The 62,639-nt window shown below is 38.5% G+C and overlaps 2 protein-coding genes and 1 pseudogene across 2 annotated transcripts; 2 read left to right on the forward strand and 1 right to left on the reverse strand.

Moving 5' to 3' along the window:
• Positions 1-11,484: 11,484 nt before the first annotated feature.
• Positions 11,485-17,450, forward strand: LOC139357364 (tripartite motif-containing protein 43-like). Its single transcript, XM_071073970.1, has 6 exons — positions 11,485-12,036; positions 12,652-12,747; positions 13,822-14,052; positions 15,032-15,054; positions 15,587-15,684; positions 16,796-17,450. The coding sequence occupies exons 1-6, from the start codon at positions 11,626-11,628 to the stop codon at positions 17,275-17,277; spliced, it is 1,341 nt and encodes a 446-aa protein (XP_070930071.1). The 5' UTR covers positions 11,485-11,625; the 3' UTR covers positions 17,278-17,450.
• A 10,167-nt stretch (positions 17,451-27,617) lies between these two features.
• Positions 27,618-37,910, forward strand: LOC105484374 (putative tripartite motif-containing protein 49B). The gene is made up of 9 exons (XM_011745911.1): positions 27,618-27,750; positions 28,003-28,007; positions 28,912-29,096; positions 31,680-32,094; positions 32,363-32,458; positions 34,176-34,406; positions 34,870-34,892; positions 35,751-35,848; positions 36,931-37,910. Exons 4-9 carry the CDS (start codon positions 31,684-31,686, stop codon positions 37,428-37,430), a joined length of 1,359 nt encoding a protein of 452 aa, XP_011744213.1. The 5' UTR covers positions 27,618-27,750; positions 28,003-28,007; positions 28,912-29,096; positions 31,680-31,683; the 3' UTR covers positions 37,431-37,910.
• A 19,854-nt stretch (positions 37,911-57,764) lies between these two features.
• LOC105484383 (ankyrin repeat domain-containing protein 33B-like) lies at positions 57,765-60,279 on the reverse strand (annotated as a pseudogene).
• Between the last annotated feature and the right edge of the window lie 2,360 nt (positions 60,280-62,639).

Consider the following 62,639-nt stretch of genomic DNA (forward strand, 5'->3'; position numbering starts at 1 on the left):
GCATTGTGGCACGTGACTGTAGTCCTAGTGATTTTGGAGGTTGAGGTGGAAAGATTGATCAAGCTCAGGAGTTTGAGGCTGCAGTGAGCTGAGATTGCACCACTGAACTCCAGTTTGGGAGACAGTGTGAGACCCTGTTTCTTAAGAACAACAACAACATAAGTGGGGGCGATGGGTAAGTTAAAAAATATGTTGCCATTGGACAACCAATCAAACTGTTTCAAACATGCTCTTACTCCCGATCCTGACCCTTTGATAATCCCTGGACAGAAAGATGGAGCCTTTTCTGGCTGTCCAATGACCTAACACCTTCGACAATATATATAAGATCAACCTGGGGATAGTCAATGTTTGGCAGAAAAAAATTGCAATAGTCAACATTTAGGGGGGATAAAAACCTCTAAATATAAAAAATGGGAAAAAGAATAAATAAATATATATTTCTTATATAAATTATATGTGGAGAGATTTACTCAGTTTTCTGTATACATAAACAAAAATATATTTAAAATAGTAAAGGGACTAGAATTATACACACAAGAATATAACCATGACTTTATATTTTTCTGATGGAATTAGGGAGATATTTCTTTTCTGTTGTTGCTTTCTTGATCTTTACATTTTCTAAAATAAACATATATTCTTTTAAAAGAAGAAACAAAAAGATACTGAAAATAAAGCTATGCAAAATTATATTACATTGTTTGAGAAAATATGATATTTATCATTTACTACATATATTTTGAAATTTTCTATTGGATTGTAAGAAATCAACTATGATATTTATCCACAGTCCAAAGAAAAAGAAAAAGTGATCTTATAAGAGGGAGTCATTTTTTATTTTCCTACCTATAAAAATCCCTATCTGGTAAACCTAAGGATCAATAAATGCTCGTTACAGAAATATCGGTTGATCATTCATAATTCTTAATAATATTGGAATGAGAAATGAACATAGTTATAACTTCACGGAAATGTATCTCTACACACAAAATAAAAATTTCAGAATAAAACTGAATTTAATCAGTCATCTCTGGGAATTGGTTCCAAGACCCTGATAGATATCAAAATTTGTGCATACTTAAGTCCTGCAGAAAAGACACGTATATATGAAAAGTTAACCCTTCTCTTCTGTGGAATTAACAAGCTGAATGTGAACAAACAACTAAACAAATCAAATTGATCTATCAGAATAATAATCCAGATTTCAGTATAAATTATTTAATATTTCATCTTTTCAAGTGATTTTCAGAATAATGTAAGTACAGCATTCTCAGAGTCTGATAAGACTTTCTGGATTACCTTGCTCTGCCTCAGTGAGGAAAGGTAGCTGTGTATGTGGGATCTGAAGTCACATCTGACCTCCCTTGCATTAACTGGCCATAATGTAACTCTCACCACATGCTTAATGCCCTTTGACATCCTGGTCTTCATATTGTTAAGACAGTGAAGTAAGCAATAATATAAAACAGAAAATATTTCTGAAATACATGGTTAAGAGTCCAAATGGAATGTAACAGTTTTGTTTTATTTTTGTTTTTTAGAAAAGCATTCATAATTCTCTTACTTTACATTATTCATTAGTTCTTTATTAGCCACATCTGAGGTTCTCAGATTCAAGCTCATGTAATGAGTGTCATTCTTTGATAAAAGTTCTAATATATCAAAGCTAAAGGAAAAATAATTGTTGAGATTTATTCCATAGAAATAAATTTATTCGCTTAAAAGCCTTTTTTCTGGATTTATGTCCTTCCTACTTTGTGATATTTTTAACAAAATCATTTACTGTATGCAATACTAATATTTGAAAATATAAGTTTGAAAACAAAAAAAATTTGGCAAAATGAAGTTTACCATCTTTAAAAATAAAAAGTTGGCCCCCATATGTGTGGGTTTCGTTCCTTCAGTACTGTATTTTATTTCATTTTCTTAAGAAATGGAGTCTCACTCTTTCATCGGGCTGGAGTGCAGTGGCTTGATCATACCTCACTAAAGCCTCAAACTCCAGGGCTCAAGCAATCCTCCTTTCTCAGCTTCCTAAGTACCTGGGATTACAGTGAATAAAACTGTATTTTCTATCCACCTTTGCCTGCTGATGTGAAATCTACAGATAGAAAGGGCTGACTATATATTTTTTTAAAAAAATTGTGGCACGGGCGTGGTGGCTCACTCCTGTAATTCCAGCATTTTGGGAGGCCAAGGCGGGCAGATCACATGAGGTCTGGAGTTTGAGACCAGTCTGACCAACATGGAGAAACCCCGTCTCTACTAAAAATACAAAAAATTAGCCAGGCATGGTGGCGCATGCCTGTAATCCCAGCTACTTGGGAGGCTGAGGCAGAAGAATCGCTTGAACCCTGGAGGCAGAGGTTGCAGTGAGCCGAGATTGCACCACTGCACTGCAGCCTGAAACTCCGTCTCAAAAAACAAAAACAAACAAACGAAAAAATTGTTCTTAAGTAGACCTGTGCATTTCAAATCAGTTTTGTTGAAGCATGAAATGCCTATTTTAAATTTCTATAATATGCAAATTAAAAACAATAGCATACATAGCTACCATATTTTTAAATCTTATAAAATACATTCTGCTGAGGCTTACGAAAGCACAGAAACAGCTGCATGTGCCAATGGGAAAAATGGTAGTGATTTTTATTTACATTGGAAAAATAATTCACTGATAAACCCAGATATATAAATATAGGCAAGACTTTCTTCACCTTAGGTATCCTAGTAATCTACTCACAGAAGTAATATCAACATTAAAATAAGATAATCTACTAATGTTTAGTAAGATGCCTGGCAAATTATAAATATTTGCCAAGTAATAACTAACAATATTCTTATTTTTAAAGCTAAACCTATTAGGAAAACAAAACATGGTGTTTATTTCAGTCTTTCTACAATATCTGAATGCCTGCTATATATCAGACACTCCCGGCTTTCACAGAACTTACATTCCAAAAGGAGTGATGAGGTTGCTATTGCAATGAGAATGATTCAATCTAATTGAAAGTGTATCATGTATCCATAAGCTATGAGTAGAAGAATAATGAGTCACTGAATTCAATATACCAATTCTGTCACAATGTAGTTAACTAATGAGAAACAATTATTACATTAAGAAAGCATTAATTATTATATTCATTACTTTATCTCTACTTTTTTATAATTTAGTTTTACTATCAGTTAGCATTTAGAACTGGCTGATGGCTTCCTAGGTGCCAATTGCTGTTTTGTATGTCTATACAATAACGTGATTTTTAATCTCCAGAGCAATTCTGCAAGTTGGACAGGGTAGTGGCCCCATTTCACAGATGAGATAACGATGGGTCGGGAGTTAAATAACTTGCCTAAATTCACACTGAAATGGGAGGCCCATATTGTTCTTTCCACTGCACCCCGTTGACAAAAGAAAAACAGGAATAACATATAATAGGAAAACTTCTATAATTTGGATTTCAGTTGTATTCAACATTTATGAATTTAACATCATGAACTCAGATTTTGTAATAGTGTATGATAAGTGAAACCCAGAATACCTGTTAGCAGCTCCCATAAACAGATAAGACAATCAAATGAAACATAATTTCAATAAAATGCTATGGGTTTCTGAATCAAATTCACAAGGCATTTCTACAAATACAAAAATTGATGTGGCCACACATACGTAAATGCACACACACACACACACACAAACACACACTTCTCTTTCTCTGTATCCTGTGTTAACACCCTGTGTCCTTTGATACAGGGGAAAGAAGTCACACAAGAAAAGCAAGATGAAGACATGTCTCTTCATTAGATTTCAAAGTTTTGGTTGAGAAATTCAACATTCAGCTGAATTTACTTAGTGAGAAATTACTATTATTATGTCCAACGCACTGCTTAGGTGTTTCAGGAATTGTTAACATCATATAGAGACACAGATGTAATCTTTACTATCATTTGGAGAAAACGAACCAAATATAGAGAAATTCAAGGAAGAAAAAGCTGTGTGTCCTTAACAAACCATGATTCAAATGATGAGGCACTTTTCAGGGAGAGAAAACATCACTTTTCTTTTAAAGATAGAAAAGCAGCTTCATGGAATATGCCGTGTTTGAAGTCTGCTTAAATTTTCGTACTCATTGCTGACTTTTTACCCACATAAAAAAATTGGAAAGAATTGTTAAGCATAAGAAAACAATTCTGCCAATAGTTATCTGAAGATAACACAATTATTATACTAATTGATTAACTCCCTTTAAGTTGTTCCTATATTTGTTAAATGAAATTAATCAAATTATATTTACAATTTTACATCCTTTCTACTTACTTCATATTTTGTTATAAATATCTTCTTATATTGTATTTTTGATAATCTTTTTTTTTTTTTTTGAGACAGAATCTCACTATGTAGCTCAGGCTGGAGTGCAGTGGCGGGACCTTAGCTCCCTTCAACCTCTGCCTCTAGAGCTTAAGCCATTCTCTTATCTCAGCCTCCTGAGTAGCTGGGATTACAGGTGCCTGCCACTGCACCCGGCTAGTTTTTAATTTTTGTTTGTTTATTTGTTTATTTATTGTAGTTTTTAGTAGAGGTGGGGTTTCGCCATGCTTGCTAGACCGGTTTCAAACTCCTGACCTCGGGTGATCTGCCCACCTCGGCCTCCCAAAGTGCTGGGATTACAGGCATGAGTCACCGTGCCAGGCCTCTAACGAATCAATTCTAATGATTATAAAATGTTCAAATTGGTGAATATCAACTTATTTAATATGTCTGTTCTCTTAGGAATAGGTTATTTTGAAATACTTGCTATTATTTTACAACTCAAATCTTTTTCAAAGCACTCTTTCTTTTCCAAAATTGAGACTTTTTCTTCAGAAATAATTCAAGAAATGAAAATACTACAATAAAGTACAGAATTTGTGACAGCTCTTGCACACTTTAGCAATACATAACTATCACTTTCAGAAAGGTTAATACAATTCACAATATTATCAGAAAAACCTGGGTACCAAGCCTGGGTATCATGCTTCAGTGTACCAACTAGAGCAATGGGCACTACCAAGGTATAAATTGTTATGCTACTGTGAGCGGCAGAACGATAGCAAAAGGGTTCCATCTAATCATTTCAACATGGAAGCAAACTTTTCATTGGGATTTATTGCTAATATCAACATATTCAGCTAAAATATTTTTCGTTTCCTGGGGAATGATATAAAATATTAATAGGTATGAGAAAATACACTACCACTATGGAATGCAATAATTATTGCATGAGATAAACACAGGGTTTCACAGAAAGATAAAGTCTTTGAGTGTTCACAAAGAGATTCTCAGATTATCTGAATGATAAAAAAAAAATTTAATAAACTTAGAGTTGACCCTTGAACAACTTGGTGGTTGGAGTGCCACGATCCCATGAAGTCAGAAATCAGCATGTAACGTTTGACTTCCTCAAAACTTTGGTATCAATAGCCTTCTGTTGACTAGAAGCCTTACTGATAATGTTAACAGTTGATTAATGCATAATTTATATGTTCTATGTATACTGTATTTTTACAATAAGGATAGCTAAAGGAAAGAAAATGTTATCAAGAAAATCAAAAGAAAAATATATTTACTATTCATTAATGCAACAGTGAATACAATTAGTAGAAGCGTGTCATTATAAAGGTTTTCATCTTCATCATCTTAATATTGAGTAAGCTGACAAGGAGGAGAAAAAGGAGGGGTTTCTGTCTCAGGGGTGGCAAAAACAGAAGAAACTCCAATTATAAGTGACTCACATAGTTCCAACCAGTGTTATTCAAGGATCAAGAGTATATGTAAGTCCAAAGTTTTAAAACTATATTCTCTTTCGTTTTCTAAATAAAATTAAACTACATTACAAAAAAAAAAAAAAAAAAAGGAAATTCCTGAGAATTTCAGGCAGGTAAACTGGGGAGGAGGGGTTGGCAACTATATACACGATCCATCATAGTATTGGAATTCCATAGAGTTCACGTATGCGATTTACAGATATATCATGAGAGAGGCAGTGCTTAGAGATGTAGCAGAAAATAGGGTAGTTCAAGATGGGGCCTAAATGCATGGCTGAAGAATTTGTATTGATTATTTATTGATTCAAACATAAAATGAATACTGCTAAGAGAAAAGATGAAATGAAAGTACACATGCATTCTGAAAGGAGTACAGATTTCCTGATGGAAAAGTAAAAACAAACAATGTATTTTTTTTTTTGAAAGGAGTCTCACTCTGTCGCCCAGGCTGGAGTGCGGTGGCGTGATCCCGGCTCACTGCAAGCTCCGCCTCCCGGGTACACGCCATTCTCCTGCCTCAGCTTCCTGAGTAGCTGAGACTACAGGCGCCCCACACCATGACTGGCTAATTTTTTGTATTTTTTTTTTAGTAGAGACGGGGTTTCACCATGTTAGCCAGGATGGTCTCGATCTCCTGACCTTGCAATCTGCCCGCCTGAGTCTCCCAAAGTGCTGGGATTACAGGCATGAACCATCGTGCCTGGACAAAAACAAATGCTATTAAAGAGTCTTCTAAGCACTAAGAAAGAAATCCAGTGGCTCTTTGTGAACACTTCTAAGTACTAAGAAATAAATCAAATAGCTCTGTCTGAAAGACAGAGAGAGAGATCATCAGCTTAATTATTCGTAAGTCATCCTGATTATTTAAAGGTGATATCTTTAAGGATATTACTTACTTTTTTCTTCAATATATCAAGTGCCTACTGTGTCTTAATAAGCATTCTAAGCCAATGCAGAAATGAAAAAAGGAGACAGATTTTCTTGCACCTAAAGAGCTAGTGAGGTTGTAGGGTGAGAAACACAAGTCAACAAGTCAAAATATAACATTCAAAAAGTGAAGCTGGCACAGTGACTCTGGCATGTAATACCAGCACTTCAGGATTCTGAAGCAGTAGGATCACTTGTGCTTAGGAGTTAGTTAGAGACCAGCTTCAGCAACAAAGTGAGAGCCCATCTCTAAGAAAAGATAAATAAAATTAGCTGGGTGTTTTGGCAAGTTCTGTGGTCTCCGATACCAGTTTAGGTGAAAGGGTTGCTTGAACCTGGGAAGTCAAGGCTGCAGTGAGCTGATATTTCACCACACTTAGGCCTGGGTGATAGAGCAAGACCCCGTCTAGAAAAAAACAAAAAAACAAACAAACAAAAAAATGTTTTTAATAGATTGGCACATTGTGATAAGTGCTTTAGGGAAAAATACAGCAGGAAAGGAAAAGAAAGAAAGTAGCATAGACAAAACTGAACTTTTAATATCTTATTCAGAAAAGATATAATATAGAATACCTGTCGGCAGATACCGAAGGGATACTAGAAACTAAAGCAGGTGGCTATTTCATGTATTTTGGCTTTTTCCTAGCTTTTTAGGAAGTGATAACTACATTAAAAATATCTAAATCCAAACTGATTATTTCTCCACACCATATTTGCCCCCATTGTCTATTATGAAGCTTCTGATATGAAGGAGAAGGAATGAGAATAGAGAAAATTTAAGCCAGGCCTCAAGGCTGAGAGTAACTTATTTATGATCAGTAAAGTCTCATTATATGTATGGCAATTTAAACATGGTAGGTGAATTTTATTCTGTGTGAAATGAATCAAAATCTTACTCTTAATACTGCAAGTAAATATGACAAGTGTATATGGAGACCAGAGACAAGTGCTCTGCTGCCTTTGGCACAGAACACAAGCAACACTTTTAAGTTTCATTTCTTGTTTCTGAATATAAGAGGAGGGGAGAATGTCTGTCTATTGACTTTGACAGTGCCCTCCTGCAAATACTCATCCCTCATTTCCCTTGTCTTAGAATTCTCTTGACCTGCCCCTCCTCCTTCATTTGATTGGCTCTGTGTACTTATGTTAGAATCAGAAGATCTGGGGGAAGTATGGCTTCTAAACCTGTACACTGAACTCTACCCATATCCAGTCCTGTGACCTTATAAACCTGCTCAACTGAATTTTCCTCCCTTGGAAACTCTCTTCCCACTGAGTTTCTCTCCTCTGCTCCTAAAACCAAATGGCATCTCCTGTCCTATCCCTGGATGGTTTAACCCAGGAAAACTCCTGGATGCCAGAAGAGTCAGACAAAGAAACAGGAGCCTTGTGGGTCCCGAGATTCTCAAAGATATAAAGGGGACATCCTGAAATCTAGAGTTTCTTCCTTGCCTTTTCCCTCCCTTACAGCTTCTGCTGCTCCTGAGAGCTTTACTCTATCTCTCATCCAGCTCAGACTGTTGCTGGACCTGATAGTTTTTGCATAGCCAAGGTGGTTCTAGAAGAACTCTTGTCTGCATGAGGTCTGAGCTGCTTTTCTGCAATCTGAAGCATGGTTTTCCACGACTACATGAAGATCTGGAGCCACTGGTAACTAGGCAGAGAATGTTCTCATGTGTCCAAATGGCATGTCACTCCTCTCCATAAGCAGTGGAATAAACGCATTCAGATGAAGCCCTGTCATCATTACTTTGTCAAGTAGAAATACATTTCTATTTGTAGCAGGACGAGCCGCAGACAAAACTCCTCAGACACCGGATTAAAGAAGGAAGAGGTTTTTTATTTGGTCGGGAGCATCGGCAGACTCGCGTCTTAAGAGCCGAGCTCCTCGAGAAAGAAATACTTGGCCTTTTTAAAGGCTTACAACTTTAAGGGGTCCACATGAAAGGGTCGTGATAAATCGAGCAAGCGTGGGAGACGTGACCTGGGGGCTACATGCCTCAGCTAACAAAAAGTTTTACAATGCTTTTTTCATACAGTGTCTGGAATTTACAGATAACACAAGTAGTTTAGGCCAGGGGTTGATGTTATTATTATTACTTTGTTTAACTCCTAGGGCCGCGTGGTGGTGCCAAGGTTGTCTGGCTATTTATCTTACTTTTGTTTCTTTCTCACTTTCCTCCTGTCTTGTGAACTAGGCAAGGTAGGGGGAGGAGGGCAGCAGGAGTAGTAGTGGTCTCCTTCCTTAAATTTACCTTGGAGCAACATGTCCTACACTATCTTGGCCCAGGGACGTCCCTGAGATGGAGCTTTCTAGACTTTCTCTCCATTACCCCTTGAGTTGAGTTGGGCAGTGCCAGGTAATATAGGAGGGAATCCTCCATCCTGTGGTTGTTGAGAGACCCTTGGAAGGCTTCATCCGGAGCAAGATGAGCAGGAGAAATATCCCTTCTGGAATGGAGGCCAACGGTGTTCTTAGATTAAATTTTTACGTTACAATAAAAAATCAATTGACTGGGTGTGGTGGCTCACGCCTGTAATCCCAGCACTTTTGCAGGCTGAGGCGGGCGGATCACTTGAGGTCAGGAGTTCCAGACGCATCTGGCAAACATGGTGAAACCCCCTCTCGACTAAAACTGAAAAAACAAACAAACAAACAAACAAACAAAAAATTAGCCAGTAACAGAGCCAGAATCCTTTCAAAAAAAAATACATATATATAAATAAAAATAAAATTTCTATTTTGAAGAAACTTAATCATCTATGTTAACACCCACCTACGCCCTGTGAAATGCAATCAATTGGAAGAAAGGGGTGTGGTCTTCAGAGAGTCATAAAAGGATACTTCAGGAGCCAAGCTCATTCTTCTCCAGAGTCCACAGAGCAACTTTGCAACTGGCCTTGGAGACTTCCAAAAGCTACCGACTCTGCACTGTGAGACTCTCATCCCTGAGTGGAATCCATCATATTCGACAGCAAGCTTTGGTGAGAACATAGATACATTTCTGAGGTAAGTACACAAATTCCAGAGTGGGAGCTACTATTAGATTACAAACCAAAACAAAATTTGGGGACTTTATCTGCAAACTTAGATTATTTTTAATGCAATGATCTCATTTTCTGAGTTTTAAAAATGGTTCCATTTCTTTTTTAAAATTATATTAAACATAATCCATAGGTTTATGGATTAAACGTGGGCCACCATGTTCAGCTATTTATCTATTTTAATTAATTAATTAATTAATCTATTTTGAGATGGAATCATGCTCTATTGCCAGGCTGGAGTGCAGTGGCGCCATCTCGGCTCACTGCAACCTCTGCCTTCCAGGTTCAAATGATTCTTCAGCCTCAGCCTCCAGAGTAGCTGGGACTCTAGGCGCCTGCCACCACGCCCATCTAATTTTTGTATTTTTTTTAGTAGAGACGGGGTTTCTTTATGTTGGCCAGGATGGTCTCGATCTCTTGATCTTGTGATCTGCCCACCTCTGCCTTCTAAAGTGCTAGGGTTACAGGCGTGAGCGACGGCGCTGGGCCTATTTTTTAAAATTTATATAAGTATTTTTAGAGACAGAATGATCTAGACATTTTGCTTTGTCGCCAGTCTAGAGCTCCTGAGCTCAAAAAACCTGCCTGACTTGGCCTCCCAAAATTCTGGGATTACAGGCTGGAGTCACTTTGCCTGGCCTAGGTTTTTATTTTTATTTTAGCAAAACATACATTCATTTAAAACGCTGAGTTAATGTCTAGTGCCAATGTTTTATTTGTATTATTTTCTTTTTGGAGACGGAGTCTTGCTCTGTCGCCCAGGCTGGAGTGCGGTGGCGCCACCTTGGCTCACTGCAAGCTCCGCCTCCCGGGTTCACGCCATTCTCCCGCCTCAGCCTCCTGAGTAGCTGGGACTACAGCTACTGGTGCCCGCTACCACTCCTGGCTAATTTTTTGTATTTTTTAGAAGAGACAGGATTTCACCATGTGAGCCTGGATGGTCTCCATCTCCTGATCTCGTGATCCACCCGCCTCGGCCGCCTCGGCCTCCCAAAGTGCTCGGAATACAGGCGTGAGCCACCGTGCCCGGCCTCTAGCGCCTATTATTATTGCATAATACTTACTATTTTTCTGACTGTGTGAAAGAGTAATGATAATGCTTCAATTATCATTATCTTTCTGTAAATTTAATTATCTGTCTTTTAAGGATGTGGTAATATTAACCAGTATATCCCCAAATTAACAGACAGTGCAGGAACAGTAAACATGCCAGAAAGTTTTTGTTGATTGAATTAACATAGCAGCCTAGAAAAACAATGATTCTTAGCTTTGCCTTGGAGAGGTACCTTACCTTGATTTGACTGTTTTACCTTGGAGAGTAAAGGCTAGCTTTTTCTGATTTGGAGAGAGGTGTGAGTTCTGCTCTAACGTTTTCAAGCAGGGTCCTTCTGGAAAAGTCATTATAGATGGTTGTTGTAGTTAAAGAAAATAATGAGAGTAGAAGAGCTTAGTGAGCTTTCCTTCTCTAAACCAATCACTGGCAATAAGAGTGTTACTGATTTTCAGATCATTCAGACTCACCTCTTGAGAGTATAGGTTGATGAAACCCTTGAACCCTAAGCAATTTAGTGGACACTAACACCTCAGAAAATCTGACATTCTTCTATGCAAGAAAGTAGAGTTTGGAAAGCTGGACATGTGTCGATTGGAGAACGGTTGTTTTTTCTAGAGGTTGATGTCTCTTTGTGCCTTAGTTTTCCATTTTTCCTATTTCTGTCATTGCAAATTAAATCCTATACTTCTCTAGAAAAAAAGGATATTATTCAATCACAACCTGATTCAAACTTTGCTTGGATCTTTGTCTCTTCAGGGTAGGAGAATAAATTCTTGTGGTTTTCTTTCCTTAGGAAAATGGACTCAGACTTCTCACATGCCTTCCAGAAGGAACTCATCTGTGTCATCTGTTCAAACTACCTGGTAGACCCTGTCACCATCTGCTGTGGGCACAGCTTCTGTAGGCCCTGTCTCTGCATTTCCTGGGAAGAAGCCCAAAGTCCTGCCAACTGCCCTGCATGCCGCGAACCATCACGGAAACAGGACTTCAAAACCAATATTCTTCTGAAGAATTTAGTGACCATCACGAGAAAAGCCAGTCTCTGGCAATTCCTGAGCTCTGAGAAACAAATATGTGGGACCCATAGGGAAACAAAGAAGATGTTCTGTGAGGTGGAAAAGAGTCTGCTCTGTTTGCTGTGCTCCAACTCTCAGGAGCACGGCTCTCACAAACACTATCCCATTGAAGGGGCCGCTGAGGAACACCGGGTAAGAGATAGCTCTGCAATCACCTGAAAGCTGGAGGGTGGCAGAGTTAAAGAGATTAGAAGGACGATGAGAATCATCATGGTGATTACTCTCTTCTTTACTGAGTGCCAGGTGCTGTTCTTGGTATCAATTATGACATTTGGATAAAATGTGCAACTCTACGTTCCTTCATGGAGCTTGTACCCAAAAAGAGACTGATTAAGTAAATGTTCTTATTATTGACTCTACAGTTCAATGCTAAAGGCATTGAAAAGCAACCAAAACTACAAGTGCAAAGAAACGTATTTTTGAAATATATTTATATTACTGGACAAACGAGTATGGGGATAGCACACTGCAAAATCAGGGGGCTAGCATAGTGGGTTCTGAAGCAGGATGTTTCACTGAACATTAGCCAGGTTACAGGAAATCTTGACTCTTCAGTTTTCTAAACTGTTCTATATTCTGAAACCTCAGAACTGAAAATATCAATTGAGGATGAGCAGTGAAAAAATTGTTTTTTTCCCTTCTCTCTAATGTATTTATATATTACATCCCTTGCCTGCGTATATCATTCAGAGTGTGGAATCTATGGTATTTGACTTTCTGTTTTTTAACCTCATAATTCTTTTGCAGGAGAAGCTCTTAGAGCAAATGAGGATTTTATGGAAAAAGATTCAAGAAAATCAGAGAAATCTAAATGAGGAGAGAAGAACAGCCCTCCTCTGGAGGGTAAGTATGAGACCGTGAGTCCTCACAACCAGCTTGAGATAAGCATGCTGACAACATTTATATTAGCAACTTGAGTTGAAAGTCTCATATGCCAGATTTTGTCCTGTGTTTATTCATAGGCTGGAAAACAACCAGACTCTTCAATATAATGCTTGTTCAGGTTTTTTGGAAATGTTCTTCAGATAAGTAAAAAATAAATATAAATTCTGAAGGGCAAGTATGTGCTTAAAATTAATAAATATTTCAGGCAGAGTTTTCTGAATAAGTTGAATTATATAGTATTAATTACATAGTACATAATTGAGAAATAAAGGTATTTAATGTTGAATATGATGTTGGCCAGGGGGAAGAAATCAGGTAGGAACAGTCATTTAAGAAATGTGCCTGTGCTGGTGAAGTCTGATAGCAAAGGACCCAGATGATGCCAGTTCATGTAGGAGAAAATGTAACATGATGAAAAGCTGAGGAGAAGGGGTAAAAAATGACTGGGGGAGTGAGAGAATAACTATGTCAATATTGAGAGGAGAGACACAATGGAATGGAGATTCATGTTCTTAGAATGGCAGGGCAATACAGAGCCTATGGCTTTTGACAGAAGAAAGATAGGAGACAGAAAAGAGGTAGTCGGTTTGAGAGATGTGGGTTAAATTTTTTACTAAGATCCTTTTTGTGTGATGGCTTCTGATTCTGATTATAATATACTAAAATCATTTCTACTGACAGTGATTCTTTAGTCTGTGAAGTACAGAGATTTGAAACAACAAACTAATTGAGTAACAAAGATTATATATATTATCCATGACAATTTGACAATCAATCATAAATTTTACTTGTTTTCTAATGGTATTTCAGATTTAAGAGGACATATATTTAAACATTTAAATCTGAAGGGCTAATTTGCAGGTGTTTGGGAATTGATGAATTACTTAAATTTTGAAGGAAGTTCTTGTTTAACTCATCAGACTGTTTGTAAATGATGGAAAATAAAAGAAGGAATGAGGAGGATGAATTTGTGGGTTCTGTGAGGTGGAAGTAGGCCTGGGTATGTAACCTACAAAATCCATGTCCCTACAGGGCGATGTGGTTTTACGGGCACAGATGATCAGGAATGAGTATAGGAAGCTGCATCCAGTTCTCCATAGGGAAGAAAAACAACATCTAGAGAGACTGAACAAGGAGTACCAAGAGATTTTTCAGCAACTCCAGAGAAGTTGGGTCAACATGGATCAAAAGAGTAAACACTTGAAAGAAATGTATCAGGAACTAATGAAAATGTGTCATAAACCAGATGTGGAGCTGCTCCAGGTAAGAATGGAGGATGCCCCTTGAGATACTTTGTATTAGCTGCCCTTTACATCTTTGCCTTCCATTGGGTACCCAAGACATTATTTCTTCTTCTCCCACATTGATGGTGAGAGCCATATAGAGATAAACGATAACTGCTAACCTAATCTTCGAAATAAACCTTTATGAAATTGTGCAACTAGATTTCCATAGAACATTTTCTACCACAAGCTTCCTCCTCCAGCACATTTCATTAAAACTGTGGAAGAAAAAATTTCATGTGAAAATTCTACTTTTGTCTCCAGTGGATAATCCATAGAAATTATGGAAAAACTAACATTTCCTTCTTCCTCCTTCTGGGAAGTCCTAGGTTTGAAATGCTCTTAATTTCAGCCGTATTAACCTTTGGGGGCTAGCCCTGAAAAAGACTACATTGTAGACAGCTGCAGCAATGCGCAGTCACTACTCACACCTTTCTCTCTCATGCAAATTTAGGGTCCTGAATTTATCAGAAATTGATTCTGTCAATAGGTCTTACTGGTATAATTGCTAGAGATGAGAACACATTTTAAAAGAGTTGCAGTGATAGTATATGGCAATTCTAAAGTTTTCAAAGCTAAAGACCAGATAGGCAGAATAACACCTTTTTTGTTTGTTTGTTTGGAGAAAGAGTCTTCTTCTGTCACCCAGACTGAAGTCAGTGGCCCAATCTCAGTTCACTGCAACTTCTGCCTCCTTGGTTCAAGTAATTCTCCTGCTTCAGCCTCCCGAGTAGCTGGAACTACAGGCATGCACCACCACATCCAGCTAATTTGTTTGTATTTTTAGTAGAGATGGGGTTTTGCTATGTTGTCCAGGCTAGTCTGGAAATCCTGACCTCAGGTTATCCACCCACCTTGGCCTCCCAAAGTGCTGGGATTACAGGTGTGAGCCACCTCACCCAACAAGAATAACAACTTTCTAAAGAAGTCATTTTTTCTTTCTCTCTCCCTCTCTACAGGATTTGGGAGACATCGTGGCAAGGTATGTCTTTGGTCATCAGTGCAAGCTGGAGCACAAGGCGTGCTATGAAAACATCAAGCTGTTTCCAACAAAATGAAAACATAATTTACTAACACCATAATGTGCCAGTGTGATGGTGTGTATATGCGCGTGTACTCATGTGTTTGTGTGGTGTGTTGAATGTTACCTATGCCTTTTATCAGACATTAACCTTTTCTTAGTTTCCCAAGTGACTCAGGGGGTTATGTTTTGAATAGTTCAATGCAGAAGTTGCTAGAATACAATTGCCTGTTTTTAGGATTCAGAATCCTAATTAGAGATAAACTATTTGGTGGCAGATAGGGAGAGAGGCATTTATCTTTCAGTGGCAGTAGGTACAGTAGGTTAGAAATGGAGTGAATAGTTAGAAAGATTCCCTAAGAGCCACAAACCCATCCTAGGATTGTGAAGGTACATTACCATATCAGAAGTGGATTTGAATGAAGCATTTTCTGTTGGAATCTATTAAACACAGACATGGGAAACTTAACCAACTCAACCAACTTCCTTGCAGGAGTGAGTCTGTGCTGCTGCACATGCCGCAGCCTGTCAATCCAGAGCTCACTCTAGGGCCCATCACTGGACTGGTGGACAGGCTCAACCGCTTCCGAGGTGAGTGTCGCCCTCTTGGTGGGATCAACATGCAATGCCTTCATTTATGGTTTTCTATGGGCAGCTTTACCAGTGTAATCATCTTTCATCTAGAAGAAGAGAATAGTCTGTGAATAGGTATTTCTATTTATAGTTTCACTATCATCAAACTGACCAGAATAAATAAAATCTGGTGAAATGTAATAGGAATCAGCCACATAACAAATTTCTTAGAAAAATAAAACATGCAGAAGGGCCCTTTAGGACTTTAGGAAGCATTCCCTGATACAATTTCATGTATACAATTATTACATGAAATGTACAGAACTAAATTAATTTAGGACATTTCAATTTCAAATTTAGTGCAGTTAACAACTGATTTGAGTGACAGTGTTTTTTAAAATACATTTCAGGTGAAGTTTCACAGCATTTATAATTTTAGTCACGTTTTTAATCAACAAAAGCATACATGAGTAACTTATATAACAGCGCAAAAACTGAGAATCTGTGAAGCATAGAAACGTGATTTAGTGGTTGATGAGGCCTTAGATAGAACTCCAGGATAGATGATGATAAATCTAGCAGACGAAAGAAGCCTGTGTCTGAATCTGACATGAAAGTCAGATAATTCTTGCAAGGAATCTGCACTTTTCAGAAGGCAGATTCAGATTTTCTCTTTAAGTATGAATTTGCTAGCTTCAGTGACAGATTATAATATTTCTGGCAAAATGGTAACTTTTTATTTGGGTCTAGGAATGCTCCCCACCTCATCTCCCGTCCCCAGCCTCCTGCTCTGCCCTGACAGAGAAGAGGCAATGGAGGTTAATTTTATTGCTATGGACTTGGCTGCAGGGCAAGAGCTTCCAGTTTTTCAGTTGTTACGAAAGGTCGCTCAACTAGACATAGACATGACCTTCCTCCCCTTTATACTTTTTGAGTTTATAGAAATTGTGATCATTGTAGTTTAGCTAATTACTTGTACAGATATACTAACACCCTTTGATTCCAACATTTTTCCAGACAGAAGTTTCTTTCTAATCTTGACCTGTGTTTTCTAGTGAGAGTCTCTTTCTTATCTGAACATGAGAATTTATAAACTACTTTTCACTTGAACATTCTCTTTTTTCTACAGTGGAAATTGCCTTCACTTGGGAAGTAACCAATCACAATATCAGGCTGTTTGGGGATGTGAGAAGATTGATGTTTAGACGTGGATCTTTGAATTCTGACAGATCTGACTATTTTGCTGCATGGGGAACCTGGGTCTTCTCCTCTGGGAAACACTACTGGGAGCTGGATGTGGACAGCTCTTGGGACTGGGCTCTGGGAGTCTGTAAGGACTCCTGGATAAGGAAGAATAGCACAATGGCTACATCTAAGGACATATTTCTTCTTTTGTGCGAGAAGGTGGATAATCGTTTCAGTCTCTTGACCACCTCCCCATTGTTTCTTCACCATGTAGAGAAACCTCTGGGCCGGGTTGGTGTGTTTCTTGATTTTGAAGGTGGAAGTGTGAGTTTTTTGAATGTCACCAGGAGTTCCCTCATATGGAGTTACCCGGCTGGCTCCTTAAATTTTCCTGTCAGGCCTTTCTTTTCCACTGGCCACAGATGATCAGGATTAAGAACCCTGACTGTTTGGTAACTCCATATACAAGGGATCCCTTCACTGTTGATACAAAGAAATCATACTGTTCAGGCTTTTATCTATGTTAGTGTCACTTCATTTTGTTGCTATTAAATAGAAAATATGTAAAATGCAAAACCTTTTTGTACATTTTCTTACAATTAAAATAATCTCCTATGGCCAATTTCCTAAAATATGTATTGTGATTTTCAAGTGTTTGTGAATTTATTGGATGCAATTCTGGAAATATGTGGGTGTATGTTTCCAACTTAATGATCTCATGCAGGAACTAAATTTGCACATCACGGACAGACAGGATTTTGTACAATGCACTTGTAAGTGTCAACGTTCCCTCCTATTAATACAGTAAATTCTACACCTCATCACTTTAGGGGGAAAAATATACTTTACACAGAAGTTTTCACTGAATCTTTGGGCTAGAATTGGAATTTAAAAGTCATGCATCCTATGGAGACAAAATACATTCTGAGAAATGCATTATTAGGCGATTTTATCATTGTGTGAACATCAGAACACACTACAAAAACCTACATAGAATATCCACCTACAGACATAGGCTAATGGTACAGCCTATTGCTTCTCTGAGAAGTTGCTAGCAATGTCTGAGCAAGAACCAAAAGAGTTTAACCCACATGGAATTCTGGAGCTATTTATTAAAGCAAACAGCATCACCCAGGGAAAAATAGACAGATGAGCAGACTGTCTGTATTAAATGTGTTTATACTTCCAATTCACACAGACTGAATCCTCATTGATAATCTAGAGACCTGAGACATAACCATTACCTCATGTTACAGTGGAAACATATTAGTATCAGGGAAAAAAAAACCAACTAACTAAATTAAACCAAATCAAAAAACAAAACAAACATAACCCAGTTCTGATGAAAACCCAGTTTATAGTGAGTCCATTGAGTCTGTCTGCCCACCAAATGGTCATTTTCATGATCACTGATTAAATAATGGAAACAAACATTCTACTTCCAGTCCAGCAGATGATCCTGGCTGATGTCTGGGGTTCTTTGGTTGGGGCTGTTACCTAGAATATATTCAAACGGCCTCTCCAGGTAGTCGCTTGGCCTTGCTCACAGCATGGTAGATAATTTTCCACAGTGAAGATTCCCATAGAGTCAGGAGAAGTCTATACTACCATTATGCTACAGAGTAAAACATCAGCTGCAGTCACAACCCTACACAAAGTAAAGGAACTAGAACACACACAGCAGTAGCAGTCTTGAAGTTACATCACAGAAAGACAATGGGGGATGGAATATATATTTTAGCACTTTTTAGCGAGAATGGGGGAGGAATATAACCTACTACACCTACTCTTCCTAAGAAGTGGACCTTGAGGATCTATATCCAGAGACTCAGGGTCCTGTAAAACATGAGATCCAACGAGCCCCTTACAGAAACACCATTCAAGTTCCAGATTCCTGTAAAGGGGCAATCGACAATTAACCACGTTAATATTCTTTTGGAAATTTTCTTCAAGATTTGGTATCAACTGGACAATCATTATGAACACAACACAGCAAAATCACTGAGGTAGATGCACACGATACTGGAGTAGAGGGGTGGAAGGGGTGGTCCATCTCCTTCAAGATGACCATGTACAGACACAGTAATTCTAGGACAGTGAGATAAAAAAAGGTCAGTGAATCCTTGTCAGGACCCCTCTTCTGATGTCTATATGTGGCTGCAAGCTATTCATGCAAGCCTTCTGAATGCCTTGTGCTTCCCAAGATTTCTTGATATTAAAAGCCACTGTCTGGGGTTCCTAATACATAGAATACTTTCAGCATAGAGGGTGACAAAGTCTTTCCCTCAAAAGCCAGAAGTTCAGAAACCTGTAGCCGAGTCATCCACTGGACCTTACCAGTAAGTGTGGACTGAAGAGAGAGACATTGGTTTTAAGCTCAGATAAAAGCTGTTCCATTGTAGACTCTCATACTCAAAAGGGAAGGTGAGGCTAGGTCCTGTGACTCTTCATTCTTCCAGACTGTGGAAGTTTTTGATGCTGACTCAGAGATATGTTCTCTGTTTACTAAAATCTAATGTCTATTAACATTCCGCTGCAAAAGAGATAGGCCGCGTCCTGTCACAGGCCTCTCACCCTGTGCCCATATGTTCCACTCCTCTGGCCCTTACTGAACCATGATGCCTGCCAGAATCACTCTGAAATTCTTCTGTGCCTCTGTCAGTCTTCTGGCCCAGTTCTCAGAACACAGGTCCCTGTCTATCCGCTTTCCAATGATCTGCCCTTGCCCTTCAAATTCACAACATAAGAAAAGTTGGTCATTAAAATATCCCAGAATGGGAAATAGGGGTTGCCTGTTTTGTCTGAGACCAGTAATGCAGATGCAGGACCCGAAAGGAGAAGGAGAAAGCAAAAGTTGATGCCTTTGAAACTGCTCAGTCACACCCTTATGACATCTAAAAGGGTAAAAGGTATTTGGGGTTAACTAATGGCAACAGAAAGACGACAGTCAAGTTCAGGCATATATGGAGAAAGAGAGTTTCTATCAGTGTCTGACACAAAGTAAAACTCTCTTTCTTTACCGGAATGCACCCATAAATGTGTCAGAAAAGTAAAGTTTGGTGAGGAAAAGCAAAGTTGTAGAGAACAAGGGATACTGATAAAGAAGACAAGAAGCAACATTTCCTGCACATGTCAAAATAATTCTTGAGTCGTTACATTTCCTGGAATTGGCATGAGGTTTCCACTGTGTATTTTCCATTGTGAAGAAGTCAGGCGAGAGTAATATGGTATCATGGTTAAGAGCGATGTCTTGAAGCTAAATTGCCTGGGTTTGACTCCCAAACTCACTGCTCATAATCCTCATTCCCAGAGCTCATACCCAGAGCAAAGTGCCTTTCTCAATGCCTTATGTGTGGGTGTGGGATATACATTTTTTGTTCGCATTGTCTTAAATACATTTCAAAAGTTTTTTGTTTTGTATTTTGAATATTATTTAATTAAACATATTTTCTTCATTGTTTTTCTTTAGTGCATGTATTTGCAGGGAAACTATAAAAGAGAGGGGAGGGAATACGTTTTTCTAATGATATTTAAAACAACTAGTAACAATTGAAATTAATTTTAATAACACTTTCTAACCCAATATATCCAAAATGTTTTCAACATAATAAACATGACAAATATTAGTGAGATATTTTATATTCTTTTTTTGAGACAGAGTCTGGCTTTGTCACCCAGGCTGGAGTGTAGTGACTAGATCCTGTCTAGCTGCAGTGTCAACCTCCCGGGCTATAGCAATCTTCCCACTTCAGCCTCCCCAGTACCTGGGACTACAGGTTCATTCCAGCATGCTCCACTAATTTTTATTTTTTTGGAGAGACGAGGTTTTGCAATGTTACCTATGCTTGTCTCAAACTCCTTTCCTGTGTCCACCTCTCAATGCGCTGGGATGACAGGCTTGAACAATAATGTTTATACATTTTAGGAAGAAATTCCTAAGCCTACTTCAGTTTTAAAAAGAAGGGTAGATTAGAATTTACTTTCTTTAAACTCAATCGTTTCTAAAACTCTAAATTAGATTCAAGTATTAAATGCCCCAGGACGACAATTTTAGAAGACAAGTTTTCAAAGTGAGCCAGGCTAGATGCTTTATAATTGAGCATTCACTGGATATATCTTGGCATCCTGATGGCCAACACTGAGGGTGTCTATTTTTTTAAATAATGTGAAAGACAGAACCTTGTTCCATATACACTGTGTAGAATTTCCAGAGTTAGAAACTATTCTTAAAACCCTTCCCTACATTCTTTTTATGTATGTATTTTTTTGAAAAATTAAACTATACATGGATACACTCTTTTTTTTTTTTCTCTTTTCTTTTTTTTTTCTTTATTATTATTATACTTTAAGTTCTAGGGTACATGTGCATAACATGCAGGTTTGTTACATATGTATACTTGTGCCATGTTGGTGTGCAGCACCCATCAACTCGTCATTTACATCAGGTATAACTCCCAATGCAATCCCTCCCCCCTCCTCCCTCCCCATGATAGGCCCCGGTGTGTGATGTTCCTCTTCCCGGGTCCAAGTGATCTCATTGTTCAGTTCCCACCTATGAGTGAGAACATGCGGTGTTTGGTTTTCTGTTCTTGCGATAGTTTGCTGAGAATGATGGTTTCCAGCTGCATCCATGTCCCTACAAAGGACACAAACTCATCCTTTTTGATGGCTGCATAGTATTCCATGGTGTATATGTGCCACATTTTCTTAATCCAGTCTGTCAATGATGGACATTTGGGTTGGTTCCAAGCCTTTGCTATTGTGAATAGCGCCGCAATAAACATACATGTGCATGTGTCTTTATAGCAGCATGATTTATAATCCTTTAATAGAAGATTAGGTTTCTTCAGTGTCAAAGGCAAAACCTAGTACTTTGGATTGGCTCTATTTAATTTTATAATTGCTTTATCAATTAAAATTAAAAAATAACTTCAACAAATACATTCCAATGATAGATGAGTAAATCAGATGTCTGATGTCATTATACAATGTTACTTTTTTTTTTTTTTTTTTTCTTTTGACATGGAGTCTGGCTCTTTCATCCAGGCTGGAGTGAAGTGGCAGGATCTTGGCTCACTGTAACCTCCACCCCCAGGGTTCAAGCAAATCTCCTGCTGGGATTACAGGTGCCTGCCACTATGCCCATCTAATTTTTTTATTTTGAGAAGAGGGGGGGGGTTTCTCCATGCTTGCCAGGCTGGTCTTGAACTCCTGATCTCAGGTAATTCGCCAACCTCGGCCTCCCAAAGTGCTGGGATTATAGGTGTGAGCCACCACAGTGGCCTGATGTTACCTTTATAAGTCCACATAAAGTGACTTTATAATTACTTTTTAATAACTCTTTATTAAATCCTAACATATGTGAACAACAATTTTGTTTTCTACTTTTATATACAATACTATATTTTCCATGATTTTTAAAGAGTAGACTTTTTTTTTTTTTGGAAATGTTGTCTCGCTCTCTTGCGCAGGCTGAATTGCAGTGGCACAATCTGGGTTCACTTCATCCTCTGCCTCCCAGGTTCAGGAGATTCTCCTGCCACAGCCTCCTGGGTAGCTGGGACTACAGGTCAGTGCAACTATGCCAGCCTAATTTTTGTATTTTTATTAGTTACAGGGTTTTGCCATGTTGGTCAGACGTGTCTCCAACTCCTGACCTCAAGGGATCTGCCCACCTCAACTTCCCCAAGTGTTGAGGTTAAGTCACCACGCCCAACCTGGATTGGTTTTTAAGAACTTGATTTATACTTGTTTTGTTTTAAAGAATAGTTTTTTGTGTTTTTAAACTTTTTAAAGTTAAAAATACTTCACAAGAAACTGGTGAACTTAAATGACATTGAAGATAATTTACTGTTACTTAATGGCGGGGTGATCTTTGGGGACTGGTTTATGGGTATAAAATTGAAAAATTAATTTGTAACCTGAGATTAGTATTCTGAAGCTCTATCTCAAGTGACTTAGAGAAATTCTCAAATCACCAAATACAATAAATAAATGAATATAAAAGTATAGTGGCTCATTCACTTCTCTAAAGCATTTTCTAAACTCCCAGAATTATGAAAACCACGGAAGATTCAAATATTTTGCTGAACTGGATCAGAATGGGAGGTATCTACTTAGCCTATGGGTGCTTTCAACTTTGACTCAGCAAATTATTGGTATTCACTTTCTCCAGGGCCTACTCCTCACACCCTCCTAACCCATTCTTGCTCAATATTCTCCTTAACTCTGCATCTAGGCTTGCTATCATATTACCAACGAAATAATAATTGATTTGGATGTATTTACGTAATACAACGTTCTTAAGTAACTAATAACATTTATTAGCATTAATTGGTCCCCTTCTATGTACGAAGCACTGTTGTACGTCCTGACACCTACAATATTTTTCACATACTTTAAAATACATCAGCATACACAGTGTGAAATCATTTTTGTGTGTGCTTGTTATTTAGGCCACAATATAAAGTACGTACTGCTAGAATTCTAATAAAAACGTACAGCACAGGAATGGTGAGATAGCATTTAAATCGGGAAAGTTCAGCTTGACAGTGTACTATTACCAGTGCATCCTGTTAGCCTAACAACTTTCAACATCATCAGTAGCACATCAGTAACAAGCTCTTAACTGGGACGAGGAATGTTAGAAATGGGTACTTTCATTTTATAAATAATCTCTGAAAAAGATAGTCTTCTTAAGCACAAATGTCATTAATTATGGTATGCTCAGTCTTTTTCAATTTTTTACTTTCAAATAATATTCTCAAATATATTTAGAAAAAGGTTTTTAAGGCATACTATTTCATTAATGCTCATCATTTGGAAAAAAAAAACCCAATTCTAATACATGAACATGAATTTATGTTTATTTTTTAACTGTGGATTATCATGGTATTTAATCGATTTGTTATAAAAATTTTTTGAAAATAATAATTGATATAATGAGAATTTTCATCAAAATTTGAAGAGATCTAACTAATATGCATAATGAATTTGAGTTGGAAAAAAAAATGCGTAATACAAGTGAAAACAAAAATGCAAATTCCATTCCTACTTAGAGAAGAAAAAAATGAAATACCATACAGGTTGAGCACCACTAATCAAAAAATCTAAAACTCCAAAATACTCCAAAATCTCAAATGTTTTGAGCTCTGAAATGTCACCGAAAGTGAAATATCCCACACATGACCTCATGTGAGCAGTTACGGTCAAAACTGTTCTCAGTGGACCAAAGTCTCTCCCAGCCCCTTCAGTTGCAATATATCTTTCTGTGTCCACCCAGATGTCCCCAAGGAAGGGCACTCACAAAAGGAAATAAAACGGCATGTGTACACACACTTTGCTTCATGAATAAAATTATTTAAAATATTGTCTAAAATTATCTTCAGCCTATCTGAATAAGGTGTACATGAAACACAAATTTTGTGTTTACACTTGGGTTGATACACAAGATATCTTATTATGCATATGCAAATATTCCGCAATCCACAAATATCCAAAACCTGAAATTCTTCTGCTCTAACATTGTGAGTAACAGTCAACTTGTATTACATGGTTTTATGATGCATTTATTTGAAAATGTGACTGAAATCTGTGGATGAAATTTTACAAACATCATTTTTAGCCAAATATTAATATTTTGTATAGCAGAAGGGGATACACTGGGTTTATTTCTCCACAGCATCCAAGTAGAATGTGACAGGGTTAAGGAGGAAAGATTTCTATATGTAGTACTCATGATCCTTTGGGCTTAGGGTAGGTAAAAGCACAAGACATGCTAACCTTACATTCTGCCCTGTTCCTTGGAAATTTAATAAACAACCCTTACTCTTGTTTATAAACAACAATGGATTCCAGTGAAGGGTAATGGCTAAGTCCATGAGCACCATTAGAACTGGCAGGGGTCAGGAAAGAATGTGAAAACTCTACTCCACAGTACTCATTTTTCTATACTATGCTGGAAAGATGACTGGAAAACAAATTTGGCAATGTAATATCTGAGAACAGGATACTCAGCCAGATATGGGAAGAATAAAAGACAAGAATCTTGTGTCTACTGCATCTAGAGAAGAAAATATTCTGTTAACTCTTTGCCATGAAAATACTTTGAGGCTGGGAACAGTGGGTCACACGTGTAATCCCAGTGCCTTGGAAGGTTGAAGCAGGAGGATTGTTTGAGTCCAGGAGTTTGAGACCAGATGGAACAGCCTGAGAAGACAATATCTCCACAAACAATTTAAAAACTGACCTGGAGTGGGGGTACCTGCCTGTATTCAGAGCTACTCAGGAGGCCGAGGTTGAGGATCGCTTAGGCTAGGTGGTTGACACTGCGGTAATTACGATCCAGCAACTGCACTATAGTCTGGGTGACAGAGTGAGACTCTCTCTCTAAGAAAAGAAAAAAAGAATAGAAAAAGAAAAAACATGACTGAAATCTACCCCCTACGCTGCTGTGTGTAATTGCTGCATCCATTATTTTCTTAAGGAAGAAAATCTATTTGATTCTGATTTTTATAGGCTACTGATAATGTAGCAATATTCAAGAACTCAATGTTTCATTCATCAGAGAAAGAAACTTCAGAATGTAGACTGAACCTCACCTGAACACACAAGCACAGAAGAAATCATATGTGTTTCTGTGGCTCTAGGTGAGACAATACCTTGAGAGATTTGAGGATTTCTGGAGTTGAGGACATGAGATTGATTCCTGAATCCATCCCATACAGGAAATAGGACCATAAAAAGATTGCTTACGGCCAGGGGCGGTGGCTCACGCCTGTAATCCCAGCACTTTGGGAGGCTGAGGCGGGCAGATCATGAAGTCAGGAGATCGAGACCATCCTGGCTAACACGGTGAAACCCCGTCTCTACTAAAAATACAAAAAATTAGCCGGGTGTGGTGGCGGGCACTTGCAGTCCCAGCTACTGAGGAGGGTGAGGCAGGAGAATGTAGTGAACCCGGGAGGAGGAGCTTGCAGTGAGCAGAGATCTCGCCACTGCACTCCACTCTGGGCGACAGAGCAAGACTCAGTGTCAAAAAAAAAAAAAAAAAAAAAAAAAGGGAAGACTGCTTACCTTTTATGTGCTCCTATGTAAACTTGGGACATATTGCATATTTTCGGTGGATTAGGAACAATGTGTGCATAGAGACAGCACAATATCTAGTACATCAGCCCATGTACCACATTGTCCCCTTCCTTTTTCTAACATATTTCTGTCCACTCTAGTAGATAAGAGGTTTCAACAGAAAATGACTGGGGTTTGTAGAAAAATAGACAATAAACAGGTAAAACAATTGAGAAGCAATTTAAAAAAAAAGGGGGGGTTAAAGAAAAGATAGCCCTGGATATTCAGAGTCCAGAAAGAAAAATGTAACTTGTTGGAAAATTACTAAATTTTGTTAACATTGGAAAATATATGCAGAATTCTCTCCATGTGAGCAAATAAAACAAACAAAATGTCAAAGGAGTTATATTTACTCGGTTTTAAATGGTATTTATCATAGAATGGCATTTTTATAAAAACTTTAAAATTTCCAGAATTAAATAAAGTCAGATTTCTACATATGTTAAGGAAGCAGAAATAGATCACCAAATTTCATATAAAGATTTTGCAATAAGTTTTAGAACTCAGATGAAAAAAAACACTCTATTACCAGATTCTGAAAAATAGATTTGTAATTCAACAGAAAACTTTGTGGTAGACATAGGTTTCAGATGCCAGAATGAAAACAGTCTTATGTACAAAAAACTATCTTTTTTATTAAAAGGAGAAGCACTGGAAAATGAAGAAGTATTCCAAATTCGCTGGAGTGTCCATTATTTACATCATGGATTGTTCCTGCCTATACCCATCTCTACTCTCTCTTCTGGATTGGTTAGGACTTTTGGAACCTACAAAATGCCAATCTAAAGGGAATTACTTTCTTGTGTTTGTTTCATGGTCTGAGACTCAAGTAGGAAAACAGGTTGTTTCCTTGATAATGCCACAGTAGACAGAGGTAGGTCTGTAATGGAAACCTCCTAATTTGCAGTGCTCTAGGCTTCACCTGCCTAAAGCTGAGTGTTTGAATGAATAAGTGAATGATGTGGTGCAAAAAGTGGTTGAAATAAAAGCAGAAGCTACCCTCCCTTCCCTTCTCTCCTTGCCCCAATTCCTTCCTGATAAACAGCGTCATCAGACCTTGTAATGGAGAACCAGGGCCCCGCCACGGAGCTCCAGAATCTCAGCAGAGAATGTCGGCAGGATCCAGTCCATAACCTGAGGGTTTCACAAGTTTCCCACTCGGGAGTCCAGGACTGAGCCAACAGGGCCCCCACACACAACCAGCGCAGATCTTACTTCTGTGTGGACACGTGGATTAGTTACTTAGATTTATTGAGGTACAGAATGGATATAGAGGGTGGTCAGTCAGTTGGTGGTCTTGGACAGTAAGCTCACAATAGAACAAGAAAATCTACTGTTCAATTTCTTGCATTTAATGAAATATAAACTCTGGATGATTTTATGATGGGTCAACTTGAGTACATGCACGTACAAAGAGGGAAATGAGGGCAGTAGCCATTTTGTGGCATAGACATACCTTCTTATTCTTCAACGAAACACTTACTTAGGAAACTGCTGGGAAGGCATTTCGCAGGTGCAAGCAAAGGTCTTAATCCTGTGACTAGGAAGTGTGCCCAAGCAAGCCTGACTTCATCTGTGAAAGTCCTTTAAAGAAAGACATGGGCATCTCTTGAAAAACATTTTAAACAGCAAATGGGACTCTAATCTTCCAATTGCCCCCTATTGACTTTAAACCAAAGCTTTGATTCATGACCACTGGGATCCAGGCAGCGGGGATTTCTTTTCCTGACGGACTGTACCAAGGATCTCACATTTGCTTAAACAGCCCCCACTGTTTGTAAGCCAATTCCTTGCACTTAATTCATATGTGAATCTCCCTAACTATACACATATCTTATGGCTTCTGCTTTTGTCTTTGAACCTTGGCAGTCATGGGTCTGATAGATTTGTCTTCACAGTTTTGATAGTCTTGACCATAAATCTTCTGGACCATTGACAAAGAATTCCTCTGTCAGAAGGTATTTGAGTAGTCACTTCCGAAATCTTTCTTTAAAAAAAAAATAATTTTCATATAACTACAAAAAGATTTGGTACAGAAAGAAAAATATAGTTCATGCCTATCTTTTGGATTCTGTATTTGTGAATTTGCCTATATCCTAAAAGTTATTTATAATCCCCAAAATAATTCCTGTGGTGCACTCATAGTCATTGCAGGACATCATGCACTATGTAGAGAAAAGCGTTAAAATAATAACTCATCTTTCACCCGTGACACTGGCGAAGTTTTGTAAATTCAATGAGAGACCCCAAGTTAGTGGGTTTATTTGGTTAATCAGTGATTTCTTTTAGAGTCGTAGAAAACAGAAAACAAAAAGGAAAGTTTTATCTTCTGTTGGACTTCTCTGGAAATATCCTATAAATGTACTAAAGCAGTATTTAAGCTGGATGAGGTGGTTTATACCTGTACTCCTAGCACTTCGGAAGGCTGAGACCGGAGGACCACTTGAAACCCGCAGTTGGAGAACAGCCTGTGCTACAGAGTCATACACTGACTTTACCAAAAATTTCAAAAAAAAAAAAAAATTAGCCAGGTTATATAGTGTCAGCCTAAAGTCTTAGCTACTTGGGAGGCTGAAGCAGGAGGATTACTTGGAATTCAAGGCTGCAGGGAGCTGCGATTATGCCACTGCACTCCAGAAGGAGACCCTTTCTCTAGAATAAGTAAATGTGCAGTTAGAGGAATGCCTATATCATGGAAGAAACCCAATAAACAGTATAAAATGCATCTTAGTTAATTTCTAGCCTAGGTCTACTCTGACAGGATTTATGTTACATATGATTCATTCAGGCACTGGTTTTCAGAATGAAAGTGTGACAATAATTTAATCAGAGCTGCAAAGGTGTGTTCTAAATGCTGCATAAACCTAATCATCTTTGTCTCCACCTTTCGGAATGCTCTAAATACCCTTAAAGAGGTGGGTGTGGTCTTCACAGATTCTTATAAAAGGAGGCAGAAGAGACAAGTTCAGTTTTCTCCGAAGGAGAAGGACAGCACTTGGAACTGCATTTTGGTGACCTCTGAAATTCAGTACTGCGGTGAATGAGCTTCTGACCTGGAGGAGTACTTAACAAAATTATTTTGGAAGAATCGTTGTGGGAACCATTAAAAGAACTCCAGGGTGAGTGAAACATATTGATAAAATTATATCATCTTTCCTTTACACAATAATAAATGAGTGTTAAAATATCTCATTTTCTTAAATCTACACAATGATACCATTTGTAACTCCTGTTGTTACCATAGATTTTATCAATTGTGAGGATATAAATTGTTATTTTGTGTTTTCTATGATTGTCTAATATAGTTTTGAAAAACTTTAACTAATGTTTACTGCAACAGATATGTATGCATAATGAATATATGTAATTGATACATATATGTACACATAGGTGTTTGTATATGTTTGTAATAAGTGTATTAATATTGTTGAATTCAATTGAGAATACACTAATGAATGATGTAAGTTATGTGCTTTCATAACATTCAGGTTTTAGACATGACTTTTAATTAGTAAGGTAATGATGAGCGATGCAAAATAGTGAAACCAAGACAATGAGAAAGCTCCCCAAAATATCCTACTTTAGAAATCAAAACACAATTTTTCGACCAAATAAATTTATGAGACCTAATTTGATATGTGATTGTGATTGTCATCTCACTTGAGTCTTAATCTTATCAAACTGTGAAAAATTTCTTAAAATGTCTTAGATGAGCTCTGGAAAATATTTGCAATTCTAAGATTTTTCATTTCTTTCACTTAAATTCAGAAGTGATATCAAACAAAGCAGCGTAAAGGACTTAAAATTGCCAAAACAAAGATTATAGTTTTTATACTAGTCAGGGTTCTCCAGACAGAACCATAGGATGTTTATATATATGTGTGCAGATATATTAATAGGCCATTTGAGTCAACCACAAACCACATATGGCGGTCCCATAAGATTATAATACCAATATGTTTACTGTACTTTTTCTGTATTTAAATATGTTTGGATACACAAATAGTTATCATTGTGTTACAATTGCCTACCATATGCAATACAGAACATACTGTACAGGTTTGTAGCCTATTGTAGGAACTATAAGCTATAGTGTATACCATAGGTGTGTAGTAGGCTATAGCGTCTAGGTTTGTGTAGTATATTCTATCATATTAAAACAATAAAACCGCCTGGCTGGGCACTGTGGCTCATGCCTGTAATTCCAGCACTTTGGAAGGCCAAGGCAGACAGATCACTTGAGACCAAGAGTTCAAGTGCAGCCTGGCCAAGATGGCAAAACCCCGTCTCTACTAAAAAATTACAAAAATTAGTCAGGCCTAGTATCACGTTCCTGTAATCCCAGGTGCTCGGGAACTTGAGGCAGGAGAATCACTTTGACCCTGCAGGTGGAGGTTGCAATGAGCCGAGATCATGGCACTGAACTTCAGCCTGTGTGACAGAGGGAAACACTGTCAAAAAAAAAAAAAAAAAAACTAAAAACACCTGACACATTTCTCAGAACATACATCGTGCACAAGCTATACATGATTCTACATGGGGTAGAATTCATCAGGAAAATTAATTTGCTTGATTATGGAGTCTGGGAGTTCCAATATAGGCTGTCTTTAAGCTGGCGTCCTGAGGATACTGGTATACTGGCTAAGCTCAAGTCTGAAAGCCTCAGGACCAGTTTCAGGAGAGAGACGGAGGAAATTGCCTTTTCTCCGCTTTTTTCTTTATATCTGAGCTACCAGCCTATTAGATGGTGCCTACACACATTGAGGGATGAGGTTCCCACTCAACTCACCAACTCACATGTCTCTCTCCTCTAGAAACACCTTCACAGACTCACCCAGAAACAGTGCTTCACCTGTTCTATAGGTATTGGTTAATCCAGTCAGACTGATACCTAAAATTCACCATCACACCATGGAAATATAATTACACCTCTCTGAGTCTAACAAAAAGCTCCTATATGTTAGTTCAGAGTTTCTGCAGCCCTAGGGGAAGTTAATTTAATCCGCAGGAAAAGAAAAAGACCAGATATCTTTAATAATGTTTCTTTTCTCTACTAGTAAACCTTGATTGGTTTAATTGTAGTCTTTTCCTTTATTTGGTTGGTTGGTTGGATTTTTTTTTTATTTTGTTTTGATTTGGGTTTTTGTTTTTAATGTAATTTAATTTAATTTTAAGTCCTGGGATAACTGTGCAGGACATACAGACTTGTTACGTAGGTAAACTTGTGCCATAGTGGTTTACTGCCCGGCTTTTGCGTCCCTCTCTAAAAATATGTCACAGAACACTCTGGCTATCTTCTCATATTCTTGGGCCCAGGTAGTTTTTTCCCACTCTCTCATAGTCATTCATCAGTTATTTGAAAGAAGAATAGGGAAAACTACGATTTATTCTGACCACTTAGAATCAAAACCCAATTTCCAGATCCACATTCAGAAAATTGGTAATTGAATAGATTAGTATTATGTTACAGACAGGAACTAGGAGCAGAAGCGACTGTGAGTCATCTAGTTAGTAATATCTACTCTAAATCTGGGAGAATCCCTCTGTGTGTGAATTTTTAAGTTTGTAACAGAAGAAAGAGTTTGTGGTATTTTAATGAACATTGACAAGAGAAGAAACTAGAGCTATCACATATCTCCACATGTTTAGAAGCCTTTCATCAACCCAGGCCCCAAAATGACACGTTTCTCTTTCTTCCCCAGAAACATGAGTTCTGGAATCTTGCAAGTCTTCCAGAGGGAGCTCACCTGCCCCATCTGCATGAACTACTTCATAGACCCAGTCACCATAGACTGTGGGCACAGCTTTTGCAGGCCCTGTTTCTACCTCAACTGGCAAGATATCCCACTTCTTGTTCAGTGCTCTGAATGCAGAAAGTCAACAAGGCAGAGAAACCTTGAAACCAACATTCATTTGAAGAAGATGGCTTCCCTTGCCAGAAAAGCCAGTCTCTGGCAATTCCTGAGCTCTGAGGAGCAAATGTGTGGCACTCACAGGGAGACAAAGAAGATGTTCTGTGAAGTGGACAGGAGCCTGCTCTGTTTGCTGTGCTCCAGCTCTCAGAAGCACCGGGATCATAAACACTGTCCCATTGAGTGGGCTGCTGAGGAACACCGGGTAAGTGATGCCTCTGAACATCTACTTCTATAAAGGACACATGAAATTCCTGTGGGTCTATTTTCTTGGAGATTGGATCAAGCCAACTCCTCCTCCCTTTAAGCAGCTCTGTTTGGGCTTTCTTAGCTTCAAACCTCTGGGCTTTGACAAACATGAAGGGAAACGAAGGAAATGCCATTTACTACTAGGAGCTTATTTGTCTCTTATTCTGGGCCCCCTCCCTGTGTCACAGTCTGCACTGGTGCTTCAGTTTATGGCTCTTTTGCAGGAGAAGCTTTTAAAGAAAATGCAGTCTTTATGGGAAGAAGCTTGTGAAAATCACAGAAACCTGAACATGGAAACCACCAGAACCAAATACTGGAAGGTTAGTCCTTTACTACTCTCCCTTCTCCAGGAGCTTATGGTGGGCAAATGGGTGACTCTCAAAATAGGAACTTGATAGCAAACTGTATTGTTTCTGGGATTCAGAAAAAAAAAAAGAAAAGAAAAAAGAAAACATTGAGAAAAAGTGGCCTCATTTCTTATATAGAACAGTATGCTTATTAGGTAGGATTTCTAAGAAAACCACTGATGTCACCCAAAGCATGCTGGTTTGTTTCCTTACAAACCTGTAGCTATACACCAAGAGATACAAGAAACCGAGATACATCTCACAGCATTCTATAGGTGCTGGTTGGATAAATGCTGGGCACAAGATTTATTTGGCAGTCATGGAAAGCTCAAGTGAACCTTCTGAGGCTGGGTCAGCATTAATCTGAATGCTGGTGAACAAGTAGTATGTGGAATTGTATGGAAAATTTTAGGCAGAAAGTGACAGGGGAAATCTAGGGAAACCATGAAATTAGGAATCTCAACTAATTAATATTGAATAATACATAACATATGATGAGAAAAGTGGTGAGAAACACAGATTTGTGTCTTGAGGGAACCAGTATCTAAATATACGGAGAACTCTGAGGACTTCAGAAAAATATTATAAATAATTTTCTCTTTGTGGATATATACTTTGAGGGTATGATAGCTAATATTAGTTTGTTGAAAAGGATTTCATGAGAACGTAGTCTATGTTGAATATTAAATTAGAAAATATACTAGCAAAGAAGAAAAGAAGCACTTTTGTACTCACAGATCATACAATCCAAATAAGAGAGTCAAATGGTCAATATGCAAATATATGCAATGCATGATGTACTTGAGCGTTGTAGGTTTTTTGTTGGAGAATAATCAAACAGGGAAGTAGAAAAGGACAATACAGGCCAGAAACTGGAGATGAGTGTCTGAATTTTAAAAAGGGTGGTCAGAAAAATGCCTCACTGAAAAATTCAAATTGAAACAAAGTTTTGAAGAGGAGAGGGAACAGAGATGTGTGTAGGGATATATATGTGGACCATGAGTGTGTATATATGTATATGTATGTATGTGTGTGTGTGTTTGTGTGTATCTATATAATCCTAGTTGGAGAGAAGAGCATATGCAGTAATTTTGAGTCTGTGTATATTTGGAGGCCTGAGGAACCACAGAGAAGTCTATGTTTCAGATTGGGATGAGTTAGAGAAAGAATGGAAGGAAATTAATTCAGAGAGACAAAAATGGCCAAATCATAAATGCAACCTTATTAGGATAGGTTTCGCTGGGTGAAATGCATGTAGCTGGACATGCTAGTCTAAGGTCATTTCACATAGACTGAGTTTAAGCAACTTGCATGTGTCAATGAGACAGAAAATAATTATTTCCTTTCTAGTAACAATAGCTGTATACTCCAACTCTTAAGCATGAACTGTTCTTACTTTTCCATAATATGGGCTGGAATAGCGAAATTCAAATTGTGTGTGTGTATGTGTGTTTATTTCCAACTATCTTAGAAAACACATTATCTTGAATAAATTTAATGTAATTGGGCAGATACATCTATGTTGATCTTTATGCAGAAAGAAAGGAAAGGAGCAAAATTTTGTGGATTCTAAGAACTGGCAAGACTCAGGTTTAAACTCTTGGATGTTCGAGAGACAAAAGGAATCACTGAGATTTCATAGGAGATAGATAAATACATTTCTCTTTTGATTAACCCATTATCATTGCAGGATTATGTGAATTTAAGGTTAGAAGCAGTTAGAGCTGAGTATCAGAAGATGCCTGCACTTCACCATGAAGAAGAAAAACATAATTTGGAGATGCTGAAAAAGAAGGGGAAAGATATTTTTCATCAACTTCATTTAAGTAAAGCCAAAATGGCTCATAGGAGGGAGATTTTAAGAGGAATATATGAGGAGCTGAAGGAAATGTGTCATAAACCAGATGTGGAGCTACTTCAGGTACGAACCCACAATGTGGTTCAGGTTTTTGAATATTCACATGTATAAGTATTTTCCTCAAGGCTGAAATCCATCTCCCTACCTTTATTTCCATGATATGTTTCCAAAAACACATTCCACTCATTTGGGTCCACTCATTTGGGTAACTGGCTCAGCTAAAGATGACTGAGTAGGTTTTTCGCGGTTACCACAGAGCATGGACCCTCTGGGCCTCTTCTCCCTTCACTTATTTATAGAATGTCTTCAAGACTCAGACTTTCCCAGGACGTGAATTAATGACAATACAACTGACTGGGTTTTTCATTACAGAAAAAACAGAAAATGCTTTCCAGAAGCATATGGTAGGAGAATAGTATCTTCAGAAACTGAATACAAATACAAATCTGAATACAAATCTCACATTGAAGTTAGTGAAAGATGCATCTTGTGAAATGCACTGAATCTTTCTTATTTTTTTTTACAGGGTTTTGGAGACATATTACACAGGTGAGTGTGTACCTACATTATAGCATATGTTCTTTCAGATTCCACAAATATCAAAGAAGGCTCTAGTAAGGTCATGGCATAAATAATTAAGATATTGATATCACTTTTTTTGGCAGCTACTTTTGTTCCCACAACTTAAAAGACAAGGCCAAAAAGTAAATAAATGAATACAAGAAGAGTGAACTAAAACAAACATTTTTATTCCTGATTTTGTTTTATTGCTTAAAATCCTGCATAGGTGAAAGATAGAGTTTTGTTTCGTGGATGGTAAGAAAGTCACCAGAGGAAGCAGGAAAGAAGAGAGGGAAGTATTTTAGCAGTGAAAATGTGTTGATGTGTTGTTTTTTATACATATATACAAATCAGTTAAGAGTTCTGAAAAATAGATTGAAAAAAACTGTGGAGTGTTAGAAGTGTGTAAGTCTCTAGGGAAGCTCTTTGCTAAAAGGCAGATCTCCCTGCCTAGAACAAGTTTCACAGCCTTTATGTTGAAAAGGAAGCAGTGGATGCAGCAGTCTCCCCAGAACCCTGCTGTTTCAAAGATGTCCGGGGAGTCTGCCAAGAAGTGGAACTCGGAATTTCAATTCTAAATATTATCAAGGCCATAAGGCTGAGGGCAACTTACACATTTGGGGCGAAAAAAGAAGGATCAGATTGAATTCTGACTTAGACTCTTCCATCGTGCTTTAAAATTTAGGAACTCTAAATAAGAATTAATTTCAAAAAAGGAAGTAATAATTTTTGAATTACCAAATGTGTAGATTCAAAGGATTCTCATGAAATGTCCTTTACATACAAATAGTGATTCTTATTTATTTTATGGTTGTAGATGTTGTAACTGCAGGTTTTTCCTTGCAGGAGTGAGTCCGTGCTGCTGCATAAGCCCCAGCCTCTGAATCTAGAGCTAAGCTCAGGGCCCATCGCTGGACTGATGGACAGGCTCAACCAATTCCGAGGTAAGTCTCCACCCACAGGCAGCACTCCCACTTTATCTAAATATTATTATTGTTAGGATCACATAGGTAATATTTCATCCCTTACCAAATATTTTACTTCTTTTAAGACATAAGTGAACAATATAACCATGCACCCCTTTGGTGTCTGTGTCTATTTATAGTCACATTTATAGCATTAAGTTTGAAAGATAGTGAAAAGCAATACTCTCTGGCATAATATGTATTGAGTTATGTAATGGGAAAAAGGTGTAGGGTAGCAAATTTCAAAAAGGAGCAAAAGAAATAATGCTCAGAATGCAGGTGAATTATTTAATGTTAAATAAAAAGTTGTACATTTCTTTAGTGTATTTGTTGGAACTGCTAAGACTGTTCTTTGAGGGAATATAGTTTACTGGAGATTCTTGGGGGTTTTGTATTTTTTAAATGGGTATATATTCATATATTGCAAACATTTGAATTAATGGGTAAAAATAAAAGGAGGAAATCATTTTGTGAATACAAGTAAAATTACAAATGAAAATAAGTTCAATTTAATTGCAATATGAGGAGCTACACGTTAATTCTAAAATCCAGCTTCAGTCCAGAGCTAGCATGGAGGACCACAGAGAGACTGGTCAAAGATTTTGCAGAAATCTGCTTTAAATTATCACTTATAACATGCACATATACATTTTTATCCAGATATCTAGAGCAGTTCTTGAGTAAGTGAAAATCTTCACATTCTTTCCAAAGTGATAGCATTAGCTTTTAAGAATAAGGAACATTTCTAAATAAAAATCTTGATAACAGTACAGCATTTAGGGCATATAATGTGTACATTTTACTTTGAAAATTGGATTGAAAGAAGTTGGTCTCACATTTGGCTCTCAATATAGAAGTTTTCAAAAAAATTTCATATCTGTGGTTAGGGTTTGGTTTGTCCTGTATATAATATTAATCATCTCTATACGTTACTGGAAGTTACAAGCAAAACTGTCTTTCTGACTTTACATTTCCTGGTAAAGTAACTTCTTGATAGAACAATTATTTTTTTCTAATTTACACGTGTCTATGCATGTTTTTTCTTTTTTTATTTTTTGCAGTGCATATTACTCTACATCATGAAGAGGCCAACAGTCATATCTTTCGATATGAAATTTTGAGAAGCATGTGTATTGAATGTGACCATCAAGATGTGCCCTATATCACTGCAACACCTAGAAGTTTTCTTGCATGGGGTGCTCAGACTTTCACCTCCGGCAAATATTACTGGGAGTTCCATGTGGGGGACTCTTGGAACTGGGCTTTTGGTGTCTGTAATACATATTGGAAAGAGAAGAATCAGAATGAGAAGATAGATGGAGAGGAGGGACTCTTTCTTCTTGGGTGTGTTAAGAATGACATTCAATGCCGTCTCTTTACCACCTCCCCACTTATGCTGCAATATATCCCAAGACCTACCAGCCAAGTAGGATTATTCCTGGATTATGAGGCTAAGACTGTGAGCTTTGTTGATGTTAATCAAAGCTCCCTAATATACACCATCCCTAATTGCTCTTTCTCACCTCCTCTCAGACCTATCTTTTGCTGTATTCACTTCTGATCAGAGACAAATCTGGAACGTGTTCACATGCTGTGGGAATCCCTTTATTCCACGAAATCCTCTTCCTTGTGCCTTAACATACACGACAAATAGGCTCTATTTTATGTCTTGAACTACCTTCTAATGTTATCAAAACTCATTTATTGTGTTACTATTAAATATGCTGAAAACACTAAAAGTATATGTATTGGTTCTTTATTAACTAATTTTTGAAAAATCATTATTCATGACCATGGCATACAGTATATTCTCTTTTTTTTTTTTCTTTATTTCTGACTGTCACTGAGTGAAATAATAGATGACAAACATGTCTGAATGAAGTAGAAATCAATGGAAGACAGTCAGGATCTTGTGCTTCATGCAAAGAAACTTGGAGTGAAGTCTGAATGATAACTGGGATATGTTTTTCTTCCTTTTTATCTGACTATATTACACTTATCCATCATGATTCATTGTATTAATCTATCCTTTGAGATACTATTATTTGACCTTCTATGTTCGGCTTCATTTTGCAATTCTCACTACAGATGTAAATAATCCTTCATTATTAGTGTGCTCTTCTACATTGAAATACCCAAGGTGATCAGACCAATGCTGGATTAATTAAATATTGGAAAAATGTGACTAAATATTGACCCCTACCTCAAAGCATACACACTCATTTCCAGATAGATTCAAGTCCTGAAAGGAAGGGGAATCTGATACAATATTCTCATAAGGATTTCTTAACCAGGGCACAAATTAATAATTAAAACAATTCATTCATTTATATTGATAATGATGACTTCTGTGTTTCAAAAAACATTACGCAAACTAGTAGTGGAGAAAGATATTCACCCCAACATACATAAAATAAAATATAATACATATGCATGATGAATACTTAAAATGTAATAAATAAAAGACAGTGAACTCAATAGAAGATGGGGTAAAATATCTGAACAGACCCATTACAGAACTGGATACATAAATAACTAGCCAAATATAAAAAAGTGCTCACTTTCATTAGTCTTACAAAATTAAGAATTAATCCACCAGTTGTAACACAGGCCCCCATAAAAAAAATACCAAAATTTGAAGTCACATAATATTGTGTGTAGTCAAAGATGCAGAATAAATGAAATTTATTCATGACTGGGGAGACGTAAATGGAAATTCTTTTTGGGAAACTGACTATTAGCATTTCTTATGGGCTAGATATTCTAATTCTAAAATATAGTCAACTGATTGCCTACATGTACTTCAGCATACACAATATTGTTCACTGCATCAATTTTTATAGTAGCTCCAAGTTAGAGCCAAAATATTCTTCAACAGTAGAATAGCTAAATAAATTTGGTGTATTTATTATTATTGGTGCAAAATAATCCTGTAACACTGAATGCAACAAAATTGATGAATCTCAGAAACAAGTTAATATATATATGCCAATTTAAATAATAAAATTGAAGTTAAGAAAGGACTCTTCCATGTATATAATATATTGGCAATTGTAAGCTCTTTGTGGGTTCCATAATTACATGAACACTATGGAATTAGAACTCTTAAGACCCAAAATGTCAAATAATGCATAAGATAGTAGAATACAAAAGGAGCCCAGGCATGGTGGCCCACACCTCTAATCCCAGCACATGGGGAGACTAAGGTGTAAGAATGGTGCCGGGCGCGGTGGCTTAAGCCTGTAATCCCAGCACTTTGGGAGGCCGAGACGGGCGGATCACGAAGTCAGGAGATCGAGACCATCCTGGCTAACACGGTGAAACCCCATCTCTACTAAAAAAAATACAAAAAAAAAAAACTAGCCGGGCGAGGTGGCGGGCTCCTGTAGTCCCAACTACTAGGGAGGCTGAGGCAGGAGAATGGCGTAAACCCGGGAGGCGGAGCTTTCAGTGAGCTGAGATCCGGCCACTGCACTCCAGCCTGGGCGACAGAGCGAAACGAAACTCCGTCTCAAAAAAAAAAAAAAAAAAAAAAAGAATGGCTTGTGGCCAGGAGTTCCAGACCAGTGTAGGCAACATAGTGAGACCTCATGTCTACTAAACTTTCTTTTAGAAATCAGCCTGGCATAACGGCACATGCTATATTCCCAGCTACTCAGGGGGCTGATGCAGCAGGATGGTTCGAGTCCAGAAGATCCAGGCTGCAGTGAGCCATGGTGGTGCCGTGCGGTCCAGCCTGTGACAGAATGACAGTCTGTCTCAATAATAAAACAAACCATAATTACTTGATGTAACACAAACCAACATATTATAAATGCTCGAATTATAGATATTTTAAATATTGATGTTATTTTAAATAACTGAGAAAGCTGGGATAGCTATGTGTTTGTATAGACAAAAGTGCCCTGGGAAGTAAGTTTAAAGTATTTTTATTAGAGTAAGTGAGGAGGAAGTGCTTTATTGTAACTGTGATACACACTAGAATCTGCTATGAATAGTCTCATATCTGGAGGATTTGCAGATATCCAGGTAAGCAGTAATTCTTGGGTGCCTGAAGCCTAGCAGCTGCATATTCAGTGTGTCTTCTCTGGAGATGTCTTCTCTGGAAAGTTTGATTTTTTTTTTTTTATTTTACTTTAAGTTCTAGGGTACATGTGCACAACATAAAGGTTTGTTACATATGTATACATGTGCCTTGTTGGTGTGCTGCACCCATTAACTCGTCATTTACATTAGGTATATCTCCTAATGCTATCCCTCCCCGCTCCCCCCACCCCACGACAGGCCCCAGTGTGTGATGTTCCCCTTCTGTGTCCAAGTGATCTCATTGTTAAATTCCCACCTATGAGAGAGTACATGTGGTGTTTGGTTTTTTGTCCTTGTGATAGTTTGCTGAGAATGATGGTTCCCAGCTTCCTCCATGTCCCTACAAAGGACAGGAACTCATCCTTTTTTATGGCTGCATAATATTCCATGGTGTTTATGTGCCACATTTTCTTGATTCAATCTATCATTGATGGACATTTGGGTTGGTTCCAAGTCTTTGCTGTTGTGACTAGTGCCACAATAAACATACGTGTGCATGTGTCCTTATAGCAGCATGATTTATAATCCTCTGGGTATATCCCCAGTAATGGGATGGCTGTGTCAAATGGTATTTCTAGTTCTAGATCCTTGAGGAATCGCCACACTGTCTTCCACAATGGTTGAACTAGTTTACAGTCTCACCAACAGTGTAAAAATGTTCCTATTTCTCCACATCCTCTCCAGCACCTGCTGTTTTTTTACTTTTAATGATCACCATTCTAACCGGTGTGAGATGGTATCTCATTGTGGTTTTGATTTGCATTTTTCTGATGGCCAGTGATGATGAGCATTTTTTCATGTGTCTGTTTGTTGCATAAATGTCGTCTTTTGAGAAGTTTCCGTTCATCTCCTTTGCCCACTTTTTGATGGGGTTGTTTGTTTTTTTCTTGCAAATTTGTTTGTGTTCTTTGTAGATTCTGGAAATTAGCCCTTTGTCAGATGAGCAGATTGCAAAAATGTTCTCCCATTCTGTAGGGTGCCTGTTCACTCTGATGATATGTTTCTTTTGCTGTGCAGAAGCACTTTAGTTTAGTTTAGTTAGAACCCATTTGTCAATTTTGGCTTTTGTTGCCATTACTTTTGATGTTTTAGACATGAAATACTTGCCAATGCCTATGTCCTGAATGCTACTGCCTAGGTGTTCTTCTACGGTTTTCAGGGTTTTAGGTCTAACATTTAAGTCTTTAATCCATCTTGATTTAATTTTTGTATAAGGTTTAAGGAAGGGATCCAGTTTCAGCTTTCTACATATGGCTAGCCAGTTTTCCCCGCACCATTTATTAAATAGGGAATCCTTTCCCCATTTCTTGTTCGTGGCATTCTCTGTATTTGAATGTTGGCCTTCAAATTGGCCATCAAATTGGCCAAGCCAATTTGAATGTTGGCCTGGTTTGCTAGGTTGGGGAAGTTCTCCGTGATAATATTCTGCAGAGTGTTTTCCAGCTTGGTTCCTTCTCCCCATCACTTTCATCACCAATCAGACGTAGATCTGGTTTTTTCACATAGTCCCATATTTCTGGGAGGCTTTGTTCGTTTCTTTTTATTCTTTTTTCTCTAAACTTCTCTTCTCACTTCATTTCATTCATTTGATCTTCAATCACTGATGCCCTTTCTTCAAGTTGATCGAATTGGCTACTGAAGCTTGTGCATTCATCACGTAGTTCTTGTGCCATGGTTTTCAGCTCCATCAGGTCATTTAAGGGCTTCTCTACACTGATTATTCTAGTTAGCCATTTATCTAATCTTTTTTCAAGGTTTTTAGCTTCTTTGCGATGGATTCGAAATTTCTCCTTTAGCTCGGAGAAGTTTGATTGTCTGAAGACTTCTTCTCTCAACTCGTCAAAGTCATTCTCCATTCAGCTTTGTGCCTTTGCTGGCGAGGAGCTGTGTTCTTTTGGAGGGTGAGAGGCGCTCTGATTTTTTAAATTTTCAGCTTTTCTGCTCTGTTTTTTGCCCATCTTTGTGGATTGATCTACCTTTGGTCTTTGATGATGATGACGTATAGATGGGGTTTTGATATGGATGTCCTTTCTGTTAGTTTTCATTCTAACAGTCAGGACCCTCAGCTGCAGGTCTGTTGGAGTTTGTTGGAGATCCACTCCAGACCCTGTTTGCCTGGGTATCAGCAGTGGAGGCTGCAGAACAGCGAATATTGCTGAACAGCAAATGTTGCTGCCTGATCATTCCTATGGAAGCTTCGTTTCAGAGGGGTACCTGACCATTGAGGTGTCAATCTGCCCCTTCTGGGGGGTCCCTCCCAGTTAGGCTACTAGGGGGTCAGGAACCCACTTGAGGAGGCAGTCTGTCCCTTCTCAGATCACAAAACTCCATGCTGGGAGAACCACTACTCTCTTCAAAGCTGTCAGACAGGGACATTCAAGTCTGCAGAGGTTTCTGCTGCCTTTTGTTCGGCTATGCCCAGCCCCCAGAGGTGGGGTCTACAAAGGCAAGCAGGCCTTCTTGAGCTGCGGTGGGCTCCACCCAGTTCCAGTTGGAGGGTCCCAGCTGCATTGTTTACCTACTCAAGCCTCAGTAATGGCAGGCGCCCCTCCCCCAGCCTCACTGCTGCCTTGCAGTTCCATCTCAGACTGCTGTGCTAGGAATGAGCCAGGCTCTGTGGTGTGGCAGCCTCTGAGCCAGGCACGGGATATAATCTCCTGGTGAGCCATTTGCTAAGACCATTGGAAAAGCACAGTATTAGGGTGGGAGTGACCCGATTATCCTGTCTGCCACAGTTTCCCTTGGCTAGGAAAGGGAATTCCCTGACCCCTTGCACTTTCCAGGTGAGGCGATGCCTCGCCGTGCTTAGGTTCACACTTGGTGGGCTGAACCCACTGTACTGCACCCACTGTCTGACAAGCCCCAGTGAGATGAACCTGGTACCTCATTCAGAAATGCAGAAATCACCTGTCTTCTGCGTTGCTCATGCTGGGAGCTGTAGATTGGAGCTGTTCCTATTGGGCCATCTTGGAAGACAAGTTTGATTTTTAAATGATTAGACTCACCTAAGACCACAACCACTTCATGAGATTAGCTACTTTCTGGAGAGAGAAGTGGAAATGGAAGATTAGGTGACACAGAAGGGTGTAACATTGGCTGACTGCAATTATAAAGTATAGACAATGGGGGCTTACAGCCCAAGAGAATCTAGATGACTCTGGAGTGAAATGTAAGAACCTTGGCCTGACATACCTTGCTCAGAGACATTACATCTGAAATAATTATTTCATTAAGTAATGTTTTATTCCACAAACAATTCCCTCACAATTTTAAAAGTTTGCTTTACTGCTCCATTTTTAAACTCTGAAATTTCAGATATGGTTTCCCACTATTTTTTATTATTATTATTATTATTTTGACACAGAATCTCACTCTGTCATGCCAGCTGGAGTACAATGGCATGACCTTGACTCACTGCAACTTCCGCTTCTTTGGTTCAAGCAATTATCTGCCTCAGCCTCCTGAATAGCTGGGATTGCAGGCACCCGCCACCACGCCTGGCTAATTTTTTTGTACTTTTTAGGAGAAACGGGGTTTCGCCATCTTGGCCAGGTTGGTATTGAACTCCTGACCTCGTGATCCACCCTCCTCGGCCTCCCAAAGTGCTGGGATTATAGGCATGAGGCACTGCATGCAGCCATTCTAGATTTGTCATTCTTTCTTCAAAAAATGTTTACTGATGACAGTAGAGCAGAAATAGGAAACAAATTACAGTGAACAATAATAAACACTTTCAGTCCTACTAGAATACCCAGATTAGTGAATGAAATGTATCATAATGGAAGAATCACACAAGTACATATATAATTAGAATTAGAGTATAAGCTCAATGAAAGAGCAATACATGCTCTGAGGGTCTGTAATGGGAGAGAGGTGCTGAATGTTAGATCACACAGGGCTTTCATGAGGATATGACAGAACTGAGATCTGAGGGATAGGAATACATTAACTTGGCAAAGTGAAATAGAGAAAAAGTTTCCTTGCAGTGACAGTGCAGATGCAAAAGCTTCCTGGGTGGAAGGAGCCCAATGTAGTTGAGCTCAGGGCCACTGAAGCTAAAGTAACAAGAATGACAGCAGTCTGATGGGAAATGAGGCTGCAGGGGCAGGTTCAGGTTTCAGAACATGGAAAGGAGGAGTTCTGTATCTAGAAACTATGAGAAGCCAGTAAAGTCTCACTCCCCTTTTAAAATATATCATTGCTAAATAACCATCCAGCCATTATTTATCTGAATATGTACAACCATAAAATTTTAAATGAAATAAACAACCCATCTTTGGAACTCTCTCATAAAAAATGCACCTAGCGTTTAGCAGTGTTTCAAAGAATTTAATATACAATCATTGGTGTAATTACTGTATAAAATTGTTTTCTTCCATTCGCTATTTTATGATTATTTTTAATGGTTGATTTATGCAAAAATAAAATGTTTTTGGACTATTATACCATAATGAAAATACTTTACATTAGATACTTTATCTAAATACACATATATGAACACAATGCTTCCCATTCCAAACCATAGGAAAAAAAACCCTTGAAAGATTGATTAAAAAGGCTTCCATTTCTGTTATGGCACCACTAATCTGACCAAATAGAAGTATGCATGTATCCTTCTGCCATGTGCTAATTCTAGAACATTTGCTAGACCTATGTAAATTCACCCAAGCATATGGATTTAGTTTGATACAAACCTCTTGTAAACATAAATACAAAATTTGATGTTAAAAAATATCTTGTATTAGGCAAAGTAAATTCTAACAGCACAAATAGCAGGTAATTTGAAAACAAAATACAGATGTACCAAATCCTATTTTCAGAAGAACAGTAATGATCTATTAGACCTAGAGATGCTAGTGAAAGATCAGCTTGCATCAACCAGATTACAAAAACATGCACTTCATTCATCTCATATCACAAGGCCTGACACATATGGAGGATCTCAGAAAGCCAGGACATAAACAGTGACCCACCCATCTAGATGGCTACATGGATTTTGCATGTGTCAGGCTGGTGTCAAGCACCCTTCAGATTTTGGCGTCTCAAAATTCTGAGTGGTGCAGAGTAAGTTTCCTACTACCAAACAATGGTGAAGTCCAGATTCACATTGTGGCTGGTGGAATACAGTTGCTGAGTCTTTTCACCAAAATTGCTATAAGGGCTACTTGAACATCTAGAAATAGATATGAGCACTGCCTTAGGGAAAACAGCCCAAATCAGGCTCACCAGGTCACATGCTTTTATGAGCAACTTTTTGTTAGAAGATTTGAAAGTCAGTTTTCCACGTGACATTGTCAACACACTGGACGGCAAGTATCTGAATGCAGCAGCCATGAGGTCCTTCAGAATTGAATTTCAAAAGTACATTTGAAAGTACATTGTAACATAGCTATCTTCAGATCATAGTGTGTTTCCTAACATGCCTGAGATGCAGGTACTGCTAACTATCTTACTAGGGATACCCTTTAATATCATCCAGTTTTCAAGTGAGACTCCTCAAGTGGTGCTCAAGAAACCCAAAGGGAAGAAGATGAAGTGGGGAAGTGGCTGGGCAGGAAAGATCCTGTTGACTTAGTAGAAAATGGTGATTCCTTTACGTTTTCCATGTTCTTGGAGAATTGAAAAGGAGCTCACTACGTTTTAAATCTTGAAAGAGTTTCATGTGGTCAGTGACGAGTAATGCATAAGCTTGTGACTTCCTGTGAATATGAGTCTACTGCACAATAGAAGTCCACTATATTCTGAGTGAGCTCAGATGGCCTACTTGCAACAATGCAAAGTTATCAAGGGCTTTTCTAGACAGATATTTATGCTCTGTTTCTACTGGAATGTATCACCTGTCTTGCACAATGTCATCCCCGACAGAATGATGACAATTTTTATCTGTGCCATTCAGGTATGAATAGAGGTGATGAGTCTGATAACAGAGTACTAACTCCTCTGTAGTGTTGTGGTCTGATCCTTGCACTCCACAGCTAAAAAATGCTTTCAGAGCCCAAACCACATATATACATTTAAAATCAACTTCTGAATGTTCATACACATGCAAAAAAAACCAAGCAAAACAAAACAAAAACTCATTTTCTTATTTGTTGAATTGGCATTCAAATCCAGAAGCACAGGATAGCTTCAAATCTTACCTTCAAATCCACAAACATAGGATATCTCTTCATTTACTTATATTTTAAACATTTCTTTTAATAGTGTTTTATGGTTTTTAGGCACAGACTTGTGCATCTCCCATTAGCTTTATTTCTATGTATTGATTCTTCGTATAATATTTAAATACATTTTAACTTTATTCTCACTTTTAATTGTTGTCTAAGAAGCATGCAAGATTAAATCTCTTTCTCATTTCAATAATATGTCTAGTAGTTTATAGAGTTCAGGTAACTTTTAATGTCACATCATGTTATGCTAATCATGCAATTATCATAGATTTATTTCTATCCAACCCTCACATTATTTGTTTCTTTTCCTTGTCTGGTTGCATTGAAGAGGACATCTTGAAAGGTGTTGAAAACAAGCAGTGACAGCAGAATTCACATCTCATTTCCATTCTTGGGTAGAAGCTTTCAATTCTCCATTAAATATTGAATTGGTTCTAACTTTTTATGTTCTTATTAGATTGTGAAAGTTTCCATCTATTTCAGTTTTTTAATATCTTTAAAATCATAAATGACCATTTAATTATATCAAATGTTTCCCTTCTCTATCTACAGGAACAATAACATGTATTTTGTCCTGTTCCTGTGGTGATTCACATTTATTCCACATTCTGATGTTAAATTACTCTACTGTCCTAGAATAAGCTCTACTTGCACATGATGTATTATGCCCTTGTCTGTCACAAGATTTGATTAGTTAATAACTTTTTTGAATTTTTGTCCCTATGTTTATGCTAAAGTCTGTATGGCAATTTTCATTTCTCATACTACATGTGTATCAAGATTGGGTATTAAAGTTATACGCTTGGACTGGGCAAAGTGTCATCCCAGCACATTGGGAGGCCAAGAGAGGAGGAGCACTTAAGACTAGGAGTTTGAGACTGCTGTGAGCTATGATCCTGCCTCTGAACTTCAGCCTGGGAAACAGAGAGAAAAGCTGTCTACAATAAATAATAATAATAATAAAAGAACAACATCATGAATTGAGAAGTATAACTTTTTTTCTGTTCTCTAGAAGGGTTGTCTAAGTGTGCTATTTCTTTCTTAAATGTTTTCAAGATTTCACTGAAAGGTATCACTGGAGTTTTCTTTGTGAGGTTTTTTTCAATAATAGGGCAAACTTTTATAATCCAAATCATATATTTCAATTTTCTATGCTTTCTTTTGTTAGGTTTTGTCAGTTGGTTTTTCAAGAATTTTCTCATTTCATTGAAATTGTCAAATGTGTAGATATAAAGTTGTTCTTAAAATCTTATTGACTATTTAATGTGTGGATGACCTGCATTTCTGCCTGTTAACTCATGATTTGAACTCCCTTTTTCTGTTATTAAATGAGTCTTGCTGGAAATTTATCAATTTATTTTTCCTATTTAAAGAGCCTGCTTTTGACTTTATTGATTTTATCTATTTTATGCTTTTTAACTAATTTTCTGCAATTATTTTTTCAATTTTTCTTTGTTTTCTTTGCATGAAGTTCCTAGTATTTGTCTGGTTGTTTGGAATAGACCTTTCCTTGTTAATGACAGATGGATTTAATGATATACATTTCCTTCTTAGCATTATCTTAATTATATTTCAAATGTTTTAGGTATCTTGAATATTATTCAAGTAGACATATTTTCATCATTGGTTCATGGATTTGCAAGGGAACTATAAAGGAGAGGAAGGGAATAAATTTTTCTGGAGATATTATAAAACAATTAGAAACAACTGAAATTAATTTTAATAATATACTTTAACTGAATATATCCAAAATATTTACAACATAATAAACATTGCATATATTAGTGAGTCGTTTTACATTTTTGTTCTTCTTATTATTATTTTGTCACAGAGTCTCACTCTATTGCCCAATGTGGAGGGCAGTGATGGTATCCCGAATAACTGCAGCCTCAACCTCGTGTGTTCCAGCAAACCTCCGACCTCAGCTTCCCTAATCGTTGGGATTACAGACTTAAGCTGCAAGGTACCTTTCTGTGTCCACCTAGATTTCCCCAAGCAAGTACACTCATAAAAGGTAATAAAATGATATGTGCACACAAATGTTGTTTTATGAACATAATTATTTAAAATATTGTCTAAAATTATTGTCAGCCTATCTGCGTACATGTATATGAAACATAAATGAATTTTGTGTTTAGACCTGGGTCAAACACAAAAATCTTATCTTATTATGTATAGGCAAATATTCCACAATCCAAAAATATCCAAAAACTGAAACTCTTCTGTTCCCCACATTGTGGACAATGGATATTTATCCTGGATTATATAATTTTATAGTGCATGTATTAAAAAATATGATTGAAGTCTGTTGATAAAATTATGAAAATATCAGTTTAAGCTAAATCCTGTTATTCTGTATATCAGAAGGGGACACACAGTGTTTATGTCCCACCACCTCCAAGTAGAATATGACAGGTATAAGGAATAAATAGCTGAATATAAGTATTCATAATCCTGAATTTATTTTTATTAATTGTTTCACTTATGCTAATTTCTACTGTCATGAGACATTTCCTATATTTGACTTAAGGAGTAACCTGTAGATGCTGGTGCTAAATCCAATATTTTATCATTGTAAATATGCTTATTTACATTTATATCTTTTGTACTATTCTGTAAACTTCAAACTGCAGCATTGCAGTAAATTCATAAGTTTTCAAAAAATTCCTCCCACTCCTGCTCTTCCTCCTCTCTCTTGATTTCTTCTTTCTTCTTTTTGTTAGAAGCACAAGTCACGTAGCTTTGCTGACTGATGTTTGGGATGCTGAGAGCAGAAAGTAGTAGAGCCACAGAAAGGAAGACGGAGAGAAGAGCTGAGGGCTCTCAATGCAGGTCACCTGCCAAAACACTAAGAAATACAATGTATTAAAATCCTGAAGTTACATGATTCAATCATTGTGAAACAAAGAAACAGGAAACAAGGTTTTTTATCTGCTGCATGTGGCATATGTATTATTTGAAGCATAGACAGAAATACTTGAGGCTAGAATTGATATTTGCCTGCTGCTGTCCAGTGAAGATTTTAGAACCCTTTCCTAGTACTAGAATTGCTGGGTCAGAGGCAAACTTATGTGTAAGGATTTTAATGCATTTTCCCAATAACATTCTCCATGAAATGTATACAAACATATCAAATGGTAGCTGATGGTACCTACTTTACACTGTCAGAATATTAGATAATATCACATATTAATTCTGTCCAATTTTAGATTTTAGTAACGAAAGCTCACTTATGACAACAGCTTGTCATTGAAACTTGGGAATTACCTATTTTCAAATGTGGAGGATGGTACATCAGACATGATTATGGGAATATTGATCTTATATTCTAAACATTAGATACACATTACATTACAAATTGCTTGGTAAACATATAATTGTTTGTCTATGTGTATATAATCACTTTTCTCAAATTTTCCTATTAGTGGGTGTCTGTCGCCCAATCTGAAGTGCAGTGGCACGATCTCTGCTCACTGCAACTTCCGCCTACTGCTTTCAAGCAATTCTTCTGCCTCAGGCTCCTGAGCAGCTGGGATTGCAGGCGTGTACCGCCAATGTATTTTTGTATTTTTAGTAGAGACGGGATTTCACCATGTTGGCCAGACAGGTCTCAAACTCCTGACCTCAGGTGATCTGCCTGCCTTGGCCTCCCAAAGTGCTGGGATTACAGGCATGAGCCTCTGCTTCTGGCCTTATTTACATAAACATATCTTTACAAATAAGAAAGAAAACAAAGTGCTTTGAGGAATAGTCTGTCTTCGTATTTCTGTTTATAGCTCTGATACTTTAAGTTTTTCTTTTAAATTTATGAATTTTTGACTTTAATAGTCTCAGAAAAATCAAGGTTGTAGTAAACCTCTGATTTATCAAAATTATTTTTACCTGTATTGTTTACTCAATTTTCAGTTTCCAAACTGGGAAAATAGGACTCAAAACATTAATAAATTTTGGTTATTAACCACAAGAAAGGATTTTCCCATCTTTCTTTTGCAGCCATTCTTTGCACAAGGAAGGGTTTGTGAATCTTGTCTGACCTAAATAAAATTTAAAGATTCCTTAAAGAAATAGGCAGAAGCTACTACGATTAGAGTGTATAAAACCACATAGCTGCTGCTGTATTTTCCTTTTGTCATAAGGATCATTGGCATGGATCCACAATAATCTTGGATTTTGCTCTTCGGAATCTGCAGGTTGGTTAAGTCATTAATGCTTTCAAAAAATTTTATTTTTAATAAAAGTCTCCGCAACAATCGTCTTTCAAAAGTTACGGCTTCAAAATAATTTTAAAATAAGTTTCCTTCAATGTCTGAAAAATGACTAAGTGGAGCTGGAGGTGGCTACATAAGACAACAGCTGCAGTGCAAGGATGAAGGCCCCAGTAGAGCTGGGGTAGCATGGGGACCCGGAAGATGTCTGCACATGCTCCTTGTGCTGCTTCTTGCGTGTGGAACCTTAGAGGTGATGCGTGCGTAGCTGTGGTCGGTCCCTATATATCCTGGTCCCCAGATCCCAAAAGCCCTGTCATCCACTGTTTTATTTAGGTGGAAAAGTGAAATCGATCAGAATTGATTTTTCAAGATTTTTCCAGATTGGCATAGAATAAACTTGGATGGCAGAGTCAATGATGAGATTAGCTGTGGAAATGGGAAACCGTTTTTTTGGAGGACAGTAGTAATGCTGTGAAATTTTGAAAACAACCAAGTATTCAGTAGCAACTAAACTGTGTCTCCATAACATTATTTTGCAGATGTGTATCTGAAATCTGAAATTTGGGAGAACATTCTACTAGTGTTCTCTAGTGAAAAAATACAGCTGGAAGGAAGAAGGGAAGGAAGATGAAGGTGAGAGAAACAATGAATTTGAGAGAAAATGCTAAGTAGACTAAAATAGAATGCTGCAGATACCAAGATAAAGTGGTTAAGGTGTATGTTATGGAGCATAAATGGCAGAAAATACCACAGTAAAGAAATTTACAGTTGGATTCTTAGGTCTGTCTTTTACTCTGTCAATGTTGTGGCTTCTAAACACATCAGTGCTCTCCTTTGATCCAGGTGCTAATTAACAGCCAACACTCTGCTCCCTCTCCCCAATTCTTTCATCATTTTTAACCCAATCTATTTCTAATCCAGCTAGTCACTGTAACAAATGTAATCATCCAAGAATTTTAAACATATTTTTGATGAACTAGTGAGTATACCTCATTCTCCACAAAAATAGTGTTTGAGAGGAAAATTCGATGGTATTTATAATCATGTAAGTGCATCCACACATGCAGATATATACATATGTAATATATGTGTGTGTGTGTGTGTATATATATATGTACCTGAGTTAATTGCATTAATTAGGGTGGCTACCTGAATTAGGATTACACTGGGCTTTGCTGATGAAAGAATTCGGAATGTTGTTTGGTTACCCTGTAATACCTGTATGAATATATTAACTCTGTAATGTTATTACTGCACAAACTCCCTTAGATGTAATCAAGGATGATTGCATAGGGATGTATAGTGTTGCACTCTTTCCAATCATGAAAGAGAGAAAAATATATATATTGTAAAGTGGAAATCGTTTAGAAAATTGGAATGCCTTTTACTAAACCCTGTAAAAACAAACACCATCTATATGTATTAATATATCGATACTAACAGATTTTCTTTTACCTCTTATGTGATTATAGTTCCTATTTTTCACTAGTATTTTTATTATGGACATAGTATTTTATTATGGATGGACATAGAAACAAAGATAATTCTCTCTACAGAGGGTATAAAATTAATATATAATTTTATATATAATGTATAAAATATAATGTATAAATATTTATAGATTTATATTTTATATAATCTATATTTCTATATAATATAAAATATATATATATATGTATAATATAGGGACTCAATTAGTTTCTGCTAGTGTGGAGACGAGTCATATCATCAAGAGGGGCCATGATGGTAGGAACAGTCAGAGGAATTCTTGTGTTGTGATGAGTGCATGTAAGTTAAATGAGTCTCTTATCAGTAGAATTGATAGCAGGATAATGGCTAGGGTTACTTCCTGTGAACTTGTTTGGCCTACAACTTGTAATGTGCCAATTTGAATTTGAATGCTCATCCTGATCACAGAATAGAGTTGATGGCTAGGCTTGATATGGTTAGTAAAAATAGGAGGCCTATATTCAAATTAATTAGAGGATCCGGTATAGGGAGGGGTGTTCACAATAGGAGAGAGATAGAAAAGGCCAGGCTTGGAGCAATAATGTAAAGGGTAGTAGTAGAGATTGAGGGCCATAGGGGTTCTTTGGTGAAAAGTTTTATTGCATCAGTGAATGGTTGAAGCAGTCCATAAGGGCTTACAACGTTAGGCTCTTTGGCTAGTTGTATGTAGCCTGAGTTTTCGCTCATTGAGTGTAAGGAATGCTGTGGTGATTAGAGTGGGAATAATAAGTAGGAGAAGATTAATTATGGGCATATTGTTAAGAAGAGGAGTTGAACTTCTGATTATAAAGTTTTAAGTTTTATGCAATCCCCAGGTTCTGTCATCTTTACAAACCCTGTTCTTGGGTAAGGTATATAATGATTTGTTAAATTGAGATAATGTCATTTATGAGGCAAGGGTACTTTTTGAGTGGACCCTATTTCTCTTGTCCTTTCATTCTGGGAGAAATCTTAAATAGACAGAAACAGACTTGGATTGCTCTGATCTGAACTCAGATCACCTAGGACTGTAATCGTTGAACAAACGAACTCTTAATAGCAGCAGCTGCATGATTAGGATGTCCTGATCAAACATCAAGGTCATAAACTCTATTGTTGCTATGGAAATCTAGAATAGGATTGCACTGTTATCCCTAGGGTAAATTATTCCATTGATCAAATTACTGGATCAATATATATTGATTCCTTTAGAATAGCACAGTCTTAGTTAGGTCGAGTCATGCTCCGAGGTCACCCCAACCAAAATTTTTAATGCAGGGATACTGGCTAGGGCCTGTAGGCTTTTTGAGTTTTTATTTGCATTAATAAAATTAAGCTCCATAGGGTCTTCTCGTTTTATTTATCTATATCCGCTTCTTCCCAGATAGTTCAATTTCACTGATGAAAAGTAAGAGATAGCTGAACCCTCACGTGGCCATTCATACAAGTCCCAATTTGGGGAACAAGGGATTATGCTACCTTTGCACGGTCAGGATACTGAGGCCATTCCTGCATGAAAGTGCATTAAAAGCTTACCCACGTGCATATAAACACGTATTAGAAATCCCTCCATCAACCTACTAATATTAACAGTACAATACAAATTTTATCCAATTAGTATTATAAATCCTTAATATTACATAGTACATATATTCGTTCATTGGCCACAGCAAGTCCCAGTCAAGAAATTTCTCATCAGTATGGATATCCCCCACCAAATTTTGGTCTCTTAACCTGCAACCTCTGAGAAATCATCATCCTGCTCACGAGTGCTACCCTCCTCGCTCTGGGCCCATTACACTTGGGGGAGACTATATTGAAACTATACCCGGCATCTGGTTCTTACCTCAGGGCCATAAAATTAAGATCGCCCACACTTCCCCCTTATATAAGACATCTCTATGGACTAATGACTATTACCCTATTAACCAGTCATGGGAGCACTGCCATGCATTTGGTATTTTTAACTTTGGGGGTGCTATCACTCACCATCACAGAAGACCTGGTCCCCTCTAAATAAGCTGTCAATGAACTTGGATTTTATTTCTGCCAAATCAATTGTAGAAGCTGAACTTATATTGAATATTCTGAACTGGCATTCCAATCATGAGGTGCTTAGTAATTCATGCTTGATGGACATAATAATTAATCAATAGGTGCGTACGACCACTCATGTACACTCACTTCCAAGAACTACTTCCGATTAAATTGGCAAACCCTCCATCCCCTCATCTCGGAACTTATCACCAACCCAGGTCAATGTGCCCTTGCCAAACCCCAAAAACAAAAGACTAAATGCAACCCAGTCAGAGCCCAAAAACCACATTTTAACCATGAATATCCCAACAGCTACCTTTCAATTGATGTAATTTTCCTAAAATATTCTTAAGACGCTCCTACTAAATTAAGGTTCCATTTCATATAATAAATATAATAACTAAACTTTCACCCTAATACTAGTATAATACGTTGAACATACCCCTCTGAAAGTGACATCCCACATATTATACCCTAAATCAGTTATACCCTAATTAGAAATATTCTCTCAGTCAAGCCTCTGTCAATTCAACTTTAAAGACTAAATTTTCAGAACTGAAAATTACTATTCTTACTTACTTTTTCCCTTCACATTTTAATCTTACACTTAAGTATTTTTGCAGCTAATGTTGCTTAATTATTAAAATCAGGACACTGAAAATGTCTAGATGGGTCTTCACAACCCCATAAACAAATAGGTTCAGTCCTGGCCTTTCTATTAACTCTTAGTAAGATTACACATGCAAGCATCCCCACCCCAGTGGAAATGCCCTCTAGATCCCCCAGATCAAAAGGAGCAGATACCAAGCACACACAAAGATAACTCAAAACAGTTTGCTCAATCACACCCCCACGGGAAAGAGGAGTGATAAATCTTTAGTAATAAGCAAAAGGTTAACTATGGTCTACTGATGTCGAGGGTTGGTCAATTTCGTGCCAGCCACCGCGGCCATACTCAGCCCTAGCTAACCTAATAGCACTCGGCGTAAAGAGTGTTTAAGGTCCCTAAATAAAGCTAAACTCTAAGTCATTAGAAAAAAAATGAACTCCAGATAGAAGAAAATATACTATGAAAGTGGCTTTAATAGCCTAAAGACACAATAGCTAAGACCCAAACTGGGATTAGATACCCCACTCTTCTTAGCCCTAAGCTCTAATAGTTACATTAACAAAACGATTCCCCAGAATACTACAAGAAATAGCTTAAAACTCGAAGGACTTGGAGGTGCTTTATATCTCTCTAAAGGAACCTGTTTTATAATCAACAAACCCGGATATACCTCACCACCTCTTGCCCCCAGCCTATATACCACCATCTTCAGCAAACCCTAAAAAGGTTATGGAGTAAGCACACGTATTTTCATTAAAATGTTATGTCAAGGTGTAGCTGATGAGGTGACAAGAAATGGGCTACATTTTCTGTATCCAGAAAAACTTACAACAACCTTTAGGAAATTTAAAGGTCCAAGGAGGATTTAGTAGGAAACCAAGAGCAGAGTGCTTAGTTGAATACGGCCATGAAGCATGGACACACTGCTCATCATCATCCTCAAATATTGCTCTAGAAACTATTATCACTAAAAACTCTCTATGCACATATAGAGGAGCTAAGTCAGAACATGGTAAGGATACTGGAAGCTGCACTTGGACAAAACAAAGTGTAGCTTAAATCAAAGCATCCACTTACATCCAGAAGATTTCATCACTACCTGATCACATTGAGCCAACTCAAGCCCCAAACCTCACTAAAGTGCATAGTGTGGGACCTGGGGAAATCGCCAGTTGTTTGCTGTCCTGCCATGGCTGTTCTACACATCCCTGGAGACTATGAGCATGGGTTGTGGTGCAGTAGTGGCTGGGCAGGACCAGAAGTGTCCATTTCTGACTTGGAAGCAGAAGGAACCCAAGGCTTAGGGCAGAAAGGGGGCTCCAGCTCCATACCATTCCCAGTGCCAGCTTCCCATGGCAGAAACAGGAAGGAATGTCTGGCAACCCACCAAGGGTCAGACTCCATGTCAGCCCTAGCAGAAGCTGCCTAACCCTGGCTGTTCCAATGACAATTAGACACTCTTGGGAAGGTGGAGCCCTTTGTGGGAGCTCAGGATGGGTGTCCTGGAAGTGCCACTTAAAGACCACTGAGGCCTCTCAAAATCCCTGTGTTAGAGCTGCAGCTCTCCATGTGGGCTGCAGTACAGTCACCTATGGAGCTTTAGGACAAGCCCAGGGCTCAGCTGCCCAGACCAGTGCCTTGAGAACTTTCGCAGCAGGGATAGCTGGCTTGGAGAAGCGTGCCTGGGAGATCACGTGGCACTGCCTGGGTGGGTCCTTGGCTGACAGAGGTGAGGGTAGGGCTCATGGGGACTTGATAATGCTGTGAATTATGTGTGTGTGGCAGGAAGGTGCCACAATGCCAAGGCTCCACGTCTTGGAAATTCCATGGGGTCCGCATGAGGATGAACTAAACACCAAGTGCAGTCCTCAAAGGAGTAACAAAAGAAATACCTACACAAGGAACTCTTTGAAACTGAGTCTGGAAGAAGGGCTTGCCTGTTGCACTTCAGGAGAATTTGCTGAAAATAACTTTGCTTCCCATTTCATTCTCTTCGCTTGTTCTAAACATCACCTCCTCCCCATTCCTGTAATTTGCATCATTCTGGGCTCCTTACTCTTGTTGCATCTGTTTTTACATTTTATGGATACCTGGATTTGATTTACTTAAGAGCACATATGGCTTAATTTTGTATTTGTGGTAGTCATTTATTACATTTGCCCCCATTTTATCAAATGACAGTTTTTTTTCTCGTATTTATTTTTAATATGTTAAAGATTTTGTATCCAGTTTATCTAAAACTCCTTGCTTAAAATGAGTTTAATTCTAGTAATACATACATATTTATCTCTGGATTGTTTTATACTTCGATGTTAAATGTTTTTCTCCAATATGTGACTGCATGGATAAGACTTTTTAAAAGATACAATAAAATCTGATCTCTCTGTCTCACTTGATCATGTGGCTAAACGAGTCAATCCTTCCATCAAATAGAAATATCCGGTATCACTTAATCTGATTAATAAGAACATCCAGTGTGCACATGCACCCAAGATGAGAAGACCAAAAAAAAAAGCCAAAAAAGAGAGAATCCCATGATTTCTGTGTAAACTCTTACAGATACTATAAATATTTTTTGCTAGAAAGAGTATTTTAAACAAAAGGTCTTCAGGCAAGTGTATTAAAATTGCCTTGGGTACGAGGGGCCCTATCACTTGCAAAACTTGGCAAATTGGATAAATAGTGATTAAAAATACAAATTACACAGAAAACTCTTTTAATAAATTGTTTTAATTAAATTAAGTAAGTAAGTAATTTGAGATGTAGTTTCATTTTTGTTGCCCATGCCGGAGTGCAATGGCATGATCTTGGCTCACCACGACCTCCGCCTCTGGGGTTCAAGCGATTCTCCTGCATCAGCCCCCGAATAGATGGGATTACAAGCATGTGCCACCAGGCCCTGCTACTTTTGCATTTTTAGTAGAGAAGGGTTTCTCCACGTTGGTCAGGCTGGTCTCAAACTCCTGACCCCAGGTAATCCACCCGCCTCGTGCTCTCAAAGTGCTGAGATTACAGGCGTGAGCCAGAGCGCCCAGCGGAATAAATTGATCTTTTAAAAAAATCTTAATTGAGGTTCTCTAAGGGAGCCTTTTAGGCAACATGCCCGCTAGGTGTACTGATTGGTAGAGGACCTAGAGTCAGGCGAATCGATGTGGCTCCTCCATCCCCCCTGCTGGGAGCATCCTAGAGAGACAGCCTGGAACCCCGCGAGGCCCCCAGGTCCAGGGAGCAGCCATGGCGTTCAGTCCCTCGGTCCTACCCTGACCTCGAAGCCCGCGCCAGGCACTCGCGGGCCCTCACTTGCTCTTCTTCCAGGGCGGCAGGATCCTCTCCTGCGCCTTGACGTGGCGCTTCTCCTTGGCCTCCTTGTACCTCCACTTGGGGGAGCCGCAGGTGGCCGCTGTCCTTGGTGCTGCCCTTCCGCGCCGGCCGCGGGTACTAGAAGGTGGGCGCGGGCGCCTTGCTGTCGCCGACCCCGGGCACTACCACGCCAGGCCACACGCTCCTCTGTTGCATGCGCTGCAGGATCAGGAAGCTGGCATTCCGCGAGGCGGGCGCGGCGGGGCCCCAGGACCCCGGCAGCACTGCAGGTCGGAGTCCTGCTCTCAGGGAGCCCTCCCGCTAGCCCACCGACGCCCGGACGAGCCTCCTACGCTGTCCTTGGCCCTCCCCCTCGCCCGCCTCCTGCACCTGCATCCCCTCTCCCCGCGCCGCCAGGATTTCCTGCACCGCCAGCCGCCTCTTCCCCACGCACGGAGTGCTCTCGGGGCACACGGTCTGGCACGCTATGGCCACCGCAGAGCTGTTAGAGGCTCGGCGTCAGCGCGGACGACTCCAGTACCTGAGCATCTGGAGGCGATTCTTGGAGCCCTAGGGCTTCTGCGCCCTCTCTGGGAGCGGAGGCAGCTCAAGCTGGTACTTTTCCCTGAACCGCTCCCAGTAGGGGCGCTCCAGGAGCCACTGCATGAAGCGGACATGTAAGTGCTCACTCCTGTGGCAGCATCCCATGGCGGGGGCCCTCTCATGAACACCCGCCCCTGCTAGCTAAGGGGTTGGATGCGATCCGTTCGACCCTCCCTGGCCCCTTTCATCAGGGCGGTGAACGCGAACGCGTCTTTCCTTTCCAGGTCAAGACCCGGGACATAAGTTCAACAAGTAGTTGGTGATGATAGTGTGCCCTGATAGGGACCGAACGGCCTCTTTAGTAAAACAGCGCGGGGAAGTCCTGAACAGATGCTCAGCAGCTTTCCTCATTTTCTTTTTAATTCCGTGATGCCTCTGTGTCAGTCTGACAACATCTCTCCTGGGGTCTGTGACTCTGCTGGTCTTCAGTGCCTACTGAGAGGGGTCGCTGACCGTCATCAGACATGAAAACTTCAAAGTCCTCCATCCTCAGTGTGGGGGCCCTGGGCCAGCTGCATCAGCCTCACCAGGAAACCTGTTGATCTGCTCATTCTTGGGCCCCACCCCAGGCCTATTCAAAGAAAGACTCCAGGGGCAGGACCTGGTAGTCTGTTTCCACCACATCTGGGCTAAAACTGAGATGAACCAGCCCAGGTGTTGCTGATGCAGGAAGCGCCAGGCTGAGAGCTGTGCCCATGGGGCCAAGGACAGCCGCTGCCTGTGCAGCTGTGATTAGGGCTGTGTTCCCCTCCCTGTCCTACCAGTTGATGTCAATGTGGGGGCACTGAGCTAAGGCCACCAGGGTATATCCACAAAGCTATGGTAGCAGGCGGCAATACCGCCGATCCAGCCATTGTGGTCAGTCTCCTGCGCTTCCTTGACGTTCAGCCCCCGACGCACCAGCGTCCCCAGCAGCCCCACGCCTCCGGGACGCTCTCCTCGCCCTCGAGGCCGTGCTCCTCCTTCTCCTCTAAAGGGTAGAAAGAGTTGTCCGAGGCGATGCTGCGTGTATTAGGCGGACTCAAGAAGTCCTGGAACTCTTCATAATAAGCGCGGTCCTCCTGGACCTGCGATCCCCGGGGTGGGGACGACGGTGGCGGGATCATGCAGCGCGCCCCGCCGCCCTCCCTCCCAGTCCCAGTCAGAAGCACCCTGCTGGCGAGTGGAGGCGCGGGCAGGGTCCCGGGGGGCGGCCAAGGGAGTGAGGCGTGGGGCAAGTGCCAAGGTCCCTACTTCTCGCTTCTGCGTCCCCAGAGAAGCCAAAGCTCCCGCGCTCCACCCCGGCAGAAAACTGCCTTCTTTTACATTATTAAGTTTGTTTTCATTTTAATTTTTTTGGACATTGATAAAATCACTTTCTGATTTTTGAATAATTTTCAAATTTACCCTTTTAAAATGTTTTTTACAATTTATTTTAATGTTTTTATTCTTTTGTGAATTATAATTATTGTAATTTATATCTTCAATTATTATGGAAGAATTTTATAAAAGTCTTTTTCACATAATAAAGTCTAATATATGAACTATTATTTATTCTCTCTATCTCAAAAATGAAATTTAATTAAAGTTTTAGAACACTTTATGTTTTGAGACTTTTGTTACTTATGTGACGTTATAACTATTATTCTTCACTCTTCTAGTGAATTTTTAATGTCATTCAAAGGGTATATCTTGATTTACTAATAATTAAACATGTTTCTCAAAACTATTCTTATAAGATATTTAGAATTTCACCTTCCACTGGCATGTTGAGTATGTTCTCCTTCCCTTTTAATGCATATTTTCCCTCCAAGGTCCCGTGTTATACTCCTTATTCACCCTCCATTCAAGATGTGAGGTTTTTTTATTATTTATCTTTTGAGTCAGAGTCTCACTAAGTCTGTCACCCACGCTAGACTGCAGTGGCATGATTTTGGCTCACTGCAATCTTTGCCTCCCGGATTCAAGTGATTCTCCTGCTTCAGCCTCCTGAGTAGCTGGGATTGTAAGTGTGCGCCACCACACCCCACTAATTTTTGTATTTTAAGTAGAGACAAAGTTTTTCCATGTTGGCCAGGCCAGTCTTGAATTCCTGACCTCAAGTGATCTGTCTGCCTAGGCCTCCGAAAATGCTTGGTTTACAAAAACAGCAATTAAATGCTGGAATAATGACTGGGAACTTGTCTAGAGTCTCCAATGATTATTCTCCCTATAATAAGGCAGAAAGCCTTCCTCAGAATTATCTGGACTGACATCACTCATTGTCCAGACCTGTTAACGGACTCCTGCAACCCAGTGCTATGAGTTTCAAATGTGCCCCTCCAATAATGCAGTAGAAGGCCTGAGTTTCCCCATAATAGTATCCTTGAATGCCTGGAGGCTTTTAAGGCACACGAATGTATTGATCCTATGAACTTTATGTTTTGTAAAAATCTCAGACTAGGTGAGGTGTTCGGACAAATTAAGATTCAGGGTGATATCCACCATTGAGACAGAAAATCAGTCTAAAAAATTATAACCTCAAAGTCCAGAATGAGAAAAAAAGCTTTCCTTAGACCCTCCTTATAATTGTCTTTTTATATATAGATGTAACTACTAAAAGACAAGCTCTGCCTGATGTAGCTGGCCTAGATATATACAGATTTATTAATCGTAGAAGAAACAATTATAATTTTCAGGTAAAATGGCTACATAAAATATTTACTTGCTGTTTTTGAGACAAGTTCTCACTCTGCCACCCAGGCCCAGTGCGATGGCACAATGGGAGCTCACCGAAGTCTCAAAATTCTGGATTCAAGCAATCCTCCCAACTCAGCCTCCTGAGTAGCAGGGACAACAGGTGCACACCACCACTCAAGGCTAATTTTCTTTTTATTTGTGGTAGAGATGTTGCCCAGGCTGATCTCAAACTCCTGACCTCAAGTGATTTTTCTGCCTTGGCCTCCCAAAGCCCTGGGATTATAAGTGTGGCCACTATAACCAGCCTTAGATCAATTTTTTTTAATACAGATAGCTTCCCAACTAAAAATATTTTATTAGAATTCTCTTAATTCAGCAAAGCAATGTTATTACTGACCCAGTCTTCACTTATTTTCAGCTTATATGCAAGAACAGTCTCATTATTCTAAGCCTTGTACCTCTTCATCATGATTTTACATAGGAATCTTCCTCTTTCAATGGTTTATATTAAAAAACCCAAGGCAACTGAAATCAATCCCATAAAAATTATGCTACAATTATTTTAAACCATAACATTATAGTATTATCTTTGATATGAATCTGAAAATCGATTTATTTCTTATCTGTTGATAGATATTCATTAGGATATTCTATCCTATTTTATTACATTGTGGAAAAGTATTTTAATGTTAGAATAATATTTGTACATATTAACTCCTCTACTTATCCATTTATTCATCTTATTTATGGTGTACTGTATTCTAAAAATTGCACTGGATAATGGTAATATCTTAACAAAGAAGACAAATACTGCCTTTGCCCCCTTGGAATTTTCAATCTGGTAGTAATACATATAAGAGTTTTCTGAATATTATAATCTGATATAATATACTCAGAGAGAATGTAATAACAGAGCAATGCAGCACTGAAAAACTGTTGCATGAGCTGAAATGTGATTAATAACTAGGACGTTGAGAAATAATAAAGTCTGTGAGGTCAACTTAACTTGGTCAGACTTAAAAAGAAAATAAGCACTCGTCTTTATTCTTTGTAAAGATAAGATATCCACCACTTCATTTTTCTACCCCAGCCTGTTCAAATATACAAGTAAGACAAATGGTTTACAGTGTGTACAAACTCTGAAAACATACTCTCAGAAAAATAAATCAGATTAAAAAAATTTATATTGTATGATTTTATTTACCTAAATGCATAAACATAAAAAGTAGATTAAGTGTTGTGAAGGAATGGGGAAGGTGAATGGAGAATAAATGTTAATGGGCATTGGGATTCTTCTTGAAGTGATAAAAGTGCCCAAGCAGTAAAGAGTTCTGATGGCTGCACAAGTGTGATATACTAACCATCTCTGAATTAAATACATTAGAACATGACTTTCACAGTAAGTGAATGAATCTCAACAAACCTTGTACCATAAAAAAAATAAATAAATAAATAAAAAATAAAAAAAATCATTATCTATATTCTAGTGAAGATTCCAGGCCGGGCGCGGTGGCTCAAGCCTGTAATCCCAGCACTTTGGGAGGCCGAGACGGGCGGATCACGAGGTCAGGAGATCGAGACCATCCTGGCTAACACAATGAAACCCCGTC

Source organism: Macaca nemestrina, chromosome 12 (assembly GCF_043159975.1).
Source record: "Macaca nemestrina isolate mMacNem1 chromosome 12, mMacNem.hap1, whole genome shotgun sequence".
NCBI classification, from domain to species: Eukaryota; Metazoa; Chordata; class Mammalia; order Primates; family Cercopithecidae; genus Macaca; species Macaca nemestrina.

Coding starts and splice junctions, on each gene's coding strand:
- LOC139357364 (XM_071073970.1), top strand. CDS start 11,626: ATGGACTCAGACTTCTCACATGCCTTCCAGAAGGAACTCATCTGTGTC. Junction 12,748..13,821: donor GAACAGCCCTCCTCTGGAGG/GTAAGTATGAGA, acceptor ATGTCCCTACAG/GGCGATGTGGTTTTACGGGC. Junction 15,055..15,586: donor TTGGGAGACATCGTGGCAAG/GTATGTCTTTGG, acceptor ACTTCCTTGCAG/GAGTGAGTCTGTGCTGCTGC.
- LOC105484374 (XM_011745911.1), top strand. CDS start 31,684: ATGAGTTCTGGAATCTTGCAAGTCTTCCAGAGGGAGCTCACCTGCCCC. Junction 32,095..32,362: donor GGGCTGCTGAGGAACACCGG/GTAAGTGATGCC, acceptor GCTCTTTTGCAG/GAGAAGCTTTTAAAGAAAAT. Junction 34,407..34,869: donor CAGATGTGGAGCTACTTCAG/GTACGAACCCAC, acceptor TTTTTTTTACAG/GGTTTTGGAGACATATTACA.